General features: G+C 37.7%; 2 long non-coding RNA genes and 1 pseudogene across 2 annotated transcripts; 1 reads left to right on the forward strand and 2 right to left on the reverse strand.

Annotated features, from left to right (window-relative positions):
- LOC123541056 (trafficking protein particle complex subunit 4-like) overlaps positions 1–1645 on the forward strand; it is a 12578-nt pseudogene extending 10933 nt beyond the window's left edge.
- Positions 1646–21254: 19609 nt separating this feature from the next.
- LOC123532477 (uncharacterized) lies at positions 21255–55280 on the reverse strand. Its single transcript, XR_008365999.1, has 3 exons — positions 55264–55280; positions 42451–42563; positions 21255–21870 (listed from the first exon to the last, which is right to left on the reverse strand). It is a non-coding gene; the product is annotated as an uncharacterized LOC123532477 (long non-coding RNA).
- A 1884-nt stretch (positions 55281–57164) lies between these two features.
- Positions 57165–59043, reverse strand: LOC128546514 (uncharacterized). Its single transcript, XR_008365998.1, has 3 exons — positions 58938–59043; positions 58363–58564; positions 57165–57366 (listed from the first exon to the last, which is right to left on the reverse strand). It is a non-coding gene; the product is annotated as an uncharacterized LOC128546514 (long non-coding RNA).
- Positions 59044–72089: the final 13046 nt, after the last annotated feature.

Below are 72089 nucleotides of genomic sequence, written 5' to 3' on the forward strand. Positions count from 1 at the left end.
CTGGATTTTTAGCGGATTTAAGCTACATGATGGCCAACCCGCATGACTTGGATACCGTACACACAGAAAAAAAAAACATCTTGAATCAAGTGACATTTAAAAATTTTTGCCGATATTTTCCTTATTAGTTGACAGATTTTTATAAAATTCAGTGTGTCAGCAAAATAAGTGCTTTCCTCTGCACAAAGCATCTGCCATTAGTTTTGAGACAGGTACTGAAAACTGATTGCAGACGTTTTGTGAAGAGGAAAGCACACTTTTTCCTGTCTTCCACGTTCTTTTATCTTATGAAAATCCGTCAAGTACCGTAAAAAGGAAAATATAGGCAAAATTCTACCTGAATTGGGACATTTTCTCCATGTGTGGGATATCCAAAAGTCTGGTATGTTGGCCACCCTGAACTGTATTACATTTGTAAAGCATAATTTTGGTTAAAGGCACTCGCTACAGTTTTTCCGGACGGGTCGATATTTACCCCAACACCGTGCCAATTTGGTTTCGATGTAGCTCACTACACAGTAGTTGGTGCGGTCTTCTGCGCATGCCCGGAAGTGATTATCTAATGTCGTGTATGGCAAAAATTCGCAAATTATTGTATGTTCGCATGCATTTAATGTACAAAATGTATAATATACTGACTAAAGGTTAGGGTAAGTATCACCATGGTTACAAAATATATACATTTAAAGTACTTTTAGTTCAAATTGCTTCAATCCGACATATACTGGAGTCTGTTATTTATACCAACGCTCCAACTCTGCATTGAGTCACAGCTGTTTCTAATCCCGTACCGTACATTTGTAAACTACAGGTTTTGTTAAAAAATAACGGGGAAACTTTCATTGTTCTATGCCATCAAAATGCTTCAGAAACACCTTAAAATCCGATTATTAAGAAACCTGCCGTTTGATAATTTTATATATACATTTCTAAGTCATTTGCTCAAACACTGAAAGAGTATTTCGTGCCAACCTGCGTTGTATAAATGCCCGCAACACCCCACCTCATTGTAATTTGATTTAAGCGAAATCTAATACGGTACCCTATCAATTTTCTTTTTGTTTTAGATTAGGTAGACATAACCAAAGGTATGTGCAGAGTTTGATTAAATTCTATTATGTGAAACTAGATAAAATAGTAGAAGTACCAACTTAAAACTGACAAAAATATGCAAAAATAGCCCTTGGGTCTGCTTAACAAGTATTCTTTTCTTTACAAAATCATGTTCTTTTGATTTCTCGGAGCATGTTTCAAATAGATATATTGTTTTCCATTACAAAAATGCTTAGATAATCAAATTTATGCTGATTATTTTACTTTACTGAAATATATTTTAGGATTACAGAAATTTTGAAAAATGTTTAAAATAGCACCATATCTAGGAGCAAATTAAATTGAAACAAAGCTGGTGATCTAGTATTTTTATTTCATTTTTCAATACATCATAACATGATCTTTTACCACAAAACATTTCATCAAAATCTATTATTTAGAAAAAAATTATGAAACTGTAGCAAGCGTCTTTAAGTAAAGGTGAGAATAGTTGAAAGCTTATATCATATTAGCCCAAAATTCAGCATATATCCACTACACTGTTAATATGTATTTTGCAAAAATGTGCAATATTTAATAAAACATTGAAATACGTTTTAGTTATGCCATGTTGTGTTCTCCTTCAAGATATATAGTTTTCTAAGGAATATCCAAGACTCTGAAATTTAATTTTCAGCAGTTCCAATAGTTATATACTTCTCAATATTGATACCCCAAGATGTTAAGTATATGGGGGCTATACTGGATTTATGCATGAATGCTTCATATCTTCTTATCAGCTGGAAAGATTTTCATAAAATGTCATCGATTGTTCACCTCATCAAGACTGTGAGTAGAGTGCACTGCCCAGGTCATTATATCCAAGCATAGGGTAACACTTGGAGGTCAAAGGTCAGATAGCTTAAATTCCTGTCCTCTCCATGTTGTCTATACCACTCAGAAGACTTTCATAAAACTAGCATCAATTCTTCACCTCATCAAGACAACATGCACAGCGCACAACCCAGGTCATTGAGTCAAAGGTCAAGGTCAGGCATTTTAAAGGTTAAATTACAGTAAACAGCCATTAAAACAACAGGAATGACTTTCATGACCAGTTGACTGTGTCCACAGTAAATAGACCTTAAAACAGCAGGAAACAATTTCCTGATTATTCACCTATGGCCAGAGTAAATAGACCTTCAAACAGTAAAAAAAAAACCTAAAATAGTAAAATAGACGGTGGCAAAGACTACCCTGAACAGTCGTGGATGACCACAGTAAATAGACCATAAAACAACAGGAAAGACTTTCCTGACCAGTTGACTATGTTCACAGTAAATAGACATTAAAACAGCAGGAAAGAGTTTCCTGATAATTCACCTATGGCCACAGTAAGTAGACATTCAAACAGTAGAAAAGACCTACCTGACCAGTCGGTGGTAATCACAGTAAATAGAACTTAAAACAGTGCCAAACACCTTCCTGTAAGTCAACTATGGCCACAGTAAATAGACCATAAAACAGTAGCGGTGAATTAAAATAATATTCTAGCAAATTTGAAATATAGGGTATTTCGAACATATCCTGATGTTTTCAGGTCATTCTATCATTTAATTTGAAACTTACAGCCTTTTTCCTATGACAGGTGTATACAGAACTCTGACCAAACTGCAGCCACAGAATTGTGTGAAATTCCAAAACTAGAATTGCTATATTTTTTTGATTTCTTGGAATTTTTTCATCAAATAAAAAAAAATTTGTTCAGTTTATAAATGTCTATCTGAAAATGTATTCAAATTGCACCAGAAGTCAGTAGTTTAAAAGTTTTTATTTATTTTTTTTATTTTTTAAAGACTGATTCTGGTATGCAAGGTATGTGGCCTATGGTCTGCATATTGGCGGTAAGAGCCAATATACATGACTGGACAATTGATAGACTTGCTTCTGTTTATCATAATAAGCTATAGTGGACGCAACTTGACCCCGATGGTTGACCTTTGTATTATAATACATAATGAGGTACAACTTATTAGTAAAAAGGAATGTACGTAAAACACTTAATCTCTCTGCATTTAAAAAACACGAGCTGCACGAGAAAATGGAAATATAAATTTGTGTAAATATGAATTAGTGTATTGGAAAGTTAAAAAATACAACTGTATACTGTATACAAACTAATTCCATATAATATATACGGCTACCCTAAGCACCCCCTTATTTCTACAATGAAATAATCGATATGAATAATCAGCCTAAGGTCAACCATCGCGGTCAAGTTGCGACTACTATACTGTATAGCTACTGTGCAGTAAATAAATTGCAGGTGATATTTCTCACCTTTATAGCAAATCAGTTCTCACCTTTATAACGAGTTTAGAAAGCTTGATTGAATTAGGGCTAAATAAACTAAGTGATAAGATACAACAGTGTTTTTATCATATTTTTAATAAATCAAGTTTTCTAACAATTACATCTCATCATTGCTGTTTTTTATCAAAAATAAAAAAAAAATGCATTCAGACACATAGCTTTTAGAAATAATAAATTATGTGCATTTTGAACAATGATATATCTTTATTGCTGGATTTATTATACATAAAAGAAACATTATTTAGACAACACAAGGGGAATTATGCATTTTAATATATAAAGTCCTTCTGTCCATATTCCTTTTTTATCTATTAAAAATGCAACTGAACGCTTCTTTAAATAATTTCTAATAAAATCCAGCATTTATCTTTTTTCTGGTTTTATTTTGTTACTTTTGATAAAAAGATCATAATCATTGAATAAACAAACCTGTAATTTCTCTTTAAATAAATATTAAGTTTTAAATAATTTTTTATTTATAATTGCACCAAAAGTCAGTAGTTCAATTTTTTTTTTTTTTTTTTTTTTAAATTTTAAGAGTTTTTTTCTTTTTTTTTTTAAATATCTTAAATTAAAAAAAAATTAACAAAAATTCTGAACCTGTCAAATTTTTACTTTTCTAAAAGGCTATAATTTAACAAACAAAATGATATGTAATTTACAACTTTATGACCTGTGGTTTCAAAAATATCTTATGCTAAAATGTGCCACTGTCTGGTCCAGCCTCTGGCAGGCTTGTATATTGTCCAATACACAACATTCCAGTAGAGACAAGCTTGACTTCTGTGTCACTTCTGTGAATCCAGGAATTTCTGGGGTTGTTGATAGGCATTTTCCGCATTCTTTGAATGCCAAGTTTAATATAAATAGGTATCAATTTTTTGGTAATCCTCAGAAAAGCACTTGCTTTTATACAATTCACTTCAACTGCACAACTATGAAAGGAGACTGCAATAGAAAGTCTTCTAGATTTTCTCCTGGCAGCATCCCATGGAACAAAGGTCTACAGCTGAGTAGCATGAACTGTGGAGACACTGAACAGAAGCCCTCTGCCTCAAGGATGACTGCAGAAGAATTCTCTCTAGTGGCTAGACCTACTGCTGATGGAGGGGAAACCTCTGGAATTGTCCGGGTGCTACAACCAAAACTGACTGAGACGTCAGCCCTGAAAAAAGAAGATACAACATCATGTTCAGGCATGCGACTTGTAGGCTGTGAAAATATGTCTGAAGCCTTCAATGAGGCCTTCCAGATTCACCAACAAGAGGAGTTAGACTGCGAACAGGCCAATATCATAGTGGCCGAGGAGAGAAAAGTTGGCATTTGTTGGAAGTTCTCCCTAAAATGTACAAACTGTAATTATGCTACACCACTGAAGAAGCTATATCAAGAGGCACCATCTCCGAGGCAAGGACCGAACCCAGCTGCACCAAATCTTGGACTGGCAGCTGGCCTGCAAGACACTCCACTTGGGAACACCAGATGTAGATACCTACTGGCAAACCTCGACATCCCTCCACCCTCAAAAAGTGGCATGCAGAAGACAGGTGGAAGAGAAATACCAGAAGAAGTACGCAAAGCAACCTGAAAAAGTGAAAAGGAGGTTACTATCCAAGGGGCTGCAGCTAAAAAATCACCTAAAATACTTGGCAGTAAAACCTTTAAGGTCAGAAAACCGCAAGGGACAGCTAGACCCAGTGCCTTCAACATCAAGGGCAGGAAACTCTGCTGACCATAGCTATTCACAGTGACACCTAGTTATCTCCCTTGTGTTGGAGAAAAATAGACTAGAAAGAAAAAAATCTTATGTGGGATATGGACAAATAAATAAATAAATATCTTCAGCAATCACTGTGTTGTCAGACATCTTTACCTGAAACTTATTAAATATGTTGTTTAGTAAATAATTATGACTGTTGTTGTTGTTATTGTTGTTGTTGTATATTCTGTAATAAAATGCTATTTTGTAAATATTAAAAAAGTATGAACTGCAACCAAATGAGTTTGTTTTTAAATTATGACAATTGCAGTCTCTTTTTTTGTGAAATTAAACAAGTTTTCACGGCAGATGTCACAGAAAAAAATATAAATATCTTGTGATGACTACCGTGCAAACTGACGTACTTCAATGGAAAGACACTGCAATTGTATTAGTAATACCGTAAAAAAAAAACATACCAAAAAAAGCTACCATAAAACCTGTAATAAATGCCCATCTTTAAACAAAATTAATGCCAACACTTACTGTCTATCTCCTTTAAAACATTGAAAAAGAACATCATGAAATGCCGGTAATATTTCAGTAAAAATAGTAAGAAAAATAACCACTGACACGACAAATACTGACCAAAAAACTGTATCAGCTATTCAAATCTGGCTCTGCTTTAATTCCTATACATTTAGAGTAAAAAAAATAGCCGATCCCTGTCTGGTGCTAAATAAAAAAAATTCACCAGGACATTTTTTGGAAATTTACGGTAATTACTTATGTGGCTATTTTATTAGGAATTTTACGGTATGCAAAAAATTACAATATGTAAACAGAGAAAATTTGGAGATATACCCAGTCTTAACATTCTGTAATACATGAATTTAGTCAATCAAGATAAGTACAAAATAGCTCGGCAGATCTCGTCAGCACAGCAGCAGGCGTTACAACAAGACCTCAGAAGGCTAGGAGGAAATATATACTAACACTATAGTAAAAGACAAGTTGCATAAGGCCCATGCTTCGAACAGAAGTCCCGGTTAACACACTTCTGCCTCTCAGTATTTACGCTATGAGGTTCAAGGCTCAAGTGTTCCAGGTTGAGGCAGAGTGGTTCGTGACATAGGTGAGATAATCTAAACCCGGCTCCAGAGACAGAATGCGACTACTGATCATATACGGCAACCTGTGGGCATGAATAGAATGCCAGTCACCATCTGGAAACTTGGCCTTTATGACCCCATAACCTATGGCTCTTTTTTAACACAGCCCTGCCAAATATGACAGCCATGCACATTTTATGTGTATTATTTCAGTGTATTTTTCAAAAAATGCCTCAATTTTTAACTCCAGAAATGGAAATGAGGCTGTAGACTGTGTATTAAAAATATCTGGGCTATAATTAGCCAAACATTCAAAGTGAAAGTAGAATCTGTCACATTTTCTGGAAAAATTACATATTAAAATATAATAATGATTATATAATATTAAATAATACAAATAAAAATCAGAATTTCTTGAAATCAATAAAATGTCAGGTTTCTACATCATATAACTGTCACCTGTGAAAGTTTCATCCAAATACAAGCAAAATTGAAAAAGATATTAAATTTTAATGTGGGTCACCCTCTCCATTTCAAGCTATATCAGTTAGTACAGATTTGTCGGTGAATTCAAATAATATTCTAGCAAATTAAAATATAGGGTATTTCAAACAAATCCTGATGTTTTCAGGTCATTCTATCATTTAATTTGAAACTTAAAGCCTTTTTCCTATGACAGGTGTATACAGAACTCTGACCAAACTGCAGCCGCAGAATTGTGTGAAATTCCAAAACTAGAATTGCTATATTTTTTTCATTTCTTGGAATTTTTTCATCAAATGAACAAAATTTTGTTCAGTTTATAATTGTCTATCTGAAAATGTATTCAAATTGCATCAGAAGTCAGTAGTTAATTTTTTTTTTTTTAATTTCTTAAGACTTTTTTTTCTTTCTTTTTTAAATATCTTAAATTAAAAAAAAAAAAAAATTAAAAATTCTGAACCTGTCAAATTTTTACTTTTCTAAAAGGCTATAATTTAACAAACAAAATGATAGGTAATTTTACAATTTTATGACCTGTGGTTCCAAAGATATCTCATGCTAAAATGTGCCACTGTCTGGTCCAGCCTCTGGCAGGCTTGTATATTGTCCAATACACAACATTCCAGTAGAGACAAGCTTGACTTCTGTGTCACTTCTGTGAATCCAGGAATTTCTGGGGTTGTTGACAGGCATTTTCCGCATTCTTTGAATGCCAAGTTTAATATAAATAGGTATCAATTTTTTGGTAATCCTCAGAAAAGCACTTACTTTTATACAATTCACTTCAACTGCACAACTATGAAAGGAGACTGCAATAGAAAGTCTTCTAGATTTTCTCCTGGCAGCATCCCATGGAACAAAGGTCTACAGCTGAGTAGCATGAACTGTGGAGACACTGAACAGAAGCCCTCTACCTCAAGGATGACTGCAGAAGAATTCTCTCTAGTGGCTAGACCTACTGCTGATGGAGGGGAAACCTCTGGAAATGTCTGGGTGCTACAACCAAAAGTGACTGAGACGTCAGCCCTGAAAAAAGAAGATACAACATCATGTTCAGGCATGCGACTTGTAGACTGTGAAAAGATGTCTGAAGCCTTCAATGAGGCCTTCCAGATTCACAAACAAGAGGAGTTAGACTGCGAACAGGCCAATATCATAGTGGCCGAGGAGAGAAAAGTTGGCATTTGTTGGAAGTTCTCCCTAAAATATACAAACTGTAATTATGTTACAACACTGAAGAAGCTATATCAAGAGGCACCATCTCCGAGGCGAGGACCGAACCCAGCTGCACCAAATCTTGGACTGGCAGCTGGCCTGCAAGACACTCCACTTGGGAACACCAGATGTAGATACCTACTGGCATTAACCTCGACATCCCTCCACCCTCAAAAAGTGGCATGCAGAAGACAGGTGGAAGAGGAATACCAGAAGAAGTATGCAAAGCAACCTGAAAAAGTGAAAAGGAGGTTACTATCCAAGGGGCGGCAGCTAAAAGATCACCTAAAATACCAGGCAGCAAAACCTTCAAGGTCAGAAAACTGCAAGGGACAGCTAGACCCAGTGCCTTCAACATCAAGGGCAGGAAACTCTGCTGACCATAGCTATTCACAGTGACACCTCTAGTTATCTCCCTTGTGTTGGAGAAAAATAGACTAGAAAGAAAAAATCTTATGTGGGATTTGGATAAATAAATAAATAAATATATATCTTCAGCAATCACTGTGTTGTACAGACATCTTTACCTGAAACTTGTTGTTACTGTATATTCTGTAATAAAATGCTATTTTGTAAATATCAAAAAGTATGAACTGCAACCAAATGAGTTTGTTTTTAAATTATAACAATAATTGCAGTCTCTTTTTAGTGAAATTAAACAAGTTTTCACAGCAGATGTCAAAGAAAAAAATAAAAATATCTTGTGATGACTACCGTGCAAACTGACATACTTCAATGGAAAGACACTGCAATTGTATTAGTAATACCGTAAAGAAAAAAAAACACACCAAAAGTAGCTACCATAAAACCCATAATAAATGCCCATCTTTAAACAAATGCCAACACTATCTCCTTTAAAACACTGAAAAAGAACATCATGAAATGCCGGCCACATCCAATAAAACGGGTATTACCCTGATGTACAGATGCTTGAAAGATCTTCATGCTCTGTAAAAATTAAAAAGGAAACTTTATTGTCTGTTTGCCTATTTCATAACAGCTAGCATTCAATTCAAAGGCAAAATTTTATGTAAAAAGGTAATTATAATAAAGCTAACAAAGTTTCATTCCTATTTCAAGAAGCAAAAATTTAACCCGGATTTTTGAAGATTAGTAAATTTCATATCACAAGTCAGAAAAAGAGCACTGTTTTTATCAGTTTTAAGTGTCTAATTTGGGTATAGTTATTGCCCTTGAATTACCGAAATACTGTTGCCAGTCATACAGGTCTTGGTAGAAAGGATGACTCAGATACATAATGGAGAAAAAATGCAAATCTAGAAGATTTATGAGACAGCCGTGGGAGACTTGCCCATTTCTCAAAAGCAGCTCTAGTTTCCTATATTTTGTAAGGAAATTCCTATATTCTGAAATTTTACCAACATTTTTTAGTACCTAAGGCATAAATAATTGTTGGTTTCTGGTAACATGCTCAAAACATTTGGGTAGTTAGATTGGTATGTAATTTTTTTAACGTCATTTTCATGTAAAAAAATGAATACAAATAAGGGGATTATTTCCTTTAAATTATCAGTAAGTTGATTTAATCAGTGACCATTTTTAAAGGATAACAAGAGCTCTTCGCAAAACAGCGCGCTTGACTTTTCTCAGCACATCACTCTGAATGAGAGCTTTGCCAGGAGCACTTTATAAAATTTTATCAAATTCTAACTTTAGAAGGAGCACAACTCTGTCAAAATTCAAATCAGAGTTATCAGGATTGTTTTTCTGGTGTAGATTTTGATAGTAAATAACTGTCTTAAGTTTCAAGTCAAAAGCTTTGAAAGTTACAGAGATATTTGACTTTGCAGTTTTGAAAAAAAAAATTTCTTAGGCCATAAAAACATTTAGGGTCCCACCAAACATTAAGGGTATGTCAGGATACAGGAAGTAATTTTTTCACACCTGAAATTGTTCAGAGTTGAGTTTTTTTGCCCATGAAGGTGGGCACATTAAAATCACACTCTCCGTCTGTCCGTGCGTACATGTGTCTGCGCGTGTGTGTGTCTGGTAAATTCTTGTCCGGGCTATAACTCTTCCATCCATAAAGGTATTTTGAAACAACTTTGCATTAAATTAATGTTCACCATAATGAGACGAAGTGTCATGCGCAAGACACAGACCCCTAGTTCTAAGGTCAAGTTACACTTAGAGGTCAAAAGTTAGCATGGTCTGTTTCCTGTGTCCTGTCCATAACTCTGCCATTCATGAAGGGATTTTGAAAGAACATGGCATAAATGTTTACCATAATGAGACGACATGTCATGCGCAAGACCATGACCCCTAGCTCCAAGATCAAGGTCACACTTAAAGTCAAAGGTTATGTTTCGTGTCCGGTGCATAACTCTGCCATTCATTAAGGGATTTTTAAATTACTTGGCATAAATGTTCACCATAATGAGATGTGTCATGAGCAAGACCCAGACCCCTAGCTCCAAGGTCAAGGTCACACTTAGAGGTCAAAGGTTAAAATGGTCTGTTTCTTGTCTGGCCCATACCTCTGCCACTGATGAAGGGATTTTGAAATTACTTGGCATAAATGTTCCTTATAATGAGATGAGGCGTCACTTGCAAGACCCAGACCCCTAGCTCCAAGGTCAAGGTCACACTTAGAAGTCAAAGGTGTTTCTTGTCTGGTCCATAACTCTGCCATTTATCAAGGGATTTGAAAATAATTTTACACAAATGTTAACCATATTGAGAAGATGTGTCACACTTATGACCGAGGTCTCTTAGGTCAAGGTCACAAAATGATATGTGATTTTTATGCCCCTGGCATCTACTGATGTGGGAGGCATATAGTGATCATCCTGTCTGTCCGTCCGTCCGTCCGAGGTTAACCAAATGGGACCGTTTCGTCTAGCATCAATGTCCCTTACTAGTATGACTTGATACTAATGCAGATGTAACCTGTGACCATTCCTCATCTTCAGACATGACCAAGGTCTCTTAGGTCAAGGTCACAAAATGATATGTGATTTTTATGCCCCTGGCATCTACTGATGTGGGAGGCATATAGTGATCATCCTGTCTGTCAGTCCGTCCGTACGAGGTTAACCAAATGGGACCGTTTCGTCTAGCATCAATGTCCCTTACTAGAATGACTTGATACTAATGCAGATGTAACCTGTGACCATTCCTCATCTTCAGACATCACCTGACCTCAGTTTGACCTTGACCTTGACCTCATTTTGGACTTAGGTTGTTTTATATGGGCCACCTCTTGGTTAACCAAATGGGACCGTTTCGTCTAGCATCAATACCCCTTACTAGAATGACTTGATACTAATGCAGATGTAACCTGTGACCATTCCTCATCTTCAGACATCACCTGACCTCAGTTTGACCTTGAACTTGACCTCGTTTTGGACTTAGGTTGCTTTCTATCGACAAGGATGCCACTGGGGGCATCAAGTGTTTATTGAATGCAGCTTCTTGTTTGTGAATACAACTGTGGCATTCTTGGGCCTACTACGGGGGCATTTGTCACCAAAAGTGACAGCTCTTGTTGTATTTGCTGACTTTGATACACAATGTGCCTGTCTGATTTGGCTTTGGAAGCTGATGAACATGAACAATGTCAAATGACGAAAGTTTTTAAGTACTTTAAAGTTTAATATACAGAATGTGGGGTATAACAGCACATAAAATCTTCACAAAGATGTTGCATCAAATTATCTTCATGGAACACTGATAATTAAGGCAAAAAAATCTAAAAGATATATCTATAAGGCCACAAAAAATTCAAAGTCCCCCAAAAATTCTTACCAGGTACAGTTATATGTCAGAATACACCTAAAAACCTGAAGTATCCATGTTGTACCACAGTTCTCTACGGCCTAATAAAAAGTTAGAAAATAAGCCGATTATAGTAACAACAAAGGGAAGTAATACTATAAGAAATAGTAATTCTACAAAAAAGGGGTCTGCCAAGGTTTGTCTTGTTTTGTTTAACAGCCCACTGACACAGTTATAGGTCATATCGGCTACTTTCCACATTGATGGTGGAGAGAGACCCTAGGTACCCCTCCATGCATTATTTCATCAAAGCACCTGGGTACAACTATTGACCTTCCTCAAGCCAGTTCAATGCATGAAAAATTCAATGCCCGGAGTGACACAAAATAGTCCCATTCATGAACAATGCAGATGAATTATCAATGAACAAGCAGTTAATTCCTATTCAACCTGTATCCACTTGCACTGACCATTTAGATTATAAGATCTATCAATGATAAGGGTGGATGGATTAGCTCAGTGGTTTGCACGCTGGCTTTCCAATCCAGAGGTCCTGGGTTCGATCCCCAACAGATGCCTCAGGAATTTTCAGAAACGCTTTTCAGTGTTTCCCACCCAACTAAAGGTGTACTGGTAAGAAACTCAGGCAATCCTTGCATGTATCGGTGTTTATAATACACCGGGTACGTTAAAGAACCAAGGGGTTTATTCAAAAAGAGCTAGGGTCTGGTACCCGGATTCCCTTGTATCTGAATATCTGTCTCTTCAACAAGTCTGCACCTGTCAGACACTTGTACATATACACATAGTGTGCACTTGTAAATAATAGCACTTTAATAGTGATCACAGTTCATATATAAAGGAAAAAACTACCTCTCCAGAGGGTGCGCCTATACAAGAGGCGGAAGTTACCTGAACAATACAATATAAGTATTACAGCCGATGGTTACAGCACAAGCTGGGTCAGGCAAAAAGTGTATCTTAGATATGTCAGGCACATTTAATTTGTATTTGTTTATCATTCATGTATATTTATAGACTGGCATTTAAACAGAAATAAATCTACCAAAAACCCGCAACCACCAGACATTTAAAACAGCTTTTACATTTTTTGAAACAGCATTGACAAAAACGTAAACGGACCCTACAGAAAATTACATGTTAAAGTACAAAAACCTAAATATTCAGAAATTATTGCACATTACACTTTCTACTTTGAACGGTCATTGAAGTAGTCATTCATTCTTTACACACAATAAAAATGTAGCGAAATAGTATTTCACGGAGAAAATGTGACATGATTTTCATAAAAATATATCCGTAATAGTTAAAGTAACGCTAATTCATTGTACAATACGCATAATTTCATACATTGTCGACAGATATGGGCAAAAAGAAATGATAAGTCTAAATGTTAGTTAAAATCATCCATTTAAATATTAGTTAAATATACACAAATTAACGCATCTATTTCAATCACGCAACATGCGTTCTAATACGTCCGTACTTTGATTTATAAAAATGCAGCGTGTATTGGATTTTCTCATTCAGTGACAATTTTATTAATATGTTAACCCGATATTTACTTGATTAGCGAGCTTGTTTCAGTGGATTTCGCAATGGTACTTTTCAAAAATCTTTTAAAAAAAAAGCAAGGATGCCATTGGTATCCTGAACATCCGCCGACAACTTGTGTAATCTGTAGTACTTTTTGATCTCACAACTTTTATGTAGGCTTTAGAATGCATGTCACGATATCGATATATATGCTTTTTTCGTATTTTTTTTCATAAACATGTAATGTATTATCGGTGCATGAACGACTAGTTGTCATTAACAGCATGAGAGTCATCTTGCATGGGGGTGCCAGATGGGTTTTGCCGGCATGGGTAAAATCACTGGAAACGCCAGTCCGGTGTGCAAGAAATATGTATATGGCACGCCAAATGTCTAATAATAACGTGTACCAGGTTCACGGCCGAAAAACTAGGATTAACAATCGGTAAACTATGTTTTACTAACATAGAACCTGGTTTTTCGAATTCTAACGTTTATCACATGTTTGACGTCGCGGGAGTGAAATAAATTTAAGCCATTAAATAATCAAAGCCTTGAGATGTCTGGTGGTTGGGGGTTTTGCTAGAGTTATTTTCATTTTAAATGCCAATCTATAAATCAGGGGCGTAGGGACGATTTGAGCATTGTGCCTCATATCTAAGATAAACTCTGCCTGACCTTACATGAACAGCTGGAAATCAGTGATGTAACCATGGGCTGGAATACCTAATCATTGACAGACCTTATATAATCTAAATGGCCAGTGTGAATGGATAGAGGATGAATAAGAACTGCTTGATCATTGATAATTCATCCGCATTGTTCATGAATGGGACTACTTTGTGTAGCACATTAACAAATTCTTTTGGATGTGATTTGGAATCAAATAAAGATGCTACATGATTGTCAGAAATACACTTAACTTTGGTAGCGGGATAAACCCGCAACCTGCAACCAAAAATGATAATACACTATAGTGTAATAAAGCTTTGACGTCGACGTCATTTATAGTGTAGGAGACGTGGTCAAATTGACTTGTTTATATAGTGAAAGAAAGTAGAATTTTTGATGTTTTGACAAGAAACGTTAAAATGTGATAAAAAGAATATTACATTTGTGACTTTCCGCATTGAATTTATTAAACTCATTGAATAAAATTGATAAAATGCTCGACAGAGCTTCGCATTTTATTATTTTATTCAACTTGTTTAATAAATTCAATATGAAAATACACTCATGTAATATCCTCTATATATTTTCGAATGAAAACATAAAGGGTGTAAACCATAGTTTAAGCCTGTGAACCCAGGTTAACGTTTGATAAACTTAATTCGATTGAACTATGAAATTCGATCGTTGTTCTAAGTTTTAACAGTAACTAGCTGTAACGACAGATATGTATTAGACCTTCCTGCTCATAGTAAGGTGGTAGTAGAACCCCTCTGACAAAATAGACTGGATCCGCACATGTCTAAAGCGTAAAATATATTTTTCATAAAAGGGCCAGGCAACGAGTAAAATCTACATTTTGCATTTTCATGATTTTTAAGGTCACTGATTTTTAACTATACATTAACATCTCTGATAGACGGAAGACTGGAGATTACATGGATTAGCACTGGTCTTTTCCATGTATGATGTTTCAGTAAACCGTCTTTCTGTGAAAATAGCCGAAATATTGTTGAAATGTAAAAGTATTCCAAAAGAACAAAATAAAACTAACAAATATGTTGCAGGCTAATCTGGTGAACATGACAGATCCATCATCGATCTCATGTAAAGTCGTGAAAATTCCATATGTAATAGTATTTAGTGCCTTTTAAGTTTAATACAGATAAAATGTAGCTGAAACTTGGACCAAAAAACGTGCGCAATATTCAAGATGACGTATTTTTTGTGTATTAGTTTGCTGTTATATAACCTTTATAATGCGCACATTTTGTTTTGTACTTGCATCAAACAATAGAAATAACGCCTGAGCAACTGCTAACTAGAGTTAGATACTCCTGTGAAGAAAATCAAAATTGTGTCTGAAAAGAAATTCAAAACAAGATCGAACTTTTTAAAAAGTTATTAATCAGAGATTTACACAGAGAAAAACACTGACCATAGAAATTCTCGAAACCTTATGTTTATTTTGCCAAACTGCTTACATCTATGGCTTTTTTTTAAAGGTTTATACTTATCACCTCTTTAGAGTAGGGGTAGAATATAAGTTCTCGTTTGTACAGCAACATTTTTTTTTCTAAATGTAGATCTAAAACACTGGTCAGTGATTTCTAATAATTTGTGGATACAATATATGTTAATGGACAGCGTAGAAACAGGTGCTTTTCAAACATTTCATGCCCGATAATTTCGAAACCCTCTTTTTATAGTTTGATGAATATTCTATTCAGACTACTGTATGTATGAAGTTGATCCACATTGAAATCGGACACCAAAACAGAACCGTTTTCGAAACAAGATTATTGTGACAATATTTTCAAAATTCATGTTAAATTCATTAGAAAAAAGATAAAACAGGTGAAATTAGAAAAAAAAGTACAAAAATGTATATGCTTTCAGTCGGGTTCGATGTTTCAAAGTTTAGTATTAGAAAGAGCATTGAAACTCGAGGGTAAACGATTTGTACGAGGTGGCTTAGCCCCTGAGTATAAATCGTTTACCCGAGAGTTTCAATGTTCTTTCTGTTTTGTATCATAGCCATCCATATATGGAAGTATTGCCATATACAGCAGTTCAGTGAGTACTTAAAATCCTTGCTTTACAATGTGTAAAGCCCAGGTAAAATAAACCAATCCTAGAGCAGAAAATCAATAAAGTACACTCCGTTGTCTACTGTTATACCTCCCTATCCAATTAAATATGTGCACACTTTTAGTTACCGCACCCTGTACTCAGTGTATATAATACGAATTACCTGCACCAAATTTGTTACGAAAAAACACCGAGCTATGATACAATTCCATATAACTCTCAGTTTGTACATATACAACAAGAGCTGTCTGATGACAGCGCGCTCGACTATTCGAAGAACTGATTGAAGAATGGGGTCAAAATATTTCCACGAATATTCAGACAAAAGAAATAAATAGATTAGACAAACAATGTTCCTGTATTACTTTGATTTCGATAAGTCTTGCACTAAATGGGAATATATGAGCCAATTTCAAAGTCCAAAAAGGGCCATAATTCAGCCAAAATAGTTATGTACTCTTACCTACAGATGGAAATCATAATGATAAACAAGTGTTCAAAGTTTAAAAGCCATATGTCAAATAGTTTTGACAAAACATGGACTTGTATGAAAACAGAACCAATTTCAAAGTCCAAAAAGGGCCATAATTCAGCCAAAATAGATTACAGAGTTATGTTCTCTTTCCTACAGATAGAGACTATTATACTAAACAAGTGATAAAAGTTTAAAAGCCATATGTCAAACACTTTACAAAAAATATGAACTGGTACGAAAAACTTAACCAAGATTTCTAAGTCAAAAGAGGCCATAATTCAGCCAAAATCTTTGATGGAGTTATGTACTCTTGCCTATAACTGAACATGGTGATGGTAAACAGGTGTTGAAAGTTTCAAAGCTTTATCTCAAAAGACTTTGTCAAAATATGAACTGGTACGAAATATTAACCCAGATTTCTAAGTCAAAGGGGCCATAATTCAGCCAAAATCCTTGATGGAGTTATGTGCTCTTGCGTATAACTGGACATGGTGATGGTAAACAAGTGTTGAAAGTTTCAAAGCTTATCTCAAAAGACTTTGTCTAAATATGAACTGGTACGAAAAACTTAACCAAGATTTCTAAGTCGAAAGGGGCCATAAATTCAGCCAAAATCCTTGATGGAGTTACGTACTCTTGCCTATAACTGGCCATGGTGATGGTAAACAAGTGTTGAAGTTTCAAAGCTTATCTTAAAAGACTTTGTCTAAATATGAACTGGTACGAAAAACTTAACCAAGATTTCTAAGTCGAAAGGGGCCATAATTCAGCCAAAATCCCTGATGGAGTTATATACTCTTGCCTATAACTGGCCATGGTGATGGCAAACAAGTGTTGAAAGTTTCAAAGCTTTATCTTAAAAGACTTTGTCAAAATATGAACTGGTACGAAAAACTTAACCATGATTTCTAAGTCATAAGGGGCCATAATTCAGCCAAAATCCTTGATGGAGTTATGTGCTCTTGCCTATAACTGGCCATGATGATGGTAAACAAGTGTTGAAAGTTTCAAAGCTTTATCTCAAAAGACTTTGTCAAAATGTGGACTGGTACGAAAAACTTAACCAAGGTGTGACGCCGACGCCGACACCGACGCCGACGCTGTGGTGAGTAGGATAGCTCTACTTATTCTTCGAATAGTCGAGCTAAAAACATGAGACAATACATTTATATAACTAAGACATAATACAGTACATGATACATGGAGGGCAACGATAAAACTTTATCCAAAATATGAATGCGATTATGGTAACTATAGTTAGTTACTTACTTAGGTGTTACACTAACTAAAGACTTAAACTGGTCTGAACATATTAATACTATTTCCTCTAAAGCAAACTAACTCTCTTAAATTCATCAAAAGAAATGTTCAGACAACAAACAAAAAGGTCAAAGAGAAAGCCTATAACACCTATGTCCGTCCACAACTCGAGTATTGCTCATCCATCTGGCACCCCTGGCAAAAGTCCCTCTCATACAAAGTCGAAAAAGTGCAAAGATCAGCTGCACAGTTTATCTTTAACGACTATAATTATACAAGCAGTGTAACCCAGATGATTAACACTCTAAACTGGCAAACTTTAGAACAACGGCGCATACAATCTTCTCTCATCTATTTTTACAAAAATCCGAACGAATCCTGTATGCGTCGACCATAACCACCTAACTCCGACCAGAAACCTTAACTACCTAATTACACAGTCCCGTACTCAATACCACATGAACTCCTTCTTCCCTCGTACAATCAGACTATGGAATGGCCTTCCTCACTATGTACAGTCCAGCCCCAGCCTCAACATATTTGCTGAGCGGCTGGCTACTGTACATCTGCAGTAACTTCCTTCACTATGTTTTTAACTTAGCACCTGTAGTAATTTTTATTCTTTGCACCTAATGAGTTTTCTCATTTTTTAATTTTTTTTTTAGGCAGACTAGCGCCTTCCAGTCATAATCGCTAATAATTGTTGGAAGTAACATGTAGATGTAGATGTAGTTGTACGCTATGACATTATTGATGCTGCAGTCTTTTTTGGTCATAATTAATAGTCCTATCTGTAGAAAGGTTAAATACAGATCGTGTTTAGTGACATAATATTACCTAAAAGAAGCGTGTGTAGGCCTACCGGTTCTAGGCGCATGGCTTTAATTGACCAATTTAGCGTAACAAAATGCCACGTGCAAGTTCCTATTCATGAAATAATTAGTGATTTTTTTATTTTTTTGCCGAAATTGTAATAAGGAAATATGAAAATGAGTTAAATTTCTGCTCACGGAATGATTCTTCTTTGGATATGGATGTAAACTGATTTTTTGTGTGTTTATTTTGTGAGTTTTTCAACAGTGTTAACCTCTCAAACTATATCATTGTGTCAATATGGAATTTTAATTCTTTGGATATGGATGTGAATTATTTATTTTGCATACTATTCAACCATTTATTTTGTGCCTGTTTTGCGGAAGTGTTAAGCCTGGAACTTATCTACAGCTAGTCTAAATAATGAGACCTCGGGTAGACCAATTTTACATTTTGATATTTTACGTTGTCTACCTAGAGAGGCGGATATCGACAAGTCAAAAAAATATAACGATATTCAACTCACGAGTACAATTATTTGGACTAATCTACAGCAAGTCCACTACAGCACTTTGTCAGCAAAGCGTGAGTATTTCATTATTTAAATAAAAAAAAAAACGTACCAATTTTACTGTAGCTAATATACTTTACATTACAATGAATGAAATGTCAAAGAAATGGTGTTTCCACGTTATGTACCCAGATAATCCTAACTGTTCAGCGACCTTAACTCAGTGCCAACATGGCTGACAGAAAGACTATGTATGTAGTTAATTTTCTGGTCTTTTTTCGTGTTTTTATATGAGTATGCAATGTTGGCGTAAAACTTTTGATAGTCATAATATCCTGTATTGATAACATGTTTTGTGTACTAAATATTTCAATCGAAATGTCACATTATGTGGCAGGAATTCATTAAAATTTACTCAAAAAAGTCTTCAAAATGAACATGTTTTATGTTTCTAACTGTTTTAAAGTACCAGAAATTGCAGTAAGACCTTACTTATTAAATGTATTAGTTCCATAAATATCTCTTTGACAATGTTTAACAGTATCAAAGTTTGAAATTGATTTTTATAGCTTAAAAATTGTATTGATTATGAGGCGGGTTTAAATTTGCAATAATTCCTAACTGGTATAGGAAACAGTGCTGGATAAATATGAACTTAGAATGGATAAACACCTAACCAAACGAAAACGGCTGTTCGTCTGTGCTTTTTTATGGACTGTTGATGCTCGAAGTTCTTTGATCTACCCACCCCTGCAGGGATGTGGGGTTCCTATGTCCAACTCGTGATTTTTTGCTGGCGGACAAGTGCATTTTTCATTCTGTGTGTCCGCGGACAAGCATACTTTTTCAGGTATAAAATGAGAAAACATAAAATATCATTTAGATTGTGTGTTGCTTCAAGTGTATGGAGGTGACAAAAATAATGGGCTCTTTGACTAGGTCTCGCGCACACTGTAACTCGGTGACTATGATGAAATATCAGAAAAGATTTAGATACAAGCAGATTTATTAAACGTCGGAAAAGTATAAACATATAACACTAGCTTGAAGCTATTTTCCGACAAACACATGTAAATAAGCTCAACATAAGTAAAACAACTGTAATAAAATGCAAATATGACTGTTAAAGCACATTAAAGCAAATAAAGCATCTGGCTCTAAGTAGATAAGAATTATCACATACATGTTACAGCGCATTAAAACAAAATAGCACATAGGTACTAGCAAATAAAAGGAAAAAGTAATTTACCACATACAGATTTAGCACATTTAAAGCAACATAAAAGAATTAGCTGACACTACACAAAAATAAGAAGAGTCACATTTTACAACATGCATTTAAAAAAAAAAAACATAAAAGAAGAAATCATATACATGCTAAAGGGAACATAAGAACTACTTAAAGTAGCTGAAGAAAAATATTTGCTTCGTTAGCATATAGCATTCTGTAACTAAAACTAAAAAAGGAAAACAAGGGTTACACACAGAGAACTAAAAGGACATTTGAAGACATCAGAAACGTAAACAACTTTAAAAAAATATTATGACAAGTTTGTAAGTAGAATTCCAACTGCTGAGACAATAAGTCACTGTCAAAGGAAATATTTGACCCAGTAGTCAGCCAAATTAAAATCAAAAGCACACAGAGATCGTAAGAATGACTAAAACAAGTCGGAACGTTTTAAGAGTCTTTCTCTGAATTCATCTGGCTTTGCACCATTGCGTGGGCAGTGTTTCGGACATGACCTCAAAAGATCCCGAACACTGCTTACGCGATTTCATACTTTTATAAACGTTAAAAGGCGAATATTTCAACAGCTTATTTTTTACTACAATTACTGTGATATGCTTTTCTTTTCATTGTCCTAAATAAAGAACTCGATCTCCAGTCTATCTGCGCTTTCATGAAGGTTTAATATTACAAATTAGAGCAAGTGAAATTTGACTATGGACAAGTGGATTTTTAAGTGTCTGTGGACAAGTAAAAAAATGTAAGGATACCCACACCCCTGTCCCGTCAGTCCATGCATCACTCCCCCCACCCCACCACACACACATACTTTTCTTCCCTATTTACCATCTGAAAAATATATTTAATAATTAATCATAAATCTAATCCCATTTAAACAATATCAAAAATATTCCATTAACACCTCTATAAAAATATCTTACACTATACGATATACAAGATTTGAAACAAACACAATTCTTCTGAAACTCTGTGTGTGTGTGTGTGTGTGAGAGAGAGGGTTTGGGACTACAGAACTTCGAACATCGGTGGTATTTAATAATTTCTTATATAAATATAATAATTTTGACTTTTATACTGAGTTATTTTTTAGGGTTTATCCAGATTTTTCCAAACATTGCTATTTGCATAATATTAAAATTATGAAAAAATATTTGACTGTAGTGGGCATACATATAACATCTTGTAAAATTAATGATAAAGTTTGAAGACAAGCTTATAAAGTAATGTTTACAATAATCAGACCATGTACATGTCAACTCATTCATTTCTATAGAATACTAGTCAGTTAGGTGTTTATCCGACACGCAATTTTGTGTAAGTTAGGTTTTTATCCATTCCTCATGTAAACTGAGTTCGGTTTTCATCAAATCAAAGTTAGGTTTTTATCCCTTTTCTCCCTGTCAGTACATTTGAACATGTATTGTGTCAACATGTATTGGGTTAACAACATAGTGTAAAAGGGCCAATAAAGTAGTATATCTTTGCTTTTAAACAACAAAATAGTCGAGGCATCAAAAGCATAGAAGTATTTTTAAAGATTTTTTGTAAAAGTTTTCATTGAAAAAGTTGCCTTGTTCGTCGTTTTTCCACCTGAAAACACAAGGGTTGATATATTTAACATGATACATTTTGAAATAAATATACACTTGATCGATGGAGATAGATTTAACAACAGAAACATTCCTTTATACATCGTAATTACACAGAAAACAAGGTTGTATCGGCTTTACATCCGCCGTGTTGGCACTGAGTTAGGGTCGCTGAACAGAGTTAAGATTATCCGGGTACATGGCGTGGTTTCTACAATATTGAGCAGGCTGGTAAACATTCAAACTTGGTCCATTACATATAATGCTTATCAAGATAGAAATAACTTTGTTGCCTTCAGTTTAGTTAGAATTACTTCCCTTTTTCAGATTTTTATGATGCATAATTTTTGAAGTTCAAAAATATTATGTTTTAATGCAATGTTTAAAACAGAAAAGGGTTCAATGGCTTATTGCTCCAAACTTGTGCGCCAATACCTTTATTCTATTTATTTAGGGTAAATACTTTGTTTCTAGATAGTGCAGATGTATGAGCAATTTTTTAACTAACATTTCTCTATAATGTTGTAAGTGAAAGCAGAGTAAAATGTTTACATTCATGTACTAGCGCAATAATTTAGAGCATTAGAAAGCCATTTAACCCTTTTTAGTTTTAAACTTAGCATTAGAACATTGTTTTTTATGCGTCATAAAAATCTGAAAAGGGGAAATAATTCTACCAAACCTGAAGGCAACCAAGTTATTTTTATTCTAATTTGTATCATTTGTTATACTTTATAAATGGACCAAGTTTGAAAGAAATATCTTCATTATTTTTCAAGAAATATTACTTTTTGTGTCATAAGCCCGATCAGGCAATGTTACCAGCCTGATGAATCAGACCTGTTAATAGTTTTAGGCTGTTTTATTTTTGATATTTGATTATCTTTTTAATTATTAATTTATTTTTAATTTTGATCTGTTGGTATACAGAACAGTACAGTGCTTTAGGGTATAGCGGATAGCTAACTAATTTTTCCTGCATTCCAATTCAAAACAAGAGGGCCATGAAGGCCCTGTATCGCTCACCTGACCTATTGACCTAAAGATCATCAAGATCAACATTCTGACCAAGTTTCATTAAGATATGGTCATAAATGTAGCCTCTAAAGTGTTAACTAGCTTTTCCTTTGATTTGACCCGGTGACCTAGTTTTTGCCCCCACATGACCCAGATTCGAACTTGACCTAAAGATCATCAAGATTAACATTCTGATTAAGTTTCATGAAGATACAGTCATAAATCTGGCCTCTAGAGTCTTAACAAGCTTTTCCTTTGATTTGACCTAGTGACCTAGTTTTTTAACACACCTGACCCAGATTTAAACTTGACCTATAGATCATCAAGATTAACATTCTGACCAAGTTTCATTAAGATATGGTCATAAATGTGGCCTCTAAAGTAATAACTAACTATTCCTTTTATTTGACCCCCGTGACCTAGTTTTTGACCAGACATGACCCAGATTCGAACTTGACCTAAAGACCATCAAGTTTAACATTCTGACTAAGTTTCATGAAGATATAGTCAAAAATGTGGCCTCTAGAGTGTTAACAAGCTTTTCCTTTGATATGACCTAGTGACCTAGTTTTTGACTCCATCTGACCCAGATTTAAACTTGACCTAAAGATTATCAAGATTAACATTCTGACCAAGTTTCATTAAGATATGGTCATAAACGTGGCCTCTACAGTGTTAATTAGCTTTTCCTTTGATTTGACCCGGTGACCTAGTTTTTGACCCGACATGACCCAGATTCAAAATTGCCCTAAAGATCATCAAGTTTAACATTCTGACTAAGTTTCATGAAGATATAGTCATAAATGTGGCCTCTAGAGTGTTAACAAGCTTTTCCTTTGATATGACCTAGTGACCTAGTTTTTGACCCCACCTAACCCAGATTTGAACTTGAGCTATAGATCATCAAGATTTGACCAAGTTTCATTAAGGTATGGTCATAAATGTGGCCTCTAGTGTAAACTAGCTTTTCATTTGATTTGGCTTGGTGACCTAGTTTTTTATCCTACATGACCCAGATTCAAACTGGACCTTAAGATCATCAATATTAACAATCTGACCAAGTTTCATGAAGATACAGTCATAAATGCGGCTTCAACAGTGTTAACAAGCTTTTCCTTTGATTTGACCTGGTGACCTAGTTTATGATCCCAGATAACCAAATATCGAACTCGTCCAAGATTTTATTAAGGGTAACATTCTGACCAAGTTTCATTAAGATTGGGCCAAAAATGTGACCTCTAGAGTGTTAACAAGCTTTTTCTTTGATTTGACCTGGTGACCTAGTTTTTGACCCTAGATGACCCAATATCGAACTCGTCCAAGATTTTATTGAGCGTAACATCCTGACCAAGTTTCATTAAGATTGGGCCAAAATTGTGACCTCTAGAATGTTAACAAGCTTTTCTTGATTTGACCTGATGACCTAGTTTTTGACCCAGATGACTTAATATCGAACTCATCCAAGATTTTATTGAGGGTAACATTCTGACCAAGTTTCATTAAGATTGGGCCAAAAATGTGACCTCTAGAGTGTTAACAAGCTTTTCCTTTGATTTGACCTGATGACCTAGTTTTTGATCCCAGATGACCCAATATCGAACTCGACCAAGATTTTATTGAGGGTAACATTCTGACCAAGTTTCATTAAGATTGGGTCAAAAATGTGACCTCTAGAGTGTTAACAGTCAAATTGTTGACGACGGACGGACGGACGGACGGACGGACGACGGACGACGACGGACGCCGGACACAGGGTGATCACTAAAGCTCACCTTTGAGCACTTCGTGCTCAGGTGAGCTAAAAATGAACTTTTGTAGTTTTTATTCAGTATATCAGACAGAAAACATCTATTCTTCTTAAAACAGTCGCTTTTCATAGAAATTTATATGTTTTTTCTCTCCACGCCGTTGTTTACATATGAGCTGATTTAGGGTGTACAGGATAGCTTTGGTCATTTTTTAATTCCCCGCCGTGGCGGGTGGATTATAGGAATGGTCTGTGTCCGTCCGTCCGTCCTTCCGTCCATAACAAAATCATGTCCGGTCCATATCTCCTAAACCCCTTGAAGGATTTTCATGAAACTTCGGTCAAATGATCACCTCATCAAGACGATGTGCAGAACCCATGAGTCAGCCTTGTCGGTTCAAGGTCAAGGTCACAACTCAAGGTCAAAGGTTTGAGCCTGCCATTTTGTGTCAGCTCTATATCTCCTAAACCCCTCGAAGGAATTTTATAAAACTTGGGCAGAATTTTTTTCTGGTAGCCCAGCATTTTTTTGTAGTTGCCGAAAAATTTAAACCCCGAAAGTATAAAATTGCTCCATCCGAAACCGACTTACTGAGATGTGAGAATCAAAGGGGTCTGAAACAATGTTTGGTTAAAAATTTAAAAACATCAAAATAAACCTGTTTGTTTGTTTCCAGTTCCGCAGACACATTCCTGTCATATTAGTCTAGGTTTTTTTGGAAAAGGGCTCCTGGTCAATTTTAGAATTTTTTCACATGGTGAATTGTCAAAATTAATCATATTAGTTTAAAACTTTATTTTCCAGTTTTATGGTAAGCATTCAGATGCATAATAACAAATCTTAAGTATCCCGAGTTGAAATTTAGAGAATTTTTTTTCCAAGTTGCTGGTTCTAGACAGACCTTGCAAAAAATAACTACTACTTTGTCCTGTTAAAACTTTTGTTTACACTCAGTAAGTTTCCACGCCAATAACAACTTCATTTTCCAAACAGTAGAGTGACTGTGTGCACTGAATGGGAAAAATCGAGTTGCGAAAATATGTGACATTTGATTTTAATGACGTAAAAACTATCTGTCAACACGCTTTCGTTGCTTTATTCAATAAATGGTAATGTATTTATGTGTTTTGAGATGTTTTTACGTACAAAAAATACAGTTTTCTGGCAGAATCATGTATTTAATTTTTGCCAAGGTGCAGACCGTAATGTTGCTAAAAATAGAAACGAGTTGGTTTATTTTCAGTATTTTTTTGGATTTCATTAGCGAACAAACAATCAAAATTGGATATAAGTTGGGATTTATGGCCAGTTGTTGTTTATTGCAAGCTATACTCGAGGAAACAACCAGATGTTAATTTTGTAAAATATACAATGACTGGGCTACTAAAGCTTTAAATTTATGGTTGCCAGGCGGGCTTACGTCGGGATTTTTTTGGTAGCCCGACGAAAATTTCTGGTAGCCCGCGGGCTCCGGGCAATGGATTTGTCGGACACTGTTGGGTCAAATGATCACCTCATCAAGACGATGTGCAGAACCCATGAATCAGCCATGCCGGCTCAAGGTCAAGGTCACAACTCAAGGTCAAAGGTTTGAGCCTTCCATTTTGTGTCCGCTCTATATCTCTTAAACCCCTTGAAGGAATTTTATAAAACTTGGGTCAAATGATCACCTCACCAAGACGATGTGCAGAACCCATGAGTCAGTCATGCTGGCTCAAGGTCAAGGTCACAACTTAGGGTCAAAGGTTTGAGCCTTCCATTTTGTGTCTGCTCTATATCTCCTAAAACCCTTGAAGGATTTTCATCAAACTTGGGTCAAACGATCACCTCATCAAAGCGATGTGCAGAACTTATGAGTCAGCCATGTCGGCTCAAGGTCAAGGTCACAACTGAAGGTCAAAGGTTTCAGCTCTGTATCTCCTAAACCCCTTGAAGGATTTTCATGAAGCTTTGGTCAAATGATCACCTCATCAAGACGTTGTGCAGAATTTATGAGTCAGCTATGTCAGTTCAAGGTCAAGGTCACAGCTAAAATCAAAGGTTTACCCTTTCACTATCCATAGCAGTGGCGGGGGATTTAGCTGTCTTTCAGACTACCTTGTACATTATAAGTTTAAATCCACATCTTAACAAACTTTCCAAGATTTCTTTAATATAAATCAGAATAATAATGTATTCTCTTTTCAAAAACATTCAGCTTTTTAAATTTCTATCAAATACTTTTCATTCACTGACAATTTTCACATATACACCAATTTAGTCTATAGGGGATATATACGAAGAATCTTTCAAAATATATGCCATACTTAAATTTACCCATCATATAAAACATTTTTACTATGATAAAACAATTAAGTAAAGTAAGAACTGACTTTTTAGATCGTTCGTAGAAATCTAGCGGTGTGCCATAACCATGGAAACGGCTACAGAAGCTGGTAATTGCAGAAACTCAAAAAACTTCCTTTTGTCATATTTCAAAAGGTATTAGATATAGAGTAACTTCGGGTATATTCGACACCTTTAAAGCATAAAAATGGTGAAGCAATTTTCGTTGCAGAATGACCGGTGTGAACATTTTGTGAAAACGAAAGTAGACCTTTTCTGCGTCTTCAGTATAAAATGCTGCCCCGAGTGTTTGCATCTACATCGTCAATATGATGGATTTTATTCTGATTGTTGTCGTCATGTAAGTTCGACATCTTTCAGGCAAATTCAGCACCCTGATGAATTTTAAAACTTATTATATATACAAGTTGAACATTAATCATTTTTGTAGAACTATATTAAAAACAGCTAATTTCACAACAGACATAACACATGGTTTTATGCTGACGAGTAGGCTCTGATTTTTCAGATTTCATAACTCGAGCTATAAAAAGTAAAACAAACAATAATCTTTATTGTTCAGTAGATTATACAAACGCTTTCGGGAAACAATATAAGATATAGCCTCATTAATGATGTTTATTTATTTATTCGCTGCTGCCTTCTTTTTTGACATGGTACCATTTTCTACCATCTGAACGGCGGAAGCAAGTTTTGACTGAGAGTAGCTGCAACATTTTGCATGAATTTGTCCCGACATTTTAATCTGATAGAAGGGTTTTTGTTACTAAAATATGTGGAGTACTCGGCTATGATTGTTTTAAATAACGATCGATGATATGTTCTTATTGTATGCTAATCAATATATTACACTTTGCATGAATTTTTATTGTCTATTGATAATTAATTGTCATATATTCATATTGGTCCCAGGTGTAATTATGTGCACGCTAATTAAATGTACAGGTGCGCTTTAATGACGTAATTAGCGACGTCAGCTCAGGTTACATACTCTAAGAATCTGTGTGGACAAAATTAGGAAAGCTCGGATTGGTAAAAAAACGCATAAACCACTTGAGTACCGTAAATATCCTTTAAAGGAGATATAATCGAATAATTTTTAATAGTATGACGAATTTGCACGACAATGTTATATCTTGTCTTGCAAATTCGTCACCGGCCCTAGCCAAGGTCATGCTTGAAAACATGGGATACTATTTGTTTCTAAACATCAACATCAAATATAGTTCTGTTTATATTTCGATTAAATAAAGTCAAAATGCAGTTGTAAGAATAGTTTTACATACCTTACTGGTTCGCTGACCATTCTTACAGAAAACTGTAACTGCGGTTTTCGTTCAAAATGAATTTGACTGTCGAAGTTACCCGATGAGCGTATCGGAAAAGGAAAGAGCACCTGTGTGATCAAAATGTTCTCATGATGTCATACATAAATATGACGTCATATAAATTACCTAAGAAGAATTATTCTAGAACATTATGGGTTTTTCCACACGGATATTAATTCAAGGTGTCGAATATACACGACCGTCGAATTTATCCAAAGTTACTTTATATCTAGTATTAGAAACTTGATTTTTTATACGCCCGAAGGGACTTATTATGTTATGGTCTCGGTGTCCGTCCGTCTGTCTGTCCGTCCGTCCATCCGTCTGCAATTTCGTGTCCGCTCTGTAACTCTTGAACCCCTTGAAGGATTTCAAGGAAACTTGACACAAATGTTCACCACACTGAGATGACGTGCAGAGCGCATGTTTTGGATGTCTCATTTCAAGGTCAAGGTCACACTTAGGGGTCAAAGGTCATATCAGTGTGTTTCGTGTCCGCTCTGTAACTCTTGAACTGCTTGAAGGATTTCAAAGAAACTTGGCACTTATGTTCACCACACTGAGACGAGGTGCAGAGTGCTTGTTTCGGATAACTAGCTTCAAGGTCAAGGTCACACTTTGGAGTGAAAGGTCATATATGGCTTTGCTGTGTCCGCTCTGTAACTCTTGAACTGCTTGAAGGATTTCAAAGAAACTTGGCACAAATGTTCACCACACTGAAGCGACGTGCATAGCGCATGTTTTGGATGACTTGCTTCAAGGTTTTTTTATACGCCCGTTTGAAAAACGGGACGTATTATGGGAACGCCCCTGTCGGGCGGGCGAGCGGCGTCCACAGACTTTGTCCGGAGCATATTTTCTACATGCATGAAGGGATTTTGATGACACTTGGCACAGTTGTTCACCATCATGAGACGGAGTGTCATGCGCAAAAATCAGGTCCCTAGCTCTAAGGTCAAGGTCACACTTAGAGGTCAAAGGTCAAATTCAAGAATGACTTTGTCCGGAGCGTATCTTCTTCATGCATGGAGGGATTTTGATATAACTTGGCACAAATGTTCACCACCAGGAGGCGGAGTGTCATGCGCAAGAACCAGGTCCCTAGGTCTCAGGTCAAGGTCACACTTAGAGGTCAAAGGATACAAGAATGAAAACCTTGTCCGGAGCATTTCTTTTTCATGCATTATAAGAGGGATTTTGATATAACTTTGCACAAATGTTCACCACCACTAGGCGGAGTGTCATGCGCAAGAATCAGGTCCCTAGGTCAAAGGCCAAGGTCACACTTAGAGGCCAAAGGTCAGATACAAGAATGACTTTGTCCGAAGCATTTCTTCTTCATGCATGGAGGGATTTTGATGTAACTTGGCACAATTATACACCATCATGAGACGAAGTGTCATGCGCAGTTCCCTTCTTTAGAATTACTTCCCTTTGTTGTTACTATAAATAGCTTATATTGTAACTTTTTCATTACTAGTCGTAGGGAAAAATCGAGACCACTTTTCTGTAGTACAACATGCATGCTACATCCAATTATGAGGTGTATTTTGACCAATCTCTACCTGGTAAAGATTTTTGTGTGGACTTTTTTTTTTTTTGATTTTTTTTTTTTTTTTTTTTTTTTAAGATTATCTTCCCTTATTTTTGTGTGGACTTGTAATTTTTTTTTTTTTTTTTTTTTCTCTTTACTGGTTGAGGACCACCAAATCCGGACGACCACCAAACCGGACAGTTTCATAGCTGCTAAATTTTGCTGTAATTTTAGCAATTTAAGTCAAACACACATCTGATTTTTTAACAATGATGTGGAATTATATCTGACAAAAATAACTTATTGAGGAGGAAACTTCATTTTTTGATTTCGTCATTCATACTAAAGCAATAAACTATCATGGGGGATTTGGAAATCCGCACTGCATTTCTTACTATCATATAGCAGTTTTCCACACAAAAAAAATCTGAATAAATTTTATATCTTTCAGGCCAATAATGAATACTTTGACTCGTTTTCACATCACATAGCAAAATCTCATCAGTACAGAGGTTCCCATAAGTTGTAAAAAAAATGTCCCGATATATGGTACTGCCAAGCAGTGAAAGTAAGTAGTTTAGTTGACCCTACATTCGGCCCTGGAAAGGGCATTAATCATTCGTTAGGGGTAAACAAATTACCGTAAGTCTTCTTCTTGAGGGTGCACCTAACTATGTTCATGTGAAATTTCACAGTTGTAATGAAGGAAATGAAAGAGAAAATGGCGAAAAACCTCTAAAAGTGTCCGGTTGGTGGCCCCGACCAGTAAAGATTAACTTCCCTTAGTTGTTACTATAAATAACTTATATTGTAACTTTTTTATAATTGACCTTAGGGAAAAAACAAGACCACTTTTCTGTGGTACAACATAGATGTTACTTTCAAATTTTAGATGTATTTTAAGGTATCTCTACCTGGTAAGGAGTTTTTTTTGTGGACTTAGAAAAACAAATGACCTACAATGATTACTAAACAACCACAAAATTAAGATTCCATTTGCAAATACAGGTGCTAGAGTAAAGAAATTTGCTGTGACGGGCGTATATTGTGACATTCTGGCACTCTTGTTTGTTACTATAAATAGCTTATTTTGAAACTTTTTTATTATTGGCCGTAGGGAAAAAACGAGACCACTTTTCTGTGGTACAGCATGGATGGTACATCCAATTTTTAGATGTATTTTGACATAACTTTACCTGGTAAGAATTTTCTTTTTGGACTTAGAATTTTTATTTTTGGAATTTTTTCTTTTTGTTGTTCTTGTCCTTTGGGTTTCAACAGTCAAGTTCTTGAAATTTTACTCCCATCCTCTGATGTAACCCTTTGGGCATATATTGCCCCGCTTGGCGGCGGTCTTGTTCAAATTTTCTTTAAGTTATGAATACCTATTGTTTGCAGTGATTATATTCTAAATATCTTGCTTAATTTCTTAATTGTCGTCAGCACCTGCAATTTTAGTAATAAGTACGTGCATTCAGTTCAGGGTTTTTTCTAGCTATTTTGCGAACATAGCCTATGACCCCAAAATTGAAAATTTTGATGCGTAAATTTTCCAAATTGGGAAATATTTAGTCCCATAAGATATAGTAAGGATGCGTTTAAAATATCAGAGAAGATTTAGATACAAGCAGATTTATTTAACGTCCGAAAAGTATAAACATATAACACTAGCTTAAAGCTATTTTCTGACAAACACATGTAAATAAGCTCAACAAAGGTAAAACAGCTGTAATGAAATGCAAATACATGTATGTTAAAGCACATTAAAGCAAATAAAGCATCTGTATCTAAGTGAAATTTGACTAGTATGGACAAGTGGATTTTTAAGTGTCCGGGGACAAGTAAAAAAAGTAGGGATACCCGACCCCGTCGTGTCCATGCTCACTCCCCCCCCCCCCACACCCCCACACCACTTTTTTTCCCCTATTTACCATCTGAAAAATAGCTTTTTCATAATTAATCATAAATCTAACCCCATTTAAACATATCTTCCCTTTAAAATTTTATACAAGTTTAAAACAAAACACAATTCTTCTGAAACGTGTGGTGTGTGTGTGGCGTGTGTGGTGTTGTTGATTAATTTTTTTGACTTTTATACGGTTTTTTTTTTAGGTTTATCCAATTTTCCAAACATTGCATTTGCATAAATCAAAATTATGAAAAAATATTTGCTGTACAGGGGGCAACTAAACTCTTGTACAAAAATGACAAAGTTTGAAGAAAAGCTTATAAAGAAGTTTACAATAATTAGCCATGACATGCAATCTTTCTTTTCTAAAAATACTAGTCGTTGGGTGTTTATCCGACCGCAATTTCGTGTAAATTGGGTTTTTTTTTTTCCTATGTAAACGGTTTGGGTTTTTTCAAAACAAATTTTGGTTTTTATCTTTTTTCTCCGTCAGTACTTTTGAAAGTATTGTGTCAATGTAGGGGGGTTAAAACTAGGAAAAAAGGGCTTTTAAGTAGTATTCTTTGCTTTTCAAACCAAAATGGGTCGAGGCTAAAAAGCATAGAGTATTTTTAAAGTTTTTTGAAAAAGTTTTCATTGAAAAAGTTGCCTTGTTCGGTTTTTCCACCTAAAAACACGGGGGTTGATATTTTTAAAACCATGAAACATTTTGAAAAAAATTAACTTGATCAATGGAGAAGAAAAACAACAGAACATCCTTTATACATGTAATTACACAGAAAAAAAAGTTGTTTGGTTTTACATCCACCAGTTGGCACGGTGGGTCGCTTAACAATTTTAAGTTATGGGTACAGGCGGTGTTACGAAATGAAGATTTTATTTTTGACACTTCTATTTTTTTAATAACAACCATTTTCCCCGGTTTCTCCCCCCAAAATTTCAGGGGAAAACCATTAGGGAGTAAACTGGGCCCTTGAGTAAAGGCCCCCCGTGTGTGTAGAGCGGTTCTCACTACCGAGTGTGCAATGTTCATGTAGAAAGAATGTCGATGTTTTTAAAATGCGAAAAAAAAATGTTTTACGTATTTTTGTTTTTGGGGTGGGTCGTTATTTTTAACTCTGTTAAAACTGTATTATCAAAACACTTTCCGGGGGATACAACACAAACGGTATGTTATCAAGTACTATAATTTTGTATAAGACCGGATGGAAATTAAAATGAAAAAAACAATGTTTTTTAAAGTTTCGTTTTTTTTCATGTAATTGTTTGTAGTAGCAATAACTCTCTGAGCTTTACAAAGAAAAAAACAATGTTAAAGTGAAGTTGCATGTTATCTTTATACATTTTCATTCCGCTTGTTGCTTCATAAGTCAATATTTCTATTATTTTTAAAAACAAAACAGTTTACAGTTCATTGACAAATTTAAAAAAAAAGAAATCCAAAGACGTTTTTCAGATGACCCTAAAAAATGCCCCGACTTCATCTCAGTGTTTTTACTTTTTTGGTCCTTCGGGATATTTATTTTCAATCTTTAATTCGGATTGATACTGTTAAAGCCCCTGCAGGGGGGGTGGGCAGGGTTTCATTTCCATTACTGCTCATGAACAGACCCCTCAAACCGAGTCTGCAATTTTTACTTTGCAAAGTTCTCGGTGCTTCCAGGGATCTACTTTTAGATTATATTAAAAATCTAAACATTGAAAAAATACAATACCCTAATCTTGTTTTTAAAAAAAAAATAAAAAGTATTAGGATAGTGAAGGCGAATTTTTGTGTTAATTTTAATAACTGCGGAGGCCAATCCCCTGACCCCACCCCCCCTGCACCTAACCCCTTACTCAAATTGGTAATAATAAATCCTAGACATCCATGCGGATTTATTCTTTATTGCAACTTTTTCGATGTTTCCGGATTCCAAAATTTCACATAATTGAATCAAATTTTCTTTAAAGGGAAAAATACCAAAAAAAGGAAAGGTTACATTTCTTTTTCATTTTGTCAGTTAAATTTTTGAGACCTCTTTCAGTGCTTTTTTGCGTTTCCGTGATATAAAAAACACTATAAATAGTATTTTAAAAAAAAAAATTAAAATGTCTTCTCCCAAAATGAAAAAAAAATATATTGAGATGTTAGGTTTCATATATTAAAAAAAAATTATTTGTCTGAAAAACTCCCATCTGAAAAACTTCCATGAAATTTTGTCATTTAGGAAACCGTATACATGTGCAGAAAATCACAATGAAAGTAATCTAGATTTTTCAATCAATAAAGAATACGTAAACCCAAAACTATACTTCACATCATATATGAACCCTATACAAGATCCACAACAACAGGAACTACTTTTTAATTTCAGTAACAGATAATAACATCATCTTACATGCTTGGTGAACTTCTCTTTCATAACAGGGGTTCATTGTCCCTGCCAGTCTGAGGACCCATGCGCTATCTAATGCCCGTGCTAAATAAGAAGTTGTTAAAGCAAATGTCAATAGCTTAATATTTAAATTCCTATTTAAACTAAATGCTCATACAAAATATAAATGCGCAGTTGACTAAAGACATATTTTTTACCTACGCATAGGACTGACAAGAGCTATTAAGCCTTTTTCTAACGACCCCTTTCCCGCCAACAAAAGCTAATTACAAATTCGCAAGCTTTAAAAAAACCTGGGTTTTTATATCTACAATTTTTATGTGAAAAAGGCACGTTAGTCGCGGAGGGCATTGCTCTGTAACGGAGACCCGGGTTCGAGCCCTGGATTGGCTGCAATTTTCTTACACTTTGACATTCGAACAAGTCTGATCGGTTCAAATCAAAATAGATTTGCGAAAATCAAAATAGCAATATTGGAAATCCAAAATATACAGAAGACAAATGTGAATGGGTCGTTCTCAGATCTTCATTTAGAAGATCAAGTACCTTAGTCAGATTGCTAAATGCCGTATACAAGATGCTAAATGTCATAAAAACTCTACATGCAGCCACAGGAAAACAGTGCAGCAATTACAAGGCAGAGACTGAAGCACTCATAAAGGCCGTCTCAGTGGTTGAAGACTCGGCAGAAGAAAGCTCCTCAGTCGTCTTTCTCACATATGCACTGTCTGTTATGGAAGTTCTGATCAAAAATAAAGCTTCGCACTAGCCTGGAGAATGCAAAGCCTGAGTATAACCTGCAGAATAGCACTTCAGTGGATTACATCCATTGTGGACTTGCCGGCAATGAAGAGGCAGACCAACTGGCGAAGGTAGAAGCTCAGTCAGAACAACCAACAAAACCTGTGAGTTGCAAGAAGAAAGTCACTATCATCAAGGCACTAACGAGACCAAGGATAGAGAAAGAAGATTTTCATCTCCTTGAACAAGTGATGTTGGTCAGGCTTCACTCGGGGCACATCAAGCTCAATGCATGCACATGTACAAGAAATACAGACTGGCCCATCGCCAACTTGTTCATATGGTGAGGAGGATTAGACTGCGGAGCATATACTTCGGAGATGTAAAAAGGCATTACCGTGAGCGAGGTGCGACTTGGCCGATAGATACCTCAGCGCACCAGAAACTGTATTGGGGCATTGAGGTCATATCTGCGACAAACCAGAAGTTTCGTCAAGGCTACTGGTCTGACAATGCAGTTGCGAATTGCCTATAATTATTGCCAAATGACAAATACTACTCATCAAATGCTTTAACTTTGTGAGTTAATAATCTGTATCCCTTACACTAATGACTGTTACTTTTAATCACGTGAAAACATATGAAGTTCTATCAGCCTGATTTGAAGCAATAACATGTTCATAGTGTTATAGTACAGTAAAATGGTGTAAAAATACTTCAGAAAATGGGAAAAGCATGAAACTTGGTACATAACTACTTTAGGGCAAAATACTAAAAATGAGCATGAGACCCACTCCGAAAAATCCAATATGGCCGAAAAATCCAAGATGGCCGCCATATATGTATATATTTTCAAAAATACATAATATTATATATTAAATTTCTACTGACACTTACAGTCATCAGTATTATAAGCTAGAATCATCTGCCTGAATAAATCCAAACATATTATATTAACAAAAATACCGCTCTTCCAACAAAAATGAAAAAAGTTGTCTCCCTTGGATAAAATGTGCTATTAAGCAGAAGAAAAGTCATAATGCATTTATATGAATCAAAATATAGTATATAATGGTAATTGGCATATCAAGAATGTTTAAAATGGCAACAGTCCTGTGCAGAACTTTACAACAATTGTAAATTAATTAATTATAAATACATTCGAACTTCGGTAACTGGAACCCATCAGGATCGACTAAATTTTTTTCGAATTATCGGTAGTATGAGTGATCGAAAAATATATTATAAAGGAATTTGTTTGGGACCTGGCGATAGATTAATTGAAGAATGGTGTTCGAATTATCAGAGTTTGAGCAAGAAAGTTTTTAATCTGTAATGTGTATTAGTGGAATAAATGACATGTGTTTCACTTTGTCATTAGTTTTCGTGACTCAGAATTTGTAAGTGTTGCTGTATTCATTTCAATTTATTTACACTAAGAGAACTAATGACACTTAATAAAACTATATAATTCATAAATTATGTTAGTGTGATAGACCATGTGAACATCCCTGGCCTGTCAGATCATCAAGATTTCTTTGGGAAAAAGTCATTGCCGGTTGATCAGCGTAATCAAATTTACATTTGCATGTCCCTGTAATATTCTGTTTTTGTCAAATTGTAGCACATTGTGCCATAACAATGGTTTTATAGTTTAATGTCATAAGCATATAATGTACAGTCACTAATGCCCTGATCACTCTCAAAGACCATGAAGATCATACTGCTTCCTGAAAATTTTGACGCGGTGGGGACGGGGATCAAACTCGAAAAATGTGCACTTCTAAAGTTCATACTGCGCGCTTTTAACATCCTTGCCAGGTTCTCACGGGGTCTAACACGTTCACACTAATTTTCTTACCACGCGCTTCTTCACGTCCAGTGTGTTCTTACTACATTCTTAGTACGACCAGTCAGATTGCACCTCTCGCTTACCATGCTTTAACCATGTGCTTATCACCTTTTCACTGCATTTGTCGGCTACTTGTAAATACTACGCCATGCGCCTCTTTTTTTCCATTCCTTCTGCAAGTTATATTGACATAATTGTGTCCGCATCTACACTCAACAACTATAAATTACAATAAACGACGACCCCCACCCCACCCCAACGCCCCAATGAAGAAAAAAGAGCAGTCTTATAGAGAGACTGCGGTGGAATAAGCAAAAGCAGTGTGAAGGATATACGGAGATCCAAAAGTCCACTACAAGCTGCCAGTGCTGCTGAGTCCATGATTATGTGGCAATTCCTGATGATGTTCGATACCCATTGCTGATTGAAAACGAAGTGGTTGGGAATTGGATCCAGTATTCATACTTAATTTTCAGAATCTTAACCAATCATTGCGAGAACCTGCTGCAAACGTGACATAGATGTGCTAAGAACCGAATGAACGTATTAAAAACTTTATGCGGTATACTACAATGTGGCATGCACGTAGCATGGTCATAGCACACAAGCGTAGATAAGTTGTAGTAAGAACTCCATTGACGTAGCAAAAACGCAATGATAACCCAATGCCAGCGCAGTGAGCACGCTGTGCAGCCTTTTCCGTCCGCACCACGCTTGTACTATGTCCTACTAGGTTTTAGTTAATCATTACTACGTCCTTCCTGCTTCCTGATTAGACCGCGTTCTCACTACATTTGTTTTGAACATGTCCAAAATTCGACCGCGTTCTCTACACGCATATAGACCATAATTATTAATTATCATGTTCTTATCGGAGTCTACTGTATTTCTTCTACATTGTACAAGTTCTTACTGCGTCCTGCTAGTTTTTACGACGTAGGGGGAACGTGGCTGAGTGTAACGGGGGTATAGATTAAGAGCAGAATCTATCATTTCTACAAGAAAAATGTGCTCTTATATCTATTTCTGGACATTTTACTGAAATAAAAATTAAATTAAATGTGAGTACTTGAGGATTTTTCTAATGAGCACAGGTACATTCGAAACACAATTTTAATACCAATTTAAGTTACTAGTTTTAAGATGACAAATATTATTTATTTACCATTTGTACTTCCAGTTAAATAGTCCAGTGTAAGAATAACACTGTCTTGTCAAACAAAACTAACCAGTACAGCTCGCGCTTACCGGTGAATCAAGCTTTTAAATGCATTTTCTACATCTTCCTACAAGCAAACTGTTCGTATTATATTTCTGGGGTATAAATGGAGGCTTTTGATGCTCTTCTTTACAGCAAAACATGTCAAGTAGCTTGATCAACCATCTGTTCACATATAGATTAGGGCTATAATGTGCATTCCTGCATCGTCTGCTACACCTCTTGAACATACTAAAAAAGGTTGCCCATTAGGTCGGGCACATATGGGTGTTGGGTGTTCTAACACTTTCCTAAAATTCCTAGTCAAGATAAATAAGGCTGACCAGAGAGATCTTTGATATATTGGAACCTTTCCAATAGTTTTTGTCTCAAGTACCCGAGTCTCGTACCAATAGCTCCTCAAGTGCATTTGCAACCTCGATAAAGTCTGTCGAAGACGTAATTTGTCAAACGTGCTGAAATGCTCTGCACTGCCTTATGCAAGTTAACTAAAGTTGTCGACAATCTCGTGCTTGTGTGTACTGACAAGAGTATCTGACATGTACCTTATTTCAGATTTCAGCTCACTGTTCAGAGTAATATATTTCACAGAATAGTTACTAAGTGTTGTCCATGAAAGCAACTTTTATATTTTCAGCCTTACTCTTCTTTGTTACACAGTTAGCAATTTATTACGCAGACATTGTGACTGCGGGTGCATAATAAGGAACATTGTTTCATTTGATCCTACTGGCCTGTCGCTATAATCTATTCTTGCATTTCGAAGTCCCAAACTGAAAGGGGTAGTTGTCGTACTTGGTGTCAAAGAAACTACAATTTTATATAGCAACTAAGTTAATTGACCTTCACATTCTCCATATTACTTACCATCTTTAAACAAGGTTTCATAAAGAAGTCTTTAGAATTTGCAATTTTGAAGTTATTGAAGAATCCGCCATTTGCAAATGATGGACGACATACAGACGGACAAAATTATGTACAATGGGAGAAAATAAGATAACAAGCATGTTCTCAATTTGTCCCTCTGTCTATGTAAAATTTCTCAAGAAACAATCTCTCCTGGTTTTGAAGAAATGCAGGATGACACTTTGTGTCATATTCGTGCACTATTTGTTGCCATAGCAACAACATTTGTTGCCACAGGAACAAATTTAAATGACATTGGCATTCTCTGCATTGCCATCTATCCATGTACCAAGTATCATGAAAAATTCTGCTGTAGTTTCAAAGTTATTGCAGTATCCCACTCTGCATGGCTGACGTATTGACATGCATACAGGGGCAACCCATAAGCCCCATCTGGCTAAATACTGGTAAGGGAATAACAACAATGTTTCAATATGCTGCTGTGGAGGGAATTCAAGTGAAATAATATAGATTACATATATTAAAACAAAATATTCTTTAAAATATGAAAACTGCACAATGATAATATTAAACTAAGTTTTAAAGGTTAGATTTCTGCCGTTACCATGGAAACAGAAAGAAACTAACATCATTTGAATTGTTATTTTTGCATTTGATGCAAATTTAGGATTTATTTTATTATATACATTTATATTTAGTGCATTTTGGGGGTGAATGTAAATATAATGACCTTTCATTAGAATCTTCTAAGGTAAATATTGAGTTTTGGCGGCCATTTTTGGAAAATGGCCGCCATATCGGACATCTTAACAGATATCAAATGGGTCCCATGAAAAAAATGTTTTTAATGCTTTAATAAATAGCTGTGCCAATTTTGGTGCTTTTCACATTTTCTTAAGTATTTTGACATTTTCTGTTACGAATTGATCGCACTATTATGAGATGACATGATCGAAACTGTTCACTCTAAAATATTAAGAAATATTTTTAACAGAGACAAAGTTATGTTACAAAGGCCAATGACTATTTACAGGATGCATTTATACACTGATATATTCAGTTCTTTATCTGAATAAGTACTTACCAATAAGCATTTGGCATTGATTGCTTCGTATTTGCAATTAACAATTATCATTTATTGTTTGACAATTACAAATGTACCATTTTTATAGGTAATATTTGACATTAGGCATATAGCAAATAGCATTTTGCAGTAACTGTTTGTCATTTAGTATTTGGCAATTAGCATGGTACACTGGCTTTTCATAGCCTTCCATAGTACAAGTAATAAATGTCCTTTCATTTTCAAGACATTTTGCATAAGGTGTTTGGCATTTAGCATTGTTATCTGATATTTAGCAATTGACAAATAACATGGTGCTCCAGGTTTCCATATATAGTCATGTACGTTGGCATCACTGGTAGAACCGTTCTACACACACTGAAGTCTTTACTCTAGGCCTAGTTTACTCCCATTATTGTACCGCTAAATTATGGAGAGAAGTCCAATTGTATGATTATTTATTAAAGTGATAGAAGTATAAAATCTAAAATACATGAATTCGTTACAGTAATAGTAAAAAATATCGACAAAAATAAGAACAATTTTATGCATGCATTATATGTTAAGTGTATCTATACAGTACTGACAGGTAACCATGTCACAAAAAACAAACAGAATTTATTCACATGTTTTCCAACAATTTAGTTAATTTTGATAATCTTTTTTTTTTCATATTATATATGTTAAATATTCCAAGCCGAGAATTAACGAGTTTTTCCCTAACTTCATTGTCCATGTGTATTGAAAAAGGAAGTGAATGAATAATGTATATGGCAAGCAATTGCAATCCGCTGCATTGATATATGAAATGGTGTTAAACTGACATATCAAAATTTTTAGAATTTAAATTGCATGCGTATTATACAACATTTTCAAGCCAAAAATCAGCCATAGTTGTAATTAAGTCCAGACAATATTAATGCCCCCACCCCCCTTCGAAGAAGGAGAAGTATATTGTTTTGCAGATGTCGGTCGGTCAGTTGGTCGGAATGTAGACCAATCCGTTTCCGGATGATAACTCAAGAACGCTTGGGCCTAGGATCATGAAAGTTGATAGGGAGGTTGGTCATCACCAGCAGATGACCCCTATTGATTTTGAGGTCTGTATGTCAAAGGTCAAGGTCACAGTGACCCTGAATAGTAAAACAGTTTCCAGATGATAACTCAAGAACCCTTGGGCCTAGGATCATGAAAGTTGATAGGGAGTTTGGTAATGACCAGCAGATGACCCCTATTGATTTTGAGGTCAGTATATTAAAGGTCAAGGTCACAGTGACCCTGAACAGTAAAATAGTTTCCGGATGATAAAATCAAGAATGCTTAGGCCTAGGGTCACGAAAGTTGATAGGGAGGTTGTTCATGACCAGCAGATGACCCCTATTGATTTTGAGGTCAGTATGTCAAAGGTCAAGGTCACAGTGACCAGGAACAGTAAAATGGTTTCCAGGCAATAACTCAAGAACGCTTGGGCCTAGTGTCAGGAAAATTGATAGTTAGGTTGGCCATGACCAGCAGATGACACCTATTGATTTTGAGGTCAAAGGTCAAGGTCGCATTGGCCAGGAACAGTTAAACGGTTTCTGATCTTCTTATCCAAAACCATAGGGCATAGGGCTTTGATATCTGGTAATTGTAGCAAAATCTAGTGGTCCTCTATCAAGATTGTTCAGATTATTTCCCTGGGGTCAGATATGGCCCCACCCTGGGGGTCACATGGTTTATATAGACTTATATAGGAAAAAAGCATTGAAAAACCTCTTGTCCAAAACCACAGGGCCTAGGGCTTATATATTTTGTTTATGACATCATCTAGTGGTCCTCTACTAAGATTGTTCAAATTATTCCTCTAGGGTCAATTATGGCTCCGCCCTTGGGGTCACATGGTTTACATAGACTTATATAGCGAAAAACTTTGAAAATCTTCTTGTCCAAACCACAAAGACTGTGGCTTTGATATTTTGTAATGTAGCATCATTTAGTGGTTCTCTACCAAGTTTGTTCAAATCATCCCTCTAGGGTCAAATATGGCCCCGTCGCAGGGGTCATATGGTTCATATTGACTTATATAGGGAAAAACCTAGAATCTTCATGTCCATATCTTACATCATTCGAATTTGGACGACATGTATAGTTTTGAGTGGCAAGATGAACCTTGACATGAGTTGACCTTGATGTTGACCTAGTGACCTACTTTCTCATTTCTGTAGCTACAGCCTTCAAATTTGGACCACATGCACAGGTTTGTGTACCGAAAAAAACTGACCTTGTTATTGACCTAGTGACCTACTTTCACATTTTTAAAAGTACAGGCTTCAAATTTGGACCACATGCATAGTTTTTTGTTACCAAATAAAATTGTTTTTGCCCTGTCCGTCCGTCCGTCTGTCCGTCACACTTCATTTCCGAGCAATAACTGGAGAACCATTTGACCTAGGGGCTTGCGACCAGCATGGATCCACACCAGACTTCGCTGCCTGTCTCTAATAACAATATTTAATGAAAACTCTACTAATGTTATGACTATTAATTTAAGAAAATTATTTAAGAAATGAGCAGGATATAATTACTATTGTTATTACCATCAGTGTGTCAGCATCATGTTATTATTATCTCCTCCACCAGTCAGTCCTTTCCTTCGATGAAAGTGTCCTAAGTCCTTTCCTTGGATGCAAGTCCTATTCGCTGTCGCCATCTGAAAGGTTCAAATTAGTCTACATAAAGAACTTGAGCAGGATGCGCAGGCTGGTCTGCATCCATCCTGGTCGCAAACCCACTATGTTGGTTTACTCATAGTGGGGCTCATTTCTTTATGCTGGTTTTCTCGTGGCATGGCTCATTTCTTAAAATGGCTTAAGAAATCAGCCGTGCCACAAAAAAAACCCAACATAAAGAGATGAGCCCGCCATGAGAAAACCAACATAGTGGGTTTGCGACCGCTTGGTCCACACAGATTTCGCAGCCGGTCTCTAAAAACAAATTTAATGGAACTCTACTAATCTTATGATATTAACTTAAGAGAATTATTTCGAAACGAGCAGGATGCGCAGGCTGGGCTGGATCCCCATTGGTCGCAAACCCACTATGTGGATTTCTCTTGGCGGGGCTCATTTCCTTATGCTGGTTTTCTTGTGGCACGGCTCATTTCTTAAAATGGCTTAAGAAATGAGCCGTGCCACGAGAAACTGCTCAAGTTCTTTATGTAGACTAATTTGAACCTTTCAGATGGCGTCAGCGAATAGGACTTGCATCGCCGTAAAAAGGACGGAGGACTTCAACCGGGGGAAAGGACCGACTGGCTGACGGACTGGTGGAGCTGACGGACTGGTGGAGCTGATGGACTGGTGGAGGAGCTGGAAAACCAACATAAAGAAATGAGCCCCGCCATGAGAAAACCAACATAGTGGTTTTGCGACCAGCGTGGATCCAACCAGACTTCGCGGCCTGTCTCTGATAACAATATTATGAAAACTCTACTAATGTTAGACTATAAATTTTAAGGAAAATTTACTTAAGAAATGAGCAGGATATTATTATTGTTGTTATTACCATCAGGGGTGCCAGCAGACTGCTATTATTATCCCCACCACCACCCGGGTCAGCAGGCCAGCAGTCCATTCCCTCGGTCAGCAGGCCAGCCAGTCCATTCCCTCGGTCAGCAGGCCAGCCAGTCCATTCCCTCGGTCTTCCCTGCGTTTGCAAGTCCTATTCGCTGAGGCATCTGAAAGGTTCCAAATTAGTCTACATAAAAAACTTGAGCAGGATGTGCAGGCTGGTCGGATCCATCCTGGTCGCAAACCCACATGTTGGTTTTCTCGTGGCGGCTTAAGAAATGAGCCGTGCCACGAGAAAACCAACATAAAGAAATGAGCCCCACCATGAGAAAACCAGCAAACCCACTATGTTGGTTTTCTCAGGGCGGGGCTCATTTCTTTATGCTGGTTTTCTCGTGGCACGGCTCATTTCTTAAAATGGCTTAAGAAATGAGCCTTGCCACGAGAAAACCAGCATAAAGAAATGAGCCCCGCCATGACAAAACCAACATAGTGGGTTTGCGACCAGCGTGGATCCACACCAGACTTCGCGGCCTGTCTCTGATAACAATATTTAATGAAAACTCGACTAATGTTATGACTATTAATTTAAGAGAATTATTTTATTACTCAAAATAAAAACCAATTATCTCATACAACACTCTTTATTCATGAAGAATATGCATTGATACTTACAACGATATTTAAACTACACTGAACATTTGTAATAATTTAATTAAATTCAGTAAAAGTATATTGACATATTGGGAGTTGATCGGCCGTCATGACTCAACAAGGGTCTCCCGTGAAAGGGGTCGTTAAAACCCACAGCAAAATCCGTCGACCGAGAGGAGAACAGACCACCAACCAAGGCTTGCAAAACAATGCAACTGCGCAATCCATCGAACTTCGAATTGTGAATCCAACCCACCCCGGGTGTCACCGGGATGCGGTCAAAGGCACACCCTAGCCAATGTAAAGGAAAGGAAATATAACACAACGGACCAAAGGAAAAGCAATGCATGACCTTGTACTTTGTAACAGGTATCACTCAAACAACGCAAAGTAACGCAAGACACTTTGTACTTTGTAACAGGTGCACTCAAAGGAAAACCCAACACAAGACACTTTGCACTTTATAACAGGAAATCACTCAAATCAAACACACAAAAATTTTAAATTTGGGGAACGTCGAGCTACCATTCCCCCCATTTCGGGTTAAACCGAGAATGAGCGAAACCGCAACACGATTCAATGAAAGGCAAGGCAAGGCAAGGCAAAGTGCACACTGAGAGCAACGCAACATCCCGCAACACACGCAACACTAGGAATTGCCAAGTACTAGGGCAAAACCTTTTACTATCCAGTTAACACAAACTGGTAAACATATGATACCCCAAAGTACGCAACTTGAATGCAAACATACAGACACCGTATCCGCTCACCTCACGGCCGCCCAAAATTTTACCGCCACAATAAATTTATAATTTATCCGCCAAAATTCTACGGCCTTTCAAACTATTCTTTAAAAATCGCATCTTTTATGTAATCACCCAAACATTGTAGTCCTACTTTCTTATACTGTATTCCATCTGACCGAACAAAATGGGGCATAGCATCAATATCGAGCCTAATTATAATGAATTTGCCACCTGAATAAACTAACTTGCGGTAGGCCATATTTTACTAAATCAAATCTTACAACTTCCAAAGTTATGATTTTGAATAATTGCATCAACCAATTAGACAGTACAAGCCCCCCTTTTTAAAAGATATGGCTGAAACGGCAGAAAAAAGAAAAAATTGAGATTATTAATGCATATACAGAAGACATTTTGTCTGCGCCTATAGAAAAATTTATGTGACCTACGGGTTTTTGATAGATACATATTTCATTGTTTTGAAATTTTATATACGCATATTTGTTCTCAACTACGGACAAGTATGAAACTTGAACAATTTGTATGTTAATCGTTTTCTCACATAAACAAACCAAAGTATGATACAAAAAACCAAAGTCTGACATATTTTCCCAACTCGTATTCCTCGTATATCGTGCATGGGAGCAGTCGCTTTGACCTTTATTAAAAACTTTGTCGATAGAGCCCGCTTGTCTGGGGTTTTAGCACAATATTTCGACAGCCGTCTAACAGTTTATTATGGACGAAACCCGTATGTAAATGAAAAACCCGTCCCATTTGTGAAATTAATTTAAAGCCCTGCTCCGTCCTACATTTAACCTGAATCGTAACTAAAAAAGCAGAAAATCCCGACTATGAACAGTGACACCTGTCAAAATAGAGTCTATTTTATATATAATTCTATATGAAATACCATTATTTTGCGTGCAACAGGTAGTACGTGCCATTATAATCATGGTTGCATACACACAACAGAATTAATTGAATAGCAGCGGTAGGTTTTTTAAAGCCTGTAATGTAAGTTAAATTCGTCTTTCACAAAACACATACACTATAAGAAAATAATTTTGATGGGTGATACGGTCATTGTTAAGGTAAACGGTAAGTGATTTTTTTTTTCATTTATTTATTTTTTTTTTATAATGATTTAATAGCTGTGTTGTATGTAACCGAGGTATAAGTGCTACTTTTATTTAAGATTGTAACAATGTTCGAACTCTATGGATCTACATCAGGAGCTGCTTATCTTAATCTGAATAACTTAAACCAAAATGTCATCGTGACGCCCTGGTACATGTTCAGCGTATATAGGAAAGCAAATAAAATCTGACAACTACATGATAGTTTGTACAAGATACTTATAACTGCCTATTGAGGCAAAAGAGTTTTAGATTTATTATTATTATTCAGCAGTTGTTTAATAAGTCTGACCCCCCAAACCACAACCGCCACTAAGATTGGGAACAATTCCGTCAAGGTTATGTTTGCTGTAAATCCAAGTCTGTATCATAAAAAGTCATTTGTGACGGTGAAAATAAATAACCAAAATGGGAATATTCACCGGGTCTATCCAAGACAAAATTAAATAAATCTTATTTTGTAACAGAAAAAACTGAAATCCAACTGATTTTTTTTTTTTTTTTTGTAAAAATCATAACTTTGTTAAATATCCTAATTCTGTATGATGATATAGTTTTGTCAGACCAAAAAACGGCGAGTAAGTTTGACCGGTAAAAATTGTCCATTTTGACAACCGGTACAATCTTAGAAATGTGACAATTTATTAGTGTTCAATTTTGATTTATGCGATTCTAAAATCTAGCAAACTATTCAAATGTTATGTACCTGGTTAAGTTAAAAATGAAAGCGACTTTAATTGATATGTCAACGTCCTCGTGTATCTACGAATAAGTTTTAATTTGTGTTCGCTGTGAATTTAATGTTTTGACATACTTCTATGCTACATAACGTAAACTATTTATAAATGGTTAAATTTGAACCTGGCGCATGAATGAGGTAAACCTGAGATCCGAAGTGACCTAATTATTGAACCCAATTATTTTAACCGTTAATAAGATCGTTCATTGTATGATAAATGGTGAGTTCCTCTATATTCACCTGAAATATTTTTGTGAAATGAAACATTTTATGAAATCTTGAAATTTAGCCAGTGGGCCCGGGCTACTCGGTCAGTTTCAATATTATTTTAAATTTGCGAATTGATTATTCTGAATTCAATGAAACGTATTTAACTATTACTCTTAAAGTAAACCCATAGAAATTCAATGAAATTAGAAGACGGTTTTTTGCAAGAGATAAAATGTTCCAACTGTTATGTTTCCTAAACGACAGAATCTGAAAGTGATCCTTTATGAAAGGGAAAGCTCGAACAAAAAGACGACAATTTTGATTACTTAAAGACTTTATATGCGCGTTGAAATTTGTACACTTTACATTTTTAAAGAAAATTTGCGAATAAACCACGTCCCGTTTAAACAGAATTACAGTCATAATACATATGCATAAAAACTGATGTTAACTGATTTAAACCTGCATGTAATGGCCCATAAATTATGTTTGACTTAGACCATGGGCTGAAGTGCTTTGACGTAAAAGAAATTGATCGTCATAACTCGTAAATGAATAAGTTTTCTAACGCAATGCGCGATCTTTGAAGTTATACAAAATAATGCAAAAATCTCATCAATTTTGTAAGAATACCTGGTACACTGAAATGTAAGTGATGAATTCATTAGTAGATTTCCAAAAAAAAATTTATTTTCTGTACATTCAATGCGCAAATAACTATTCAGATAACTCCCAAAACCCTTGCAAAATACAAATTTTGATTGTGCATTTCGGTTGTAATACCTAATTTATCTACTCGCCTTAACATTTAATTAAAGCTGACCCTGAATGCTAAGTAAACTTTGTCGAGCCGTAAAGTTTGAAAAGAAATGTCAAATACAGTTCAATTACTAGGTCATTCGTACCACAAGTTTTTCAAAACAAATATTTCTCTACATGAAAAATTCTTATAAATATCAAATATGAAAATCGTAGCTAGGATACAAAAACTAAATCTAATTTTTAAAAAACATGATGTTTACAAAACGAACTGTTGTTAGACACCTGCTCCAGTTCTACCTTATAACCTTAAAATTTACACTGAAAAGCATGGAAATCATGACTATGAACAGAGACGCCTGTCAAAAATAGCGACTATTAAAACAAATTATACATTTGGGGATACAAAACACCTTTGATTTTGCGAGCTAAGTGTAGTACATGTTGCCTTATGTCATCAAAAGTTACATACACAGTAAAATTTGAATAACCGTGGAACCGAGTTTACTGTATTGTTGCCAAATAGAGTCAAAGGATAGCCTGTAGACGCGTGCGTAGATATATATTTCGTCGCCACACCCCATCGTGAATATTATGAAAAAAAAACCCAAGGCTCTATGTTTGAACAACAAACAATCTACTAAATCTGTGATATTATTTTTCGACATACCGGCAGAAGATTGGTAACACCGTCAACAACATTCTCTTCTAAAGCATCTGCACCTAGCATCCCTCTTGCCATTGTCCTGAGGAGCATACTGCGGAATATTTCTCTTGCAAGGATTCCTCCGAAATATCAGTAGGGGAAACTTCCCGATCGGGAAATTATTTATGGGTTTTTCCCTACTTCCCGAACAGGAAACTTGTTACTTATTATAGTAACATGCTTCCCGTTTGGGGAAATAAACCACTATATTTTAGGGAGGTTCATTAAAAATGCCGGTTTCATAAGACTATACATTAGATCTCGAAATTGAATAGCCATATTGAACTTAAAAGACATATCTGATTTCTACCGTTTAGAATTTTTTTAAATGTCCCAGTATTTTTTAATTTCACATTGGAATCTGCCCTTTTTCCGAATGAACTGCAAAAAAGCAGAGTTTCCCGATTTGGGAAACCAAACTTCCCGATCAGGAAATCTTCTTAATTTGCGTGGTACATCTTTTTATCATACTAAATGGAATATCAAGACAGACAAAGTCCAAAAGAACCAGAAGAAACATGTCAAAGGGAGATCTGAAAAACACTTTATACTACATAAAATAGAAAATCACAAAACTAGTGTCATATTTCAAAGGCTGTGCTCCTACATTGAAAACTTTAAAACTATTATACAGAAAGCAAAGAAAGTAGATCAACAACACAGACCGATACATTGAACAAAGTACGTGTACAGGTACATTTTTACCTTAATTGATGCTAAATTTTTCTTTTACTAATAAATTCACAGTATTAGTTTGATACAAAATGATACATGTGTATTTGAAATAACCAAAAGAGGACGATATTCGATGTGAGATGTTTTTCAATGTAAAAATTCTGATTTTGTTCCGAGGGATACATAATGCTTTTCCAGATTGTTTGGTATTCTTCACCTGAAATTTTACCCAAAAAAAAAAAACAAATTTTCAAGGTGATACAAAATGTTTTTTTTAAATTGAAAAATTTTTGAACAAACTTAAGAATTCGAAAAAGTAGCTTTAAGGCAAATGACAAGGAAACAGTATGACATACTATATACTGTCAAAATGCAGAACCAAAAATATTTTTAAATTAAAGTCTGTTCTTTAGCTTACTTATTATACATGTAATAATAACAGTACATGTACTTGTATTACAAAACATAAAGATAAAATATGAAAGGGGTTTCCTTATAAAGACATAGAAATATTTGCAGTGACAAGTCCCTTAAGCTCATGGGTTTGGGAAAACTAGTTTATGCTTTGATAAGAACAGAGTATTGACTTTTAAAAAACTTTAATCAGGGGGATACATCGCCCGCTCTACCTTTTTCTTTTAAAAATCGAGCTAAAAAAATTAGAACCCAAAACTGACAACAATTAACCTTGTGGTGCTTGATATTGTAAAACATTAAAATAAAGAAAACTAGGGCCAAAAGATGCATCTACCTGAAACTGAAAATCTGTTTAAATGCAGCACATGCTCTTACAGTATTTTGTGTTTTGACTGTGTCAGATGTGATACCTTCAAGAAAAGTATAACTACTTTGTTTCTTTCACTTTTAATTTTATCAAACCCAAGTTAATCAAGGATTCTGTGTCTTATTTATAACTGAATAGAATTATAAATCTCTTGATATACTTCCTTTTTTGCACACCCAAATGCAAAGGCGGGCAAATGCTCTTTCAGACTGTTTTAAACCTAAAAAGAGAAAGTAAAAAAAATATGACATCAGTTTTCAAAAAGTTATTACTATCAAAGTCTACACCAATCCACATAATCTGATTTGACTTATGATATAGTTATTCTCCTTGTAACTTTAAAGTTTTGAAAAGTCAAATACTTGTAAGGTTTGACTTGAAAACTTACCCAAAATGTATTTACTGTCAAAGTCTACAAACCCGGAAACAATCCTCAAAAATTGAAATTTGCCAGAGTTAGGCCCTTTTAACTTTGATTTTGTTGTGTAAAAGTTTTTTATAAGTCGATATCTCTGTTAATAAACAAAGATTAAACAGTTTTTTTTTGCTATTAAAGTCTACACCAGGAGAACAATCCCCATAACAACTGATTGAATTTGATAGGTTATCCCCTTTTTAACTTAGAAATTTTTTTTGGTAAAAGTTGTTGATGAGTCAAATAAACTCGTTACTACAAAGATTTGATTGAAAATAAAATAGTTTTTTACTATCAAAGTCATCGCTGGAAAACAATCCTTTTAACCCCTGATTTGAATTTTGACTGTTAAAATTTGTTCTTGCAAAACTCTAATTCAGAGCAAGCATGACAAAAGTTGAGCAATGCTGTCTTATGGACAGCTCTGTAATTCATCTGTTGCTATCTTACCTTAATGAAGTGGCTGACATCACAGGGAAATTTTGCAACGAAATTTCTTTTGTCTAAATGAAAAGGGCCTTTGACAATGATCAAATAGTTGGAAAAACATGGTCAATTAAACTGATACCAAAGTTAATACATAAGTTGTAACATCATTTTGTTGCAGTAGATTTGAATTTAGAATATCAGTAGGTTTTAATCAGAACATCAGTATGTGTGAAAAACAAGGTGTAAAACAAAAAGGCCAGATTAAGATTCAATTTATGACCCACATTATGAATATTTGTACAATTTTTTCAGCAAAGAAGATTATTTTTGAAGAGCAGAGATCCGCATTTGTTGAATGCAATTTCCTGATAGTACTGAAAATGATAAAAACTGAACAACCAGAAAAGTAAAGAAATAACAGTGTATTATGTGTAACACATACAAGAGATCTTAAAAAGATATAGGTTGGATTTTCTAAAACTACAAAAATGGCCTAATTCTGACAAAATGCAGATTAGAGTTATGGTTCTTTAAATTTTACTTTATAGTCCCCAATATCGGTGATAAACAAGTGGCAAAGTTTCAAAATGTAGCTCTTATAGTTTTTGACTAAACAAAAAATTTAACCAAGAAAAATAAAATTTTCCAAGTACAATAAAGGGCAATTATTTTATCAAATGCATATCAGAGTTGTGGTTTAGGCCATACATAGTCCCTAATGTGCAAAGTTTTAAAACTGTAACCCTTTCAATGTTTGAGAAAATGGGGACCTAAACAATTTTTAACAAATGCCGACACCAATGCCAACGATCAAGTGACGACAATACCTCATGATAAAAAAAAACAAAAACAACAAAAAAAACAGACGAACTAAAAGGAAAAAAAATAATTTACATCAGAAATTAGCTGGAGTCACACAACACAAAAATCTTGGGAAAGTGTCTAAAGTAAAAATTCACATAATTTATCCACTGCCTTTTAACCCAAACTCATAGAGTCTGTTAAATCCTGGGGTCACTAGGGCACATCAATTACGGGATCACAACTCCCGAAAACTGAAATTTGAAATAATTGCTTTTTATAACAAAATAAAAGAAAAATTTTCTGAAGTCGCTTTCAATTTCCTGATTGTGAAGTAACTTAAACGCTAGGTTTCCCGATCAGGAAGTTGGTTCCAATTCGGGAAACCTGATTTTAAACAAATTTTTGAAGAAAATGGTCAATTTCACTGTCAAATAAAAAATTCAAATAAGACATTTAAAAAAAAAAGTGAACGGTAGAAAAATTTTTATATATCTTTAAGTTTAATGTGGCATATTAATTTGCAGATCTTGTGTATATTCTTATGCACCGGCTATTTTAAATGAAATGGGTCTAAAACTTGCGATATTGCTTCCCGAACGGGAAGCATGTTACTATAAAAAGTAACAAGTTTCCCGTTCAGGAAGTAGGGAAAAACCCATAAATGATTTCCCAAACGGGAAGTTTCCCCTACTGAATATCAGTTCCCGCCTTTGACCACGAGGCATTGCAATGATAAATCAAAACATGTAAATAGTTTTGACGTTACCGACGGTGTAGCTAGCAAAATGTGAGAGAACTGCACGAGATTATTGGTATTTATATTATATCGACTGGGTACCAGTATCAATAAGAACCAGTTCAGATCAGCCAAGTGTAACAATATCGATGACACGTTTATCTACGAAAACAGACGACAATTTAATAAACTAGCAGACGGTAATTAACGAGCAACAATTTGAGAAAAAATAAATTAAATTATTTTAATTCTAAAATAATTTCCATTACTTAAGAAATGAGCAGGATATTATTATGTCTCCCCCAGGAGACATATTGTTTTTGCCCTGTCCGTCCGTCCGTCCTTCCGTCCGTACGTCCGTCCGTACGTCACACTTCATTTCCGAGCAATAACTGGAGAACCATTTGACCTAGAACCTTCAAACTTCATAAAGTTGTAGGGCTGCTTGAGTAGACGACCCTTAATGTTTTTGGGGTCACTCCGTCAAAGGTCAAGGTCACAGGGGCCTGAACATTGAAAACCATTTCTGATCAATAACTAGAGAACCATTTGACCCAGAATGTTGAAACTTCATAGGATGATTGGTCATGAAGAGTAGATGACCCCTATTAATTTTGGGGTCACTCCGTCAAAGGACAAGGTCACAGGGGCCTGAACATTGAAAACCATTTCCGATCAATAACTAGAGAACCACTTGACCCAGAATGTTGAAACTTCATAGGATGATTGGTCATGAAGAGTAGATGACCCCTATTGATTTTGGGGTCACTCCGTCAAAGGTCAAGGTCACAGGGGCCTGAATATTGAAAACCATTTCCGATCAATAACTAGAGAACCACTTGACCCAGAATGTTGAAACTTCATAGGATGATTGTACATGCAAAGTAGATGACCCCTATTGATATTGGGGTCACTCCATTAAAGGTCAAGGACACAGGGGCCTGAACATTGAAAACCATTTCCGGTCAATAACTTGAGAACCACTTGACCCAGAATGATGAAACATCATAGGATGACTGGACATGCTGAGTAGATGACCCCTAACGATTTTAGGGTCACTCTGTTAAAGGTCATGGTCACAGGGGCCCGAACATTGAAAACCATTTCCGGTCAGTAAGTTGAGAACCACTTGACCCAGAATGATGAAACTTCATAGGATGATTGGTCATGCTGAGTAGATGACCCCTAACGATTTTAGGGTCACTCTGTTAAAGGTCAAGGCCACAGGGGCCTGAACATGGAAAACCATTTCCAATCAATAACTTGAGAACCTCTCAACCCAGAATGTTGAAACTTCATAGGATGATTGTTCATGCAGAGTAAATGACCCCTATTGTTTTTGGGGTTACTCCGTTAAAGGTCAAGGTCACAGGGGCCTGAAAATTGATAAACAGTTCTGATCAATAACTTGAGAACCACCTGACCCAGAATGTTGAAACTTCATAGGATGATTGGTCATGAAGAGTAGATGACCCCTATTGATTTTGGGGTCACTCCGTCAAAGGTCAAGGTCACAGGGGCCTGAACATTGAAAACCATTTCCGATCAATAACTAGAGAACCACTTGACCCAGAATGTTAAAACTTCATAGGATGATTGGTCATGAAGAGTAGATGACCCCTATTGATTTTGGGGTCACTCCGTCAAAGGTCAAGGTCACAGGGGCCTGAACATTGAAAACCATTTCCGATCAATAACTAGAGAACCACTTGACCCAGAATGTTGAAACTTAATAGGATGATTGGTCATGCAGAGTAGATGACCCCTAACGATTATGGGGTCACTCTGTGAAAGGTCAAGGTCACAGGGGCCCGAATATTGAAAACCATTTCCGGTCAGTAAGTTGACAACCACTTGACCCAGAATGATGAAACTTCATAGGATGATTGGTCATGCTGAGTAGATGACCCCTAACGATTTTAGGGTCACTCTGTTAAAGGTCAAGGCCACAGGGGCCTGAATATGGAAAACCATTTCCAATCAATAACCTGAGAACCTCTCGACCCAGAATGTTGAAACTTCATAGGATGACTGTTCATGCAGAGTAAATGACCCCTATTGTTTTTGGGGCCACTCCATTAAAGGTCAAGGTCACAGGGGCCTGAACATTGATAACCAGTTCTGATCAATAACTTGAGAACCACTTGACCCAGAATGTTGAAACTTCATAGGATGATTGAACATGCAGAGTAGATGACCCCTATTGATTTTGGGGTCAGTCTATTAAAGGTCAAGGTCACCGTGGCATGTTCATGTAAAATCATATTATTGGAAATAAATTGAGAACCATTGACCTACAATGTTGAAACTTACTAGGATGATTGGACATGACACAGAGTAGCTGCCCCTATTTATTTTGAGGTCACTTGATCAAGGGCAAGGTCACAGGAGCCTGAACAGTTGACTGGGAACCACTAGGCCAAGAGGTGTTGAAATTTAGAGGGATGACCTGGACATGCAAGTAGATGATCCCTATTGCAGCCAAACATCAGGGTCTCTTTGAGTGTTGCTCCTGACCCCTATTTACTTCTTGCCTATAGGACTTTGCATTGGGGGAGCCATGCGCTTTTTTACAAAAGCATTTTCTAGTTATTGTTGGTTTTCTCGTGGCGGGGCTCATTTCTTTATGCTGGTCGTCTGGTGGCTCGGCTATTTTAAAAGGGCTTAAGAAATGAGCCCGTACCACGTAGAAAAACCAACATTAAAGGAATGAGCCCGCCTTTGAGAAATCCAGCAAACCCACTATGTTGGTTTTCTCATGGCGGGGCTATTTCTTTATGATGGTTTTCTCATGGCACAGGACATTTCTTAAAAATGGCTTAAGATTTAATGAGCCTGTGCCACGAGAAAAACAAATAAAAAGAGCATGAGGCCCCGCCATGAGAAAAACCACCCATAGTGGGTTTGCGACCTGCGTGGATGCACACAGACTTCGCGGCCTGTCTCTGATTAACATATTTAATGAAAACGCAGACTCATGTTATGACTATCAATTCAAGAGAATTACTTAAGAAATGAGCAGGATATCATTATTGTTGTTCTTACCATCAGTGTGCCAGCAGGGTTGCTATTTATCATCTCCTCACCTGTCGGTCAGCAGGCCAGCCAGTACGTCTTCTCCCCGGTCAGCAGGCCAGCCAGTCCTTCTTTTCCACGAGTTCAGGCCAGGCCAGCCAGTCGTCTTCTCCCTCGGTCAGCAAGCCAGCCAGTCCGTCTTCTCCCTCGGGTCAGCAGGCAGCCAGTCATTTTACGGCGATGCAAGTCCTATTCGCTGACAGCCATCTGAAAGGTTCAAAAATTAGTCTACTTAAAGGAACTTGAGCAGTTGCGCAGGTGGTCTGGATACACGACTGGTCGCAAACCCCTATGTTGTTTTCTCATGGCGGGGCTCTTTTCTTTATGCTGGTTTTCTCGTGGCATGGCTTTTTTGTGTCATTTCTCAAAATGGCCTTAGAAATGAGCTTGCCACGAGGGGAAACCAAATAAAGGATGAGCCCCGGCCATGAGAAAACCAACATAGTGGGTTGGCGAACCAGCGTGGTTGCCACACAAGACTTCGCGGCTGTCTTGATATCTATATTTAATGGATAAAGCGACTAATGTTATGACTATCAATCAAGAGAATTACATAAGAAATGAGCAGGTTATCATTATTGTTGTTCTTACATCAGTGTGGCCCGCAGGGTGTATTATCATCTCCTCCACCAGTCGGTCAAAGCAGGCCAGCCAGTTCCGTTTCTCCCGGTCAGCTAAGCCAGCCAGTCCGTCTTCTCCCCGGACAGCAGGCCAGCAGTCCGTCTTCTCCCTCGGTCAGCAGGCCTGCCAGGTCCGTCTTCTCCCTCGGTCTGCAGGCCAGCACAGTCATTTTACGGCGATGCAAGTCCTCTGCGCTGACAGCATCTGAAAAGGTTCAAATTAGTCATACATAAAGACCTGGAGCAGGATGCGCAGGGCTTGGTCTGGATCCACGCTGGTCGCAAAACCCACTTATTGTTGGTTTCTAATTGGCTGGGCTCAATTTTCTTTATGCTGGTTTTCTCGTGGCACGGCTCATTTTCTTAAAATGGATTAAGAAATGAGCCTTGCCACGAGGGGAAAACAACATAAAGAGATGAGCCCCGATGAGAAAACCAACATTCGGTGGCGTTTGACGACCAGCGTGGATGCACACCAGATTGCGGCTGTCTCATGTTAACAATATTTACTGAAAACGCGGACCTAATGTTATGGACTATCAATTCAAGAGTATTACTTAAGAAATGAGCTGGATATCATTTTTGCTTGTTCTTACCATCCAGTGTGCCAGCAGGGTGCTATTATCATCTCCTCCACCAGTCGGTCAGCAGGCCAGCCAGTCCGTCTTCTCCCCCGGTCAGCAGGCCAGCCAGTCCGTCTTCTCCCCCGGTCAGCAGGCCAGCCAGTCCGTCTTCTCCCTCGGTCAGCAGGCCAGCCAGTCCGTCTCTTTCTCCCTCGTTCAGCAGGCCAGCCAGTCCTTTTTTACGTGCGATGCAAGTTTCTATTCGCTGACAGCATCTGAAAGGATTCAGAATTAGTCTACATAAAGTACTTGAGCAGGTTGCGCAGGCTGGTCTGGATCTACGCTGGTCGCAAACCCACTAGTTGGTTTTCCATGGCGGGGCTCATTTCTTTATGCTGGTTTTCTCGTTGGCATGGCTCATTTTTAAAATGGCTAAGAACTGAGCCTTGCCACGCGGAAAACAACATAAAGAGATGAGCCCCGCCATGGAGAAAACCAACCTAGGTGGGTTTGCGAACAGCGTGGATGCACACCAGACTTCGCGGCCTGTCTCTGATAACAATATTTAATGAAAACGCGACTAATGTGATGACTATCAATTTAAGAGAAATTACTTAAGAAATGAGCAGGTTATTATTGTTGTTCTTACCATCAGTGTTGCAGCAGGGATGGTGTCTTATTCATCTCCTCCACCCGTCGGTCAGCAGGCCAGCCAGTCCGTCTTCTCCCTCGGGTCAGCAGGCCAGCCGGTCCGTCTTCTCCCTCGGGTCAGCAGGCCAGCCAGTCCGTCTTCTCCCCCGGTCAGCAGGCCAGCCAGTCCGTCTTCTCCCTCGGTCAGCAGGCCAGCCAGTCCATTTTACGGCGATGCAAGTCCTATTCGCTGACAGCATCTGAAAGGTTCAAATTAGTCTACATAAAGAACTTGAGCAGGATGCGCAGGCTGGTCTGGATACACGCTGGTCGCAAACCCACTATGTTGGTTTTCTCATGGCGGGGTTCATTTCTTTATGCTGGTTTTCTCGTGGCACGGCGTCAATTCTTTAAAGGCTTAAGAAAAGAAATGAAGACTTGCCACGAGGAAAACCAACTTAAAGAGATGATGCCCCGCCATGAGAAAACCAACATAGTGGGTTTGCGACCAGCGTGGATGCACACCAGACTTCGCGGCCTGTCTCTGATAACAATATTTAATGAAAACGCGACTAATGTTAAGCTATAAATATAAAGTGATTATTAAGAAAGAGCAGGATATCATTATTGTTTGTTCTTACCATCAGTGTGCCTGCAGGGTGTATTATCTGCCACCAACCAGTCGGTCAGCAGGCAGCCAGTCGTCTTCTCCCCCGGTCAGCAGGCCAGCCAGTCCGTCTTCTCCCTCGGTCAGCCGGTCAGCCAGTCCGTCTTCTCCCTCGGTCAGCAGGCCAGCCAGTCCGTCTTCTCCCTCGGTCAGCAGGCCAGCCAGTCCAGTTTACGGCGATGCAAGTCCTATTCGCACTGAACAAGCCATCTGGAAAGGTTTTAAAATTAGTTTACATAAAGAACTTGAGCAGGATGCGCAGGTGGTCTGGATCACGCTGGTCGCAAACCCACTATGTGGTTGTCTCATGGGGGACTCATTTCTGTATGTGGTTTCTCGTGGCACGGCTCATTTCTTAAAATGGCTTTAGAAATGGAGCCTTTTGGCACGAGGAGGAAAACCAACATAAAGAGATGAGCCCCGCCATGAGAAAACCAACATAGTGGGTTTGCGACCAGCGTGGATGCACACCAGACTTCGCGGCCTGTCTCTGATAACAATATTTAATGAAAACGCGACTAATGTTATGACTATCAATTCAAGAGAATTACTTAAGAAATGAGCAGGATATCATTATTTTTGTTCTTACCATCAGTGTGCCAGCAGGGTGCTATTATCATCTCCTCCACCAGTCGGTCAGCAGGCCAGCCAGTCCGTCTTCTCCCCCGGTCAGCAGGCCAGCCAGTCCGTCTTCTCCCCCGGTCAGCAGGCCAGCCAGTCCGTCTTCTCCCCCGGTCAGCAGGCCAGCCAGTCCATTTTACGGCGATGCAAGTCCTATTCGCTGACAGCATCTGAAAGGTTCAAATTAGTCTACATAGACTGGTGCAGGATGCGCAGGCCTGGTCTGGATCCACCGCTGGTCGCAAAACCTCACTTGTTGGTTTTCTCATGGCGGGCTCCATTTTCTTTATGCTGGTTTTCTCGTGGCACGGCTCATTTCTTAAAAGGCTTAAGAATGGCCTTGCTCACGAGAAACCAACATAAAGAGATGAGCCCCGCATGAGTAAACCAACATTAGTGTTTGCGGACCAGCCGTGGATGCACACCAGACTTCGCGGCCTGTCTCTGATAACAATATTTAATGAAAACGCGACTAATGTTATGACTATCAATTCAAGAGAATTACTTAAGAAATGAGCAGGATATCATTATTGTTGTTCTTACCATCAGTGTGCCAGCAGGGTGCTATTATCATCTCCTCCACCAGTCGGTCAGCAGGCCAGCCAGTCCGTCTTCTCCCCCGGTCAGCAGGCCGTCCATGTCCGTCTTCTCCCCCGGTAAGCAGGCCCCAGCCAGTCCGTCTTCTCCCTCGGCAGCTGCCAGCGTACATTTTACGGCGATGAAGTCCTATTCGTGACAGCATCGAAAGTTAAATTAGTTACATAACGACATGAGCAGGATGCGCAGGCTGGTCTTGGATCCCGGCTGGTCGAAAACCCCTATGTTGGTTTTCTCATGGCGGTGGATCATTTCTTTATGCTGGTTTTTCTCGTGGCACGTCTCATTTGTAAATGGCTTAAGAATGAGCCTTGCCACGAGAAACACTATAAAGAGGATGAGCCCGCCATGAGGAAAAAACCAAAAATGTGGGTGTGCGACCAGCGTGGCTGCACACCAGCTTCGCGGCCTGTCTATGATAACAATATTTAATGAAACGGATAATGTTACGACTATCAATTCAAGAGTATTTATTTAGAAATGAAGCAGGTTATCTTTATTGGTTGTTCTTACCATCAGTGTTGCCAGCAGGGTGCTATTATCATCTCCTCACCAGTCGGTCAGCAGGCAAGCCCAGTCATGTCTTCTTCCCCCGGTCAGCAGGCCAGCCAGTCAGTCTTCTCCCCGGTCAGCAGGCCAGCCAGTCGTCTTCTCCCTCGGTCAGCGGGCCCGCCAGGTCATTTTACGGCGATGCAATGTCCTATTCGCTGACAGCATCTGAAAGGTTTCAAATTAGTCTACATAAGAACTTGAGCAGGATGCGAGGGCTGGTCTGGATCCACGCTGGTCGCAAAAACCCTCTATGTGGTTTCTCAGGCGGGGCTCATTTCTTTATGCTGGTTTTCTCGTGGCACGGCTCATATCTTTAAAAATGGCTTAAGAAATGTGCCTTTCCACGAGAAAACAACTTAAAGAGATGAGCCGCCATGAGGAAAACAACATAGTGGAGTTTGCTGCGACCAGCGTGGATGCACACCAGACTTAGCCGGTCCTCCGGCCTGTCTCTAGATAACAATATTATATTGAAAACGCGACTAATTGTTATGACTATCAAGTCAAGAGATTACTTAAGAAAATGAGCAGGAGATCATGATTGTGTGTTCTTACATCAGAGTTGCCAGCAGGGTGCTATTATCATCTCCTCCACCAGTCGGTCAGCAGGACAGCCTGTCCCGTCTTCTCCCCCGGTCAGCAGGCCAGCCAGTCCGTCTTCTCCCTCGGTCAGCAGGCCAGCCAGTCCGTCTTCTCCCTCGGTCAGCAGGCCAGCCAGTCCATTTTACGGCGATGCAAGTCCTATTCGCTGACTGACACCTTGAAAGGTTTCAAATTAGTCTACATAAAGAACTTGAGCGGATGCGCAGGTGGTCTGGATCCACGCTGGTCGCAAACCCACCTATGTTGGTTTTCTCATGGCGGGGCTCTTTCTTTATGCTGGTTTTCTCGTGGCACCGGCATTTCTTAAAAATGGATTAAGAAATGAGCTCTGACACGAGAAAACAACTTAAAGAGATGAGCCCGCATGAGGAAAAACCAACATAGTGGGTTTTGCGACCGAGCGTGGATGGCAAACCACAGACTTCGCGTGCTGGTCTGCTGATAACAATATTTATTGAAAACGAGGACTAGTTATGACTATCAATCTAGAGAAATTACTTAAGAAATGAAGCAGGATATCATTATTGTTGTTCTTACCAGCTGTGTGCCAGCAGGGTGCTATTATCATCTCCTCCACCAGTCGGTCAGCAGGCCAGCCAGTCCGTCTTCTCCCCCGGTCAGCAGTCCAGCCAGTCGTCTTCTCCCCGAGTCAGCTGGCAGCCAGTTCGCTTCTCCCTCGTTCAGGCATGCCAGCCAGTCCATTTTACGGCGATGCAAGTCATATTCGCTGACAGCATTGAAAGGTTCAATCTAGTCTACATAAGAACTTGTGAGGATTGCGCAGGCTGGTCTGGATCCCGACTGGTGCAAACCCACTATGTTGGTTTTTCTCATGGCGGGGCTCATTCTCTTTATGCTGGTTTTCTCGTGGCACGTCTCATTTCTTAAAATGGCTTAAGGAAATGAGCCTTGACACGAGAAAACCAAAATAAAAAGAGATGGCCCAGCATTGAGAAAACCAACATAGTGGTTTGCGGAACCTGCGTGGATGCACACCAGACTTCGCGGCCTGTCTACTGATAACACTATTTAATTGAAAAGAGACTAAGTTATGACTAATCATTTCAAGAGGTTTACTTATAGAAATGAGCAGGATATCATTATTGTTGTTCTTACCATCAGTGTGCCAGCAGGGTGCTATTATCATCTCCTCCACCGGTCGGTCAGAAGGCCAGCCAGTCCGTCTTCTCCCCCGGTCAGGCAAGGCCTGCCAGTCCGTCTTATCCCCCGGTCAGCAGGCCAGCCAGTACGTCTTTCCTCGGTCAGCCAAGGCAAGCCAGTCCGTCTTCTCCCTCGTTCAGAGGCCTGCCAGCCAATTTTACGGCGATGCCATAGTCCTATTCGCTGACAGCAATCTGAAAGGGTCAAATTAGTCTACATAAAGAACTTGAGCAGGATGCGCAGGCTGGTGCTGGTCTGGATCCACGCTGGTCGCAAACCCACTGTGTTGGTTTTTCATGGCGGGGCTCTTTTCTTTATGTGGTTTTCTGTGCACGGGCTCATTTCTTAAAATGGCTTAGAAATGAGCCTTGCCACGAGAAACCAACATAAAGAGATGTGCCCCGCATGAGCAAGAACCATCATAGTGGGGTTTGCGCAGCGTGGTGACACCAGACTTTGCGGCCTGTCATCTGATAACAATATTTAATGAAAACGCGGACTATGTTATGGGACTTCAATTCAAAGAGAAGTTACTTAAGAAATGAGCAGGATATCATTATTGTTGTTCTTACCATCAGTGTGCCAGCAGGGTGCTATTATCATCTCCTCCACCAGTCGGTCAGCAGGCCAGCCAGTCCGTCTTCTCCCCCGGTCAGCAGGCCAGCCAGTCCGTCTTCTCCCCCGGTCAGCAGGCCAGCCAGTCCGTCTTCTCCCTCGGTCAGCAGGCCAGCCAGTCCGTCTTCTCCCTCGGTCAGCAGGCCAGCCAGTCCATTTTACGGCGATGCAAGTCCTATTCGTGACAGCATCTGAAAGGTGCCCCCCCCCCCCCCCCCCCCCCCCCCCCCCGGTGTCCCACCCCCCTCGGTTCAAAATTAGTCTAAATAAAGAACTTGAGCAGGATGCGCAGGCTGGTCTGGATCCACGCTGCCGCAAAACCCACTAATGTTGGTTTTCTCATGGCGGGGCTCATTTCTTTATGCCGGTTTTCTCGTGGCACGGCTCATTTCTTAAAATGGCTTAAGAAATGAGCCTTGCCACGAGAAAACCAACATAAAGAGATGAGCCCCGCCATGGAAAACCAACAAGGGGTTTCGACCAGCGTGATGCACACAGACTTCCGGCCGTCTCTGATAACAATATTATGAAAACGCGATAAGTTATGCTATCAATTAAGAGAATTCTTAAGAAAGAGCAGGATATATTATTGTGTCTTACATCATGTGCAGCAGGGGCTATTATATTCCTCCACGTCGGTCAGCAGGCCAGCAGTCCGTCTTCTCCCCGGTCAGCGCCAGCCAGTCTCTTCTCCCGGTCAGAGGCCAGCGTCCGTCTTCCCCCGGTCAGCAGCCGCCATCTTTCGCGATGCAGTCCTATGTGACAATCTGAAAGGTTCAAATGAGTCTAATAAGAACTGACGGATGCCAGCTGGCTGGATCCCGCTGGTCCAACCCACTATGTTGGTTTCTCATGGCGGGCTCATTCTTTATGCGGTTTTCTCGTGGCACGCTCATTCTTAAAATGGCTTAAGAAATGAGCCTTGCCACGAGAAAACCAACATAAAGAGATGAGCCCCGCCATGAGAAAACCAACACAGTGGGTTTGCGACCAGCGTGGATGCACACCAGACTTCGCGGCCTGTCTCTGATACAATATTTAATGAAAACGCGACTAAGTTATGACTATCAATTAAGAGAATTACTAAGAAATGAGCAGTATATTATGTGTTCTACCATCATGTGCCAGCAGGTGATTTTATCTCCTCCACCAGCGTCACAGCCAGCAGTCGTCTTCTCCCCCGGTCAGCAGGCCAGCCAGTCCGTCTTCTCCCTCGGTCAGCAGGCCAGCCAGTCCGTCTTCTCCCTCGGTCAGCAGGCCAGCCAGTCCATTTTACGGCGATCAAGTCCTATCGCTGACAGCATCTGAAAGGTCAAATGAGTACATAAGAACTTGAGCAGGTGCGCAGCTGGTCTGGATCACGCTGGTCGCAAACCACTATGTGGTTTTCTCATGGCGGGCTCATTCTTTATGCCGGTTTTCTCGTGGACGGCTCATTTCTTAAAATGGCTTAAACACTTGTGTTCTCATGGGCCATTTCTTTAGCGGTTTTCTCGTGGCCGCTCATTCTAAAATGGCTAAGAAAGAGCTGCACAGAAAACCACAAGAGTGAGCCCGCCATGAAACCAACTAGGTTTCGACAGCGTGGATGCACACCACTTCGCGCGTCCGATAAATTTATGAACGCGACTAGTTATACTACATAAGAAATTACTTAAAATGGCGGTATTATTATGTTGTTCTTACCACTGTGCCAGCAGGCATTATTATCCCTCCAGCGGTCACAGGCCCATCGTCTTCCCCTCAGCAGCCACAGTCCGTCTTTCCCGCACGGCCAGCATCGTCTCTCTCGTCGAGCAGCGTCCATTTACGGGATGAGTCCTATCGTGACAGCATGAAAGTAAATGATCTACATAAAGACTTGAGCGTGCGAGGCTGTGGATCACGTGGTGCACCACTATGTGGTTTCTATGGCGGCTCTTTCTAGCCGTTTTCGTGGCAGGTCATTTCTTAAAATGGTAAGAATGGCTTGCCGAAACCACATAAAGAATGACCGCCTAAACCAACATGGGTTGCACAGGTGGAGCACACAATTCGCGGCTGTTTGAACAATATTATGAAGCGACTATATGACTATCAATTTAAGAGATATTGAATGAAGTATTTATGTTGTTACTCAGGCGCAGTGTATATTATTCCTACATCGGCAGCGGCAGCCAGTCCGTCTTCCCCCGGCGCAGGCCAGCCTCCTCTTCTCCCTCGTCAGCAGCCAGTCCGTCTCCCTCGGCGCGGCGCGTCCATTTTAGGCGATGCAGTCCTATCGCTGAAGATCTGAGTCAAATAGTCCATAAAGAACTGAGCAGGATGAGGTGGTTTCACGGTGCAAACCACAGTTGGTTTTCATGGGGCTCATTTCTTTATGCGGTTTTCGTGCGGTATTAAAGCTTAAGAAGAGCTTGCCGAAAACCAAATAGAGATGAGCCGCTGAAAACCAACATGTGGGTTTGCACCAGCGGGATGCACACCAGACTTCGCGGCCTGTCCTGATAACAATATTTAATGAAACGCGACTAATGTTAGACTTCAATTAGAGAATTACTAAGAATGAGCAGGTATTATTATTGTTTTCTCATCAGTGGCCAGCAGGTGCTATTATCTCCTCCACCATCGGTCAGCAGGCCAGCCAGTCCGTTTCCCCGTCAGCAGGCCAGCCAGCCGTTTCTCCCCGTCAGCAGGCCAGCCAGTCCGTCTTCTCCTCGGTCAGCAGCGCCAGTCCATTTTACGGCGATGCAATCCTTTCGCTGACAGCATTAAGTTCAAAGGTCTACATAAAGAATGAGCAGATCGCAGCTGGCTGGATCCGCTGGCGCAAACCACTATGGTTTTCTCATGGCGCTCATTCTTTTGGGTTTTCTCGTGGCACGGCTCTTTTCTTAAAATGGTTAAGAAATAGCTTAGAAACGACGAAAGAAAACCAACATAAAGAGATGAGCCCCGCCATGAGAAAACCAACATAGTGGGTTTGCGACCAGCGTGGATGCACACCAGACTTCCGGCTTCTCTGAAACATATTAAAAGCGCGAATCCTAAGCCCCCCCCCTCCTGTTATGCCCTCTTTTCAGGTAACCAAGATACCAGAATATTAGGTGCTTACATCGCTGCACACAAAGGGATTAATTTATCTCCCACATCGCAGAGCAGCAGTCCGCTGTCCGGTCCACGGCCACCCCAACCTCGGTTTCCTCGGTCAGGCCAGCCATCCTTTCCTGGTCGCGGCCCATCCTTTGCTCAAGTTCTTTTGTAGACTTTTTTGAACCTTTCAGATGCTGTCAGCGAATAGGACTTGCATCGCCGTAAAATGGACTGGCTGGCCTGCTGACCGAGGGAGAAGACGGACTGGCTGGCCTGCTGACCGAGGGAGAAGACGGACTGGCTGGCCTGCTGACCGACTGGTGGAGGAGATGACCGACTGGTGGAGGCGATATAATAGCACCCTGCTGGCACACTGATGGTAAGAACAACAATAATAATATCCTGCTCGTTTCTGAAATGATTCTCTTAAATTGATAGTCATGACATTAGTCGCGTTTTCATTAAATATTGTTATCAGAGACCGGCCGCGAAGTCTGGTGTGCATCCACGCTGGTCGCAAACCCACTGTGTTGGTTTTCTCATGGCGGGGCTCATTGTTTCAGACCTCTTTGATTCTCACATCTCAGTAAGTCGGTTTCGGATGGAGCAATTTTATACTATCGGGGTTTAAATTTTTCGGCAACTACAAAAAAATGCTGGGCTACCAGAAAAAAATTCTGCCCAAGTTTTATAACATTCCTTCAAGGGGTTTAGGAGATATAGAGCGGACACAAAATGGCAGGCTCAAACCTTTGACCTTGAGTTGTGACCTTGACCTTGAACCGACAAGGCTGACTCATGGGTTCTGCACATCGTCTTGATGAGGTGATCATTTGACCCAAGTTTCATGAAAATCCTTCAAGGGGTTTAGGAGATATGGACCGGACACGATTTTGTTATGGACGGAAGGACGGACGGACGGTCACAGACCATTCCTATAATCCCTCCGCCACGGCGGGGAATTAAAAAATGACCAAAGCTATCCTGTACACCCTAAATCAGCTCATATGTAAACAACGGCGTGGAGAGAAAAAACATATAAATTTCTATGAAAAGCGGACTGTTTTAAGAAGAATAGATGTTTTCTGTCTGATATACTGAATAAAAACTACAAAAGTTCATTTTTTTTAATTGGAATGCAGGAAAAATTAGTTAGCTATCCGCTATACCCTAAAGCACTGTACTGTACTGTATACCAACAGATCAAAATTAAAAATAAATTAATAATTAAAAAGATAATCAAATATCAAAAATAAAACAGCCTAAAACTATTAACAGGTCTGATTCATCAGGCTGGTAACATTGCCTGATCGGGCTTATGACACAAAAAGTAATATTTCTTGAAAAATAATGAAGATATTTCTTTCAATCTTGGTCCATTTATAAAGTATAACAAATGATACAAATTAGAATAAAAATAACTTGGTTGCCTTCAGGTTTTTTAGAATTATTTCCCCTTTTCAGATTTTTACGAAGCATAAACAAGAGGACCATGATGGTCCTGAATCGCTCACCTCTTCCCACATGATCCAGTTTTGAGTATGACGTCGTTTTTTCTATTATTTGACATAGTGACCTAGTTTTTGAGCTCATGTGACCCAGTTTTGAACTTGACCTAGATATTATAAAGATAAAAATTCTGACCAATTTTCATGAAGATCCATTGAAAAATATGGTCTCTAGAGAGGTCACAAGGTTTTTCTATTATTTGACCTATTGACCTAGTTTTTTAAGGCACGTGACCTGGTTTCAAACTTGACCTAGATATCATCAAGGTGAACATTCTGACCAATTTTCATGAAGATCCATTCAAGGGTATGGCCTCTAGAGAGGTCACAAGGTTTTTCTATTTCAAGACCTACTGACCTAGTTTTTGATCGCAGTTGACCCAGTTTCAAACTTGACCTAGATATCATCAAGATAAACATTCAGACCAACTTTCATACAGATCCCATGAAAAATATGGCCTTTAGAGAGGTCACAACGTTTTTTCATTATTTGACCTACTGACCTACTTTTTGAAGGCACGTGACCCACTTTCGAACTTGACTTAGATATCATCAAGGTGAACATTCTGACCAATTTTTATGAATATCCATTCACAAGTATGGCCTCTAGAGAGGTCACAAGGTTTTTCTATTTTTAGACCTACTGACCTAGTTTTTGACCGCACATGACCCTGTTTCGAATATGACCTAGATATCATCAAGATGAACATTCAGACCAACTTTCATGAAGATCCATTGAAAAATATGGCCTTTAAAAAGGTCACAAGGTTTTTCTATTATTTGACCTACTGACCTAGTTTTTGACGGCACGTGACCCACTTTCAAATCTGACCTAGATATCATCAAGATGAACATTTAGACCAACTTTCATACAGATCCCATGGAAAATATGGCCTCTAGTTAGGTCACAAGGTTTCTCTATTATTTGACCTACTGACCTAGTTTTTGATGGCACGTGACCCACTTTCGAACTTGACTTCCATCACTTGACTTCCATCAAGGTGAACATTCTGACAAATTTTCATGAAGATTTCATGAAATATATGGCCTCTAGAGAGGTCACAAGGTTTTTCTATTTTTAGACCTACTGACCTAGTTTTTAACCGCACGTGACCCAGTTTCGAACATGACCTAGATATCATCAAGATGACCATTCAGACCAACTTTCACACAGATCCCATGAAAAATATGGCCTTTAGAGAGGTCACAAGGTTTTTCTATTATTTGACCTACTGACCTAGTTTTTGATGGCACGTGACCCAGTTTCGAACTTGACCTAATATCATCAAGGTGAACGTTCTGACCAATTTTCATGAAGATCTTGTGAAATATATGGCCTCTAGTTAGGTCACAAGGATTTTCTATTTTTAGACCTACTGACCTAGTTTCTGATGGCACGTGACCCAGTTTCGAACTTGACCTAGAAATCATCAAGATGAACATTCAGACCAACTTTCATACAGATCCCATGAAAAATATGGCCTTTAAAGAGGTCACAAGGTTTTTCTATTATTTGACCTACTGACCTAGTTTTTGAAGGCACGTGACCCAGTTTCGAACTTGACCTAGATATTATCAAGGTGAACGTTCTGACCAACTTTCATGAAGATCTTGTGAAATATATGGCCTCTAGAGAGGTCACAAGGTTTTTCTATTTTTAGACCTACTGACCTAGTTTTTGACCGCACGTGACCCAGTTTCTAACTTGACCTAGATATCACCAAGATGAACATTCTGACCAATTTTCATGAAGATCCATTGAAAATTATGGCCTCTAGAGAGGTCACAAGGTTTTTCTATTTTTAGACCTACTGACCTAGTTTTTGACGGCACGTGACCCAGTTTCGAACTTGACCTAGATATTATCAAGATGAACATTCTGACCACTTTCATAAAGATCCCATGAAAAATGTGACCTCTAGAGTGGTCACAAGCAAAAGTTTACGGACGGACGCACGGACGGACGGACAGACGACGGACGACGGACACCGCGCGATCACAAAAGCTCACCTTGTCACTTTGTGACAGGTGAGCTAAAAACAATGTTCTAATGCTAAGTTTAAAACAAAAAAGGGTTAAATGGCTTTCTAATGCTCTAAATTATTGTGCTAGTACATGAATGTAAACATTTTACTCTGCTTTCACTTACAACATTATAGAGAAATGTTAGTTAAAAAATTGCTCATACATCTGCACTATCTAGAAACAAAGTATTTACCCTAAATAAATAGAATAAAGGTATTGGCGCACAAGTTTGGAGCAATAAGCCATTGAACCCTTTTCTGTTTTAAACATTGCATTAAAACATAATATTTTTGAACTTCAAAAATTATGCATCATAAAAATCTGAAAAAGGGAAGTAATTCTAACTAAACTGAAGGCAACAAAGTTATTTCTATCTTGATAAGCATTATATGTAATGGACCAAGTTTGAATGTTTACCAGCCTGCTCAATATTGTAGAAACCACGCCATGTACCCAGATAATCTTAACTCTGTTCAGCGACCGTAACTCAGTGCCAACACGGCGGATGTAAAGCCGCTACAACTTTGTTTTCTGTGTAATTACGATGTATAAAGGAATGTTTCTGTTGTTAAATCTATCTCCATCGATCAAGTGTATATTTATTTCAAAATGTATCATGTTAAATATATCAACCCTTGTGTTTTCAGGTGGAAAAACGACGAACAAGGCAACTTTTTCAATGAAAACTTGTACAAAAAATCTTTAAAAATACTTCTATACCTTTGATGCCTCGACTATTTTGTTGTTTAAAAGCAAAGATATACTACTGTATTGGCCCTTTTACACTATGTTGTTATTCCACTACATGTTGACACAATACATGTTCAAATGTACTGACAGCGAGAAAAGGGATAAAAACCTAACTTTGATTTGATGAAAACCGAACTCAGTTTACATGAGGAATGGATAAAAACCTAACTTACACGAAATTGCGTGTCGGATAAACACCTAACTGACTAGTATTCTATAAAAATGAATGAGTTGACATGTACATGGTCTGATTATTGTAAACATTACTTTATAAGCTTGTCTTCAAACTTTATCATTAATTTTACAAGATGTTATATGTATGCCCACTACAGTCAAATATTTTTTCATAATTTTAATATTATGCAAATAGCAATGTTTGGAAAAATCTGGATAAACCCTAAAAAATAACTCAGTATAAAAGTCAAAATTATTATATTTATATAAGAAATTATTTAATACCACCGATGTTTGAAGTTCTGTAGTCCCAAACCCTCTCTCTCTCTCTCTCACACACACACACACACACACACACACACACAGAGTTTCAGAAGAATTGTGTTTGTTTCAAATCTTGTATATCGTATAGTGTAAGATATTTTTATAGAGGTGTTAATGGAATATTTTTGATATTGTTTAAATGGGATTAGATTTATGATTAATTATTAAATATGATAATTTTCAGACGGTAAATAGGGAAGAAAAGTATGTGTGTGTGGTGGGAGGGGGGGAGGAGTGATGCATGGACTGACGGGACAGGGGTGTGGGTATCCTTACATTTTTTTACTTGTCCACGGACACTTAAAAATCCACTTGTCCATAGTCAAATTTCACTTGCTTTGATTTGTAATATTAAACCTTCATGAAAGCGCAAATAGACTGGAGATCGAGTTCTTTATTTAGGACAATGAAAAGAAAAGCATATCACAGTAATTGTGGTAAAAAATAAGCTGTTGAAATATTCGCCTTTTAACGTTTATAAAAGTCTGAAATCGCTTAAGCAGTGTTCGGGATCTTTTGAGGTCATGTCCGAAACACCGCCCACGCAACGGTGCAAAGCCAGATGAATTCAGAGAAAGACTCTTAAAACGTTCCGACTTGTTTTAGTCATTCTTACGATCTCTGTGTGCTTTTGATTTTAATTTGGCTGACTACTGGGTCAAATATTTCCTTTGACAGTGACTTATTGTCTCAGCAGTTGGAATTCTACTTACAAACTTGTCATAATATTTTTTTACAGTTGTTTACGTTTCTGATGTCTTTAAATGTCCTTTTAGTTCTCTGTGTGTAACCCTTGTTTTCCTTTTTTAGTTTTAGTTACAGAATGCTATATGCTAACGAAGCAAATATTTTTCTTCAGCTACTTTAAGTAGTTCTTATGTTCCCTTTAGCATGTATATGATTTCTTCTTTTATGTTTTTTTTTTTAAATGCATGTTGTAAAATGTGACTCTTCTTATTTTTGTGTAGTGTCAGCTAATTCTTTTAAGTTGCTTTAAATGTGCTAAATCTGTATATGGTAAATTACTTTTTCCTTTTATTTGCTAGTACCTATGTGCTATTTTGTTTTAATGTGCTGTAACATGTATGTGATAATTCTTATCTACTTAGAGCCAGATGCTTTATTTGCTTTAATGTGCTTTAACAGTCATATATATATATATTTGCATTTTATTACAGTTGTTTTACTTATGTTGAGCTTATTTACATGTGTTTGTCGGAAAATAGCTTTAAGCTAGTGTTATATGTTTATACTTTTCCGACGTTAAATAAATCTGCTTGTATCTAAATCTTTTCTGATATTTTATCATAGTCACCGAGTTACAGTGTGCGCGAGACCTAGTCAAAGAACCCATTATTTTTATCACCTCCATACACTTGAAGCAACACACAATCTAAATGATATTTTATGTTTTCTCATTTTATACCTGAAAAAGTATGCTTGTCCGCGGACACACAGAATGAAAAATGCACTTGTCCGCCGGCAAAAAATCACGAGTTGGACATAGGGACCCCACATCCTTGCAGGGGTGGGTAGATCAAAGAACTTCGAGCATCAACAGTCCATAAAAAAGCACAGACGAACAGCCATTTTTGTTTGGTTAGGTGTTTATACATTCTAATTTCATATTTATCCAGAACTGTTTCCTATACCAGTCAGGAATTATCCGCAAATTTAAACCCACCTCATAATCAATACAATTTTTAAGCTATAAAAATCAATTTCAAACTTTGATACTGTTAAACATTGTCAAAGAGAAATTTATGGAACTAATACATTTAATAAGTAAGGTCTTACTGCAATTTCTGGTACTTTAAAACAGTTAGAAACATAAAACATGTTCATTTTGAAGACTTTTTTGAGTAAATTTTAATGAATTCCTGCCACATAATGTGACATTTCGATTGAAATATTTAGTACACAAAACATGTTATCAATACAAGATATTATGACTATCAAAAGTTTTACGCCAACATTGCATACTCACATAAAAACACGAAAAAAGACCAGGAAATTAACTACATACATCGTCTTTCTGTCAGCCATGTTGGCACTGAGTTAGGGTCGCTGAACAGTTAGGATTATCCGGGTACATGGCGTGGAAACACCATTTCTTTGACATTTCATTCATTGTAATGTAAAGTATATTAGCTACAGTAAAATTGGTACGGTTTTTTTTTATTATTATTTAAATAATGAAATACTCACGCTTTGCTGACAAAGTGCTGTAGTGGACTTGCTGTAGATTAGTCCAAATAATTGTACTCGTAAGTTGAATATCGTTATATTTTTTTACTTATCCGCCTCTCTAGGT

This window comes from Mercenaria mercenaria, chromosome 11 (assembly GCF_021730395.1).
Source record: "Mercenaria mercenaria strain notata chromosome 11, MADL_Memer_1, whole genome shotgun sequence".
NCBI classification, from domain to species: Eukaryota; Metazoa; Mollusca; class Bivalvia; order Venerida; family Veneridae; genus Mercenaria; species Mercenaria mercenaria.